General features: G+C 33.4%; 2 protein-coding genes across 3 annotated transcripts; both read left to right on the top strand.

Annotated features, from left to right (window-relative positions):
- Window positions 1-21,227: 21,227 nt before the first annotated feature.
- nap1l1 (nucleosome assembly protein 1-like 1) lies at window positions 21,228-48,081 on the top strand. Of its 2 annotated transcripts, none has more exons than XM_073838511.1 (15): window positions 21,228-21,347; window positions 24,913-24,950; window positions 30,667-30,752; window positions 35,748-35,850; window positions 36,113-36,254; window positions 37,766-37,846; window positions 37,973-38,101; window positions 39,705-39,776; window positions 39,853-39,992; window positions 40,069-40,214; window positions 40,333-40,352; window positions 41,997-42,119; window positions 42,207-42,239; window positions 42,325-42,375; window positions 46,870-48,081. In XM_073838511.1, exons 2-15 carry the CDS (start codon window positions 24,934-24,936, stop codon window positions 46,906-46,908), a joined length of 1,182 nt encoding a protein of 393 aa, XP_073694612.1. In that variant the 5' UTR covers window positions 21,228-21,347; window positions 24,913-24,933; the 3' UTR covers window positions 46,909-48,081. The 2 variants fall into 2 exon arrangements, with proteins under 2 accessions (XP_073694612.1, XP_073694611.1); XM_073838510.1 differs by having other exon boundaries at window positions 37,766-37,858.
- Window positions 48,082-50,659: 2,578 nt separating this feature from the next.
- On the top strand, window positions 50,660-53,653 carry phlda1 (pleckstrin homology-like domain, family A, member 1). Its single transcript, XM_073838309.1, has one exon. It carries the CDS (start codon window positions 50,798-50,800, stop codon window positions 51,233-51,235), a length of 438 nt encoding a protein of 145 aa, XP_073694410.1. The 5' UTR covers window positions 50,660-50,797; the 3' UTR covers window positions 51,236-53,653.
- The last annotated feature ends 18,436 nt before the right edge of the window (window positions 53,654-72,089 follow it).

Genomic DNA, 72,089 nt, shown 5'->3' with positions numbered 1-72,089 from the left:
TTACGGCGAAACACTGCAGGTGAATAGGGTAAAAAAATTAACTAATAGTTATGACCTTACTTACCCAGTTGATTAATTACATTAATAATCGCAAACATTTTTTGTATTACAAGTTTTCGAAAATGTTAGGTTTAAATATGCAAATGAGCCAATATTTAATCAAATATGCGCTAATTTGCATACATTTCTAATAAGAAAATCTAAACAGTAGATGAAGTCCAGATGAAGTCGTTTAATTTTTTTTTTGACATATTAGAGTCAAATGTCTCAAAAATCTAATTTTGTCACTCCATAATTTAGAAAAAGCTTAGGAAACACTATGTTTTATATATTATTATTTTTGACCATTTTGTATTAAATCAAGCAAATCATATCTGAACAAATCTCTACTGAAGTGGAGATTTATGGCTCAGTGTAGGAGAAAACACCCTTTAAAAATATGCATTGTAATAGAAATCTATTGACACGAATAGATAAAGTACTATAAAAGAAACACTTAATAGTGTTTTTGGGTGTTTTCTTTCCACTAGTCTGAAAAAAACACTTTATGAAACACCAAAAAGGTGATAGGTGCAGGTCATTATAATTAATTTGAGGTAATTAAAATAGACCTAAGCAAACAATAGCCTTTATAAATATTTTAAATGCAGGTATAATAGCATTGAGGCAATAATAGTTGGTTCAAATGAAGTATTAAAAGCAAGTAATTATATGGTTTTATTAAACAAAGCTGTTAAAATACATAATGTATTATAAACTAATGTACGTTGTGTTATATCAAATGCCTGCAGAGGGCGCCAGCAGCCTGACGATTGTTTTTACACTTTACTACTCCATCAAATATTTTGTTTAATAGACTAAACAATTAAACATTTAATAAAAATGTCCACTTAATCTTTAATATTTAGCTATTTCCTCATGAAAGAAATACTACAGCCACTGTAATTTCTTGACTATGTGGCCATCAAAACATTTGAGCTTTTATTTTGAAATCGCGGGGAACTGTTCATCGCGATTTCAAAATAAAAGCTCAAACCTTCATCGTGTACACGTTTTGACGTCCAAATATTCAAGAAATGACAGTGGCTGTTGAGAACGATTTTAAAGTATGGCATTATGATTTTTAAATGGGTTTAATATATCATGTAGCTTTTTGGAAAACGGTCTAATAATGTGTTTAATAGATTATCGTCCATGGATTGCGCAACTTCCGATATTTTGCCTGTTACTCGACAATCGAGTGTTTTTTTTTTTTAATGATTAAAACCAAGACATATTATTGGAGATATATCGTTCTATTTACATTATAAACATAAATTCATCATTTTTTTGCCATATAAATAAATACCAGCATCATATTTTTGCTCAGTTTAGGCCTCTGCATATTTATATAATTGAGTTGTTTTGATCCCTATATTCTAACTGTATCAGACTATATAAGTCATAAAAGCTTGTAAGTATAAAACACACACACATACACACACACACACACACACACACACACACACATATATGTAAGCTTTAAATTTCTAAAATATTTATTTACATTTTATTTTTTAAGATTTTTCTATTTTTAATTTATTATTATTATTATTTTACATATTTATTTATTTATTTAAATTATATATATATATATATATATATATATATATATATATAAACATATATATTTTTAATGCCAAAATATTATTATTATTATTATTATTATTATTGTTTTACATATTTATTTATTTATTTTTTAAATTTTATATATATATATATATATATCTGCCCTCCAAAGGCAAAGGGCAGTAACTACGCCAACACTGAAACTGAGAAAATGCCTTTAAAGTTTTTGCACCAGCTAGTCAAACATGTTGACACTCTCATTTCTCTAAATGGGACAAAATTAAACCAGGAGACTTTGCCACAAGACAAAACAGTTGTCACAAAGTACATTTTAAGCCTTAACTCAATTTTGACCAAATGTGTAGTTACTGTGCTTTGCCTTTGGAGGGCAGATATATATATAAACATATCATATATTTTTAATGCCAAAATAATAATAATAATTATTATTATTTTACATATTTTTTTATTATATAAATATAAAAACATATCATATATTTTAATGCCAAAATAATATTATTATTATTTTACATATTTATTTATTTATTTATTTTTTAATTAAATATATATTTTTTGTTTGTTTGTTTGTTTGTTTGTTTGTTTGTTTTCTAGTTTCTATCTGTGATCAGAACAGTCCTGCTGACATTTCTCTTAAAAATCTGCACCAGTAGAGGTTCAGGTCATCGGGTTTGACCTCTTCAGTTTTTTCTCTTTTATCTGACACTCACTACACTTTAGCAGGGATTCTCCTCTCTAAAACACACACACACACACAGAGGACCGGCCCCAGCCTTCATAAAGCGTGTGATAGCGAGAGCTGGCGGTGAGAGCGCTGCCTCAGCACAGTCTTTATCCTCGCTGGAATCGCAGCAGATAAAAGAAGTGCTGCAGCCGAGCTCTCTTTCAGCTCAGGGATTTAAACAGCATTAGTGCGGACGTCTGTCACAATAGCCACGTTCGACCGCCACGCAATGTGTGCACCGACGCATCTGCTTCAGCCTCTGATTATCAAACATATATTCAGACTGTTTGCTTTGACAGCGCTGGGCTCTTGTGATGTTATAAATAGAGATGAGTTGCTAAATGAGGTCATTATTAGATGCCAACTGAGCTTCCTACTCTCCGCAGGATGTGCTTCCATCATTCATTTGCTCCATTTAATATTATGTGTAGGTGACTGCAGCATTTTGGATTTAGTCGTCCTGAATCACGCCTGTCGGCCTCATGTCATTTACACGAGCTTTTTGCTCTAGTTCAGTTGGCTTAAGAAAGCTCACTGAAACTCATTGAAATGCTATTTAAACGTGTTATTATTCTTCTGAGACTAAACTGTTGACTGCAACTCCTCCTAGAGCTTTAACTGTACAAACTCCAGACTCAGCTCATATCTTTAGACTGATCTGAAGTTCATTGTTGTATCTTTTCTAACTGTTCGGACTTACGGTTTTCCTAAAAATGATGATTAAACCTGGAATATCCCATAGACTTACACTGACCGAATGTTCAAATGATGATATTAGCGTGTTTCTAACATGATTAGCAAGTTACTTTCATGTTTCTAGCATGTTACTAGCATTATGCTGGCATGTTTCTAGCCTGATGAACAAGTTACTAGAATGTTTCTAGAATAATTTGCATGTTGCTAGCATGACTAGCAAGTTACTATAGTGTTACTAGCATGTTGTTTGCATGATTAACGTTTTTTCTAACATAATTAACAAGTTATTAACATGATGTTAGCATGTTTCTAACATGATTAGCATGTTGTTAACATGATTAGCAAGTTACTTTCATGTTTCTAACGTGTTACTAGCATTATGCTAGCATGTTTCTAGCCTGATGCTAGCATGATTAAAAAGTTACTAGCATGATTCTAGCATGTTAACAATATTCTAGTAACTTGCTAGTTATGCTAGCAACTTGTGACTCATTCTAGAAAAATGATAGTCACTTGCTAATCATGCTAGCAACATGCTAATCATGTTAAAATCATGTTAGCAACATCCTAGTAACTTGTTAATCATGATACAAACATGCTAACATCATGCTAGTAACTTGTTCATTATGTTAGAAACATGCTAATAATGTTAAAACATGCTAGAAACATGTTGGTAACATGCTAATCATGCTAGTAACATGTTTATCATGCTTAAATATCATGTTAGCAATGTGTTATTTAATGCTAGAATCCTATTAGCAACATGTTAATAACTTGCTAATCATGTTAACAACATGCTAGTAACATGTTAATCATGTAAGAATGTTAGTATCATGCTAATCATGCCAACAACATTCTAGTAGCATGTTAATTATGCTAGAATCATGCTAGTAAAATGTTAATCATGCTAACAACATGCTAGTAACTTGTTAATCAGGCTAGAAACATGCTAGCAACATGTTAATTATGCTAGAATCATGCTAGTAACATGCTAATCATGTTAGAATCCTGTTAGCAATATGCTGGTAACATGTTATTCATGGTAACAACATGCTAGGAACATGTGCATCATGCTAGAAACATGCTAGTAATTTGTTAATCATGTTAACAAAATGCAAGTAACATGCTAATCGTGTAGAATCATGCTAGTAACATGTTAGTGACACGTTAATCATGCTAACATGCTGACAATATGCTAATAACATGCTAATCATACTAGAATCATGCAAGCGACATGCTAGTTACATGCTGATCATGCTAGAAACATACTTAAATGTTTAAATGTATCATTTTTTAAATGTAACTACTTGTTTCTGAACATTCAGAGAACATCCAAAAGTAACATTCCCATAACGTTTGCAAATGGATAAAATGGAATGTTCATGTAAAATGTAAACATTTAAAAAAAAACTGGACACTTTGAATGTTCAGTGAACATTCTGAAATAACATTTCTATGTTACATATTTATTGTTAGATGGGAGGTAAATTTAAAATTTGAAAGAAAATAGACTTCTTGAAGGAGATCTGAGCCATTTCTAAAGAACAGAACATCATGTAAACCACCCTTGAACTGCTCTAAAAACTTCTAAATCACATTTATATTTCAATGTGAGGCAGAATTACTTTTATCCAATAAAGACCAATAATTATGCTTTCCTGGACTTCAGTTGTAGTCATGTTCCTAATATCTCGCTCTCTTTGAGTCACATGCTGTTCTTTATTGTGAGTGAATTAGTGTGACCGAACAACCTGGTTTGTTCATTTCGCTGCTGGACAGTGACTCTCTGTACCTTCAGCTCTTCAAATGACACGGAGGCAGTGGAAGCAGAGCGACGCATTCTCCTGTGTCACTTCACATTTGTCTCTCCCCCGCCTTGTGCTTAGGAATAGAGAGAGAGTGGGTGAGCCAGAAACACTGAAAGAAATAAAGAGAAACCTTCACAAGAGCCAGATTCTGGCTGGCACAGACAAGATGGCACAAGAGAGCGAATCTCCACGGGCAGCTCAGATGAAATGCACAATATTGCACATTCTGCCCACCTAATACAAAAAGAAACTCTGAATGTGAATACAGCTATTCTTCAGCGTGTTCAGGCTCTCACAGCCTGTTCATTAAGTCAAGAGTATCTCTGGAAGACCTCATGAAATCAAAATAGAAGCTCTGTAGAACCCGTTCCAAAGATCCAATCTACATCGCAAATCGTGAATCATTTGAAGTAGTTTGGAGCTTCAGAACGGGTTCGCGAATCATTTGATGTAGTTTGGATCTTCAGAACGGTTTCGCGAATCATTTGAAGTAGTTTGGAGCTTCAGAACAGTTTCGCGAATTATTTGAAGTAGTTTGGAGCTTCAGAACGGTTTCGCGAATCATTTGAAGTAGTTCGGAGCTTCAGAACGGTTTCGCGAATCATTTGAAGTAGTTTGGAGCTTCAGAACGGTTTCGCGAATCATTTGAAATAGTTCGGAGTGTTGTGAACTTTTCTCAGAGACCAGGAGACGTTTTGGATATCTTGAAGCAGAAGTTTCTCTTTATTGAGATCCTAGCTGTTCGTTCGCTGCAGTCATCAAAATTCGTCTGACTAATGTCAGATACAATACAGTTTAAATACATTTCCAGGGGGAGGATTACATAGAGGTGGAGTCAATCTAAACAAAGCATGCAAATGCAGTACAGGAATCAGCCCGTTACCAGAGTTCCCCAGCCCTGATCTCATTATCATAACAGTGTCATTCATAGGCATAGGTGCTAATCCAATCAGTCTGACAGTATTGCCCATACCTTCACATTATCATAGAGACAAAGGCATCGCTGTAGCTTGAGAACAAAAGGTTAATGTCTCAGACACCTGGGCTGCCTGATTTGATCTTCTTAGAATGTCATCATCTGTACCTTTAGAAGCTAAATAGAATATACTTCACTTTAGATTTTCCTGTGAAGCTATGTCAGAACATATGATCAACATTTCTTAAATTTGTAATCCTACAATCCCCTCTTTGAGAGTTCTAATAACTCTCACATAAAACAAATTTAAACCTCCATAAGTCCATTCTGTAGCCTATGTTGGTTAACATAAGCTCCATCTTGCAGTCATGTAACTTGTAAAAGTTACAGGCACATATAACATTATCCTGTGTCTTGTCCTAGATTTACTTAGGTGTAATAGTTCTTTTCAGAACCATAATTGTTGACACGTGCGACAATGGGATGGTAAAATGTCGTACAAACTACATGATGTCACAGAAAATCATGTAGCATAAGAGTGGAAGTCTTGAAGTCTATGGCGCCTGAATAGCTGTGAAGTCTGTTTTCTGTAGTCTGTTTCCCACGTAGATTCACTCAGATGACTCTTTGTCCTCATGAAGCTTGTTCATGGATGTCTGAAGTGATGCTTCACACCAGGGTTTCGCGTATGAAGATGACTTGGTATATACACACCTGAAACACAAGAAAACAAAGAAACAGCAGACCAGCAGTATTCATGCATAGACGTTTTTAGACTTTTGTTGATCGTACAGTGGTTTTAATTATTACATTAAAATTCTAGTGATCGTATAGTGTTTTTTTTCTTAACCTAATCTTAATTTGACACCTATAGACCAGTGAGGTGGGGATTAAAAGTACTAAAGGGGAAAAAACCTATCAGGAAATGTTCACCGCAGGATTGGCCCCCGAGGCTTATTGCACTTCGGTTCTTTCCTGGGCTCCTCACTGGTTTGTGTGTCCTAATCTGTCCCTTTAAGTGTTGTGCACACTGTATAGTGTGAGACATAAGTTCCTAAAGCAGAACAAAAATACATGTATTTCCAAAACAATGCAATCACTACATTTCAGTCCTCTAATTAAACATCAGTCCTGGTAGACATCATAACAGAGGATGGGTTACTGAATAAAATATTCTGGTATGGCTGAGTGTTCTTAACCAAGTGTCCCCAAGTTTGGGGGGAGTGATATTCAACTTCCCTTTGTTGTGTTAACAAAGAGTCTTTCATCTTTGTTGTAGATTACTGGGGTAATTAAGAATTCACAGCCTTAGCAGTTAGCACCTCAGCAAGCTGCCCAGTGAGTTTGGTGTAGTGGGGAGGTGCTGTTTTAGCATTGCTAGCAGACTGTGTAAAAGCTGATTTACATTGTTCATTTCTTTTACGTATTTTTTGTTTTTCCTGCATTCTTTCATCAAGTGTCCAGGTTTACCGCAGTAATGACAACTACCCTCTCTCTTAGGACATTTACTTTCCTGTCGGTTCTCTGTTTTCAACTTAAAGGAAGCTGCTGCAATCTTTACTCTGGCTTTAACATCAGAGTTTCTTTCCCAAATAGCTAACCTGTCCAAGTTGCTTTGCAGGGTTCTATTGGACCATGTGAGATCTAAGAAAGGCAGTGCATTTCTATATTCTGTTAAAAGACCATCAAACCATGTACGAGCTAGTGGTCCTTTATCATCTAGCACCTTCTCTGGAGTGTCAGCTATTCCACTGTATGCTGCAGCTGACTGACAAAACCTTTCAGTGTACTCACTTACACTTTCATCCTTCTTTTGCACACAGTTAGTGATTCTGGACCAGTCTGTTTTGGGTCCTATGATATTCTTTAGAATTTTTAAAACCCCTTCTCTCAAATCGCCTTTACTGGCATGTTGTAGTTCAGAAGTAACAGCAGACTCAAAACTGTTGAATTCAGATTCAGTTAGAATTTGTGACATCAGGTGTGTGACTTCTGCTAACGACATGTCATAAAGACGCATTTTGCTGTTCAATGTTCTTCTAAATTCTGAAAAATGTGTGCGTGCTGAAGGTAAGCTCTGGGACAATCTCTCTATGTCTTTAGGTCTTAGCTCTTTGGCAACCATTTGTACTGAGACAACAGAAGAGTTTGGAGAAATACCTTCAATTTTCTCAATTCCCTGATATCTTCTCCTAGCACCACATACCTTCACTGAATTCACTGCATCTTTCTCCATTGTTACAGTATTGCCACTGTCTTCTGGTCTACATGAAGACTGTAAGTCAGGATAGCTTTCATCTGACTGTTGGTCTTTTGAATCACTTTTGGTTGAGGCCTGGTTATAGCCCACCTTTTTAGTGAAACGGGACAATCTAGTGTGCAGCTGTTGGTTTTGTTCTTTCAACTTAGTGATACACTGAGCCTGTTCTTGTGCTAACGATAGTGTAAATTCTCTGTGGCAGCAGATAATGCCTTTTAGGTTTTTCTTTCGGATACATGTTCCGAGTACCTTTTTGCATTCTTCAATTGACCAAACTTTATCTGGATCAATACCAAATTTCTTTGTCAAATCAAATTTTACTGACTCAGTCACTATTGAGTCCATATGCTCTCCTAACAATGATTTAAACTCATCGTCTGTCCATAATGGCGTAGCTAGTCCACCTTTCTCTGTGGTTGGAATTAGCCTAGCATTTTTTCTAACCATTTTGCGAGTTTCCTTGCTACCACGCAATCACAACACTAAAACTTCTCTGATCAACAGAGGGTACGCTTGTTAACACAGATCAACTATTGTTAACCTTCCCTGAATTAACAGAGGACAACACAAACTACTAGCACTTAATGCTAAACTTCTCTGCCAAAACAGAGGATAACAAATTTTAGCATTTTAAGGCTAAACTTCCCTGCTTAAAACAGAGGATAACAGATATTAGCACGTAATGCTAAACTTCCCTGGGTGAACAGAGGATAAACAACTCTTCTCTAAAAGAACAACTTTAGAGGGTAACTTAGTTAACTAAACTGTAATAGCTGTAGTTAACCTTCCCTGAATAAACAGAGGATAAACTAGTTTGCTAACCAAACCCTGCAGCTTGTTTGTTAACACTTCTCTGGCGGCGCAGAGGATTACTATATGTACTGGTCTTTAGCGGTTCTTTTCGATAGAGTTATACTCACAAAATCGTTGTTGAGCTGAAAAAAGGTTCTGCATTTCAGTCAGGAACGATGTCTGGTAAGAAGCTCTATCCGGGTCACGGCACCAAAACTGTTGTGAACTTTTCTCTCAGAGACCAGGAGACGTTTTGGATATCTTGAAGCAGAAGTTTCTCTTTATTGAGATCCTAGCTGTTCGTTCGCTGCAGTCATCAAAATTCGTCTGACTAATGTCAGATACAATACAGTTTAAATACATTTCCAGGGGGAGGATTACATAGAGGTGGAGTCAATCTAAACAAAGCATGCAAATGCAGTACAGGAATCAGCCCGTTACCAGAGTTCCCCAGCCCTGATCTCATTATCATAACAGTGTCATTCATAGGCATAGGTGCTAATCCAATCAGTCTGACAGTATTGCCCATACCTTCACATTATCATAGAGACAAAGGCATCGCTGTAGCTTGAGAACAAAAGGTTAATGTCTCAGACACCTGGGCTGCCTGATTTGATCTTCTTAGAATGTCATCATCTGTACCTTTAGAAGCTAAATAGAATATACTTCACTTTAGATTTTCCTGTGAAGCTATGTCAGAACATATGATCAACATTTCTTAAATTTGTAATCCTACAGGAGCTTCAGAACAGTTTCGCAAATTATTTGAAGTAGTTTGGAGCTTCAGAACAGTTTCGCGAATCATTTGATGTAGTTTGGATTTTCGGAACGGGTTCGCGAATCATTTCATGTAGTTTGGATTTTCGGAACGGGTTCGCGAATCATTTGATGTAGTTCAGAGCTTCAGAACGGGTTCGCGAATCATTTGATGTAGTTCAGAGCTTCAGAATGGGTTCGCGAATCATTTGAAGTAGTTCAGAGCTTCAGAACGGGTTCGCGAATCATTTGAAGTAGTTCGGAGCTTCAGAACGGGTTCGCGAATCATTTGAAGTAGTTCGGAGCTTCAGAACGGGTTCGCGAATCATTTGAAGTAGTTCGGAGCTTCAGAACGGGTTCGCGAATCATTTGATGTAGTTCGGAGCTTCAGAACGGGTTCGCGAATCATTTGATGTAGTTCGGAGCTTCAGAACAGGTTCGCGAATCATTTGAAGTAGTTCGGAGCTTCAGAACGGGTTCGCGAATCATTTGATGTAGTTCGGAGCTTCAGAACGGGTTCGCGAATCATTTGATGTAGTTCGGAGCTTCAGAACAGGTTCGCGAATCATTTGAAGTAGTTCGGAGCTTCAGAACGGGTTCGCGAATCATTTGATGTAGTTCGGAGCTTCAGAACAGGTTCGCGAATCATTTGAAGTAGTTCGGAGCTTCAGAACGGGTTCGCGAATCATTTGAAGTAGTTCGGAGCTTCAGAACGGGTTCGCGAATCATTTGATGTAGTTCGGAGCTTCAGAACGGGTTCGCGAATCATTTGAAGTAGTTCGGAGCTTCAGAACAGGTTCGCGAATCATTTGAAGTAGTTCGGAGCTTCAGAACGGGTTCGCGAATCATTTGATGTAGTTCGGAGCTTCAGAACGGGTTCGCGAATCATTTGAAGTAGTTCGGAGCTTCAGAACGGGTTCGCGAATCATTTGAAGTAGTTCGGAGCTTCAGAACGGTTTCGCGAATCATTTGAAGTAGTTTGGAGCTTCAGAACGGTTTCGCGAATCATTTGAAATAGTTCGGAGCTTCAGAACAGTTTCGCAAATTATTTGAAGTAGTTTGGAGCTTCAGAACAGTTTCGCGAATCATTTGATGTAGTTTGGATTTTCGGAACGGGTTCGCGAATCATTTCATGTAGTTTGGATTTTCGGAACGGGTTCGCGAATCATTTGATGTAGTTCAGAGCTTCAGAACGGGTTCGCGAATCATTTGATGTAGTTCAGAGCTTCAGAATGGGTTCGCGAATCATTTGAAGTAGTTCAGAGCTTCAGAACGGGTTCGCGAATCATTTGAAGTAGTTCGGAGCTTCAGAACGGGTTCGCGAATCATTTGAAGTAGTTCGGAGCTTCAGAACGGGTTCGCGAATCATTTGAAGTAGTTCGGAGCTTCAGAACGGGTTCGCGAATCATTTGATGTAGTTTGGATCTTCAGAACGGGTTCGCGAATCATTTGATGTAGTTCAGAGCTTCAGAACGGGTTCGCGAATCATTTGATGTAGTTTGGATCTTCAGAACGGTTTCGCGAATCATTTGAAGTAGTTTGGAGCTTCAGAACAGTTTCGCGAATCATTTGATGTAGTTCAGAGCTTCAGTACGGGTTAGCGAATCATTTGATGTAGTTTGGATCTTCAGAACGGGTTCGCGAATCATTTGATGTAGTTTGGATCTTCAGAACGGGTTCGCGAATCATTTGAAGTAGTTCGGAGCTTTAGAAAGGGTTTGCGAATCATTTGAAGTAGTTCAGAGCTTCAGAACGGGTTCGCGAATCATTTGAAGTAGTTCAGAGCTTCAGAACGGTTTCGCAAATCATTTGATGTAGTTCGGATCTTCAGAACGGGTTCGCGAATCATTTGAAGTAGTTCGGAGCTTCAGAACGGGTTCGCGAATCATTTGAAGTAGTTCAGAGCTTCAGAACGGGTTCGCGAATCATTTGAAGTAGTTCGGAGCTTCAGAACGGGTTCGCGAATCATTTGATGTAGTTCGGAGCTTCAGAACGGGTTCGCGAATCATTTGAAGTAGTTCGGAGCTTCAGAACGGGTTCGCGAATCATTTGAAGTAGTTCGGAGCTTCAGAACGGGTTCGCGAATCATTTGAAGTAGTTCGGAGCTTCAGAACGGGTTCGCGAATCATTTGATGTAGTTCAGAGCTTCAGAACGGGTTCGCGAATCATTTGAAGTAGTTCGGAGCTTCAGAACGGGTTCGCGAATCATTTGATGTAGTTCAGAGCTTCAGAACGGGTTTGCGAATCATTTGATGTAGTTCGGATCTTCAGAACGGGTTCGCGAATCATTTGATGTAGTTCAGAGCTTCAGAACGGGTTCGCGAATCATTTGAAGTAGTTCAGAGCTTCAGAACGGGTTCGCGAATCATTTGAAGTAGTTCAGAGCTTCAGAACGGGTTCGCGAATCATTTGATGTAGTTCAGAGCTTCAGAACGGGTTCGCGAATCATTTGAAGTAGTTCGGAGCTTCAGAACGGGTTCGCTAATCATTTGAAGTAGTTCGGAGCTTCAGAACGGTTTCGCGAATGAATCGCTCACTGTGTTGTGTGAACTGATTCAACAAGTTCGCCTTAAAGAATCGTCTCTTAAGAATGATTCATTCACGAGTCACTGAGTCGCCATTTCTTCAGTCGAAAATACGAGGTAACTATTTTGTTTTCTAAGTGAAAACGGCGTTTTAATCAAATGTCAAATGTAAGTTATTATGCTTTGAAAAGTAAAAGCTTCCCAAAATGAAAAATAGGCCGCCTACTCAAAGTCACATCATCTTCAAAAACCAAAGCAATAAAGCAGGCTATTAATAAACTGCTTGTTTTGAAGATGTCTTTAGTTTAGTTGTTTGTGTTGGCACTTGATGTCTAACCTAGAAACTGCTTTCTAAAACAAAAATCAGCTGAGATGGGCTATCGATTGATTCATACGATGTTCTTCACCAGCCGTGCAAGTGCATTGTGACATTAACATGCTGTGCAGAAAGCGACTATTTGTCCATTATTTATTCCATAATTAACAGCAAAGAAATGTGTTGATTCATGTGGCACATGGACTCTGGGCTAAATGAATTATTTATGGCAAACAGAAAACACTCCGGTGTGAAGGACTCTTTGAATGGTGATGCAGTGTTCAAACTGCTCTTTCATGCTGATGCTGGCAGCTATTTTGAGCACAGTGTTCATGAGCGAACGCTGCATACGGCTGCTGAGGCGCTTCATCAAACAGATCTGTGATTGTCAGGCGTATTTAGGCCTATACAGAGGAAGGAAGCAGATGAGTGTGCACAGGAGGTCAGTTTCTGTGGCGCAGTCTAGTCTCAACTCCTACCTGCAGGCGGAGTGAGAAGCGTGTAAGAGTGCAAAACCAAAATCTGCATGAATAAGTCATGAGGTGCTGGCCGCTGAGCCGAGGTTTGACATCTCATGGCATCTACAGGGGAAACACCATCTGATACGGCAGAAATAACAACACCCACCCCAAACCCTCATCCGTGCTGCTCACCCACACCATTAACACGCTTCTGCTCCGGCCCACACTTAACTACAGCAGCCAAAACTAGCGGCCAAAGTCTGTTTACCAAACACTGAACTTCATTTGTATACTTGAGAAAACCCCTGAACCAATCAGCCCGTTATCTGATGTTATAGCTATGCCATCTGATAATAAAATCTAAGCTTATTCTAAGCAACATATTGAAATATTTCATTCTATGTTTTATTATATTTTATTTTTATTTGTTGTTTTATTTTATTTGTTGTTTTAATTTATTTTGAGCATGTATATATTAGTTTATTTAATTTTTCTTTTTAATTTATAATGTTATTTTATTTGGCTATTGTTTGTATTTTTATTTTTATTTAATTTGTTTAATTTTAGCTCATTACATATTTATTTAGTATTTTATTTTAATGTATTATAGCATTTTATTTTTGTATTTTTTATTTAATTTGTTGGTTTATTATATTTTAGCAGTTGAAAGCTCATTATATATTTATTTTATTTTATTTTATTTTATTTTGGTCTAGCTAATTTCCATGTGTGTTTTCTGAATTCTGATTATTTATATTTTAATTTATTGTATTATTTTATTTGTAATTTCAATTTATTACTTTATTTTATTATAGCACATAAAACCTCATTATATTTATTTGTTATTTAATTTAATTTTTATTTATTATAGCACTTAAATGCTCACATATATTTGTTATTTTATTTTATTTTAGCTAATTCTCTTGTGTCTTATAGGGGTAAATTATGCTTGAATGTTTATTATTTTATTTTATTTCTTTATTTTATTTTATTTTATTATAGCACTTAAATGCTCATATTTATTTTTATTTTTATTTATTATAGCACTTAAATGATTATATATATTTGTTGTTTTATTTAATTAAATTAAATTTTATTTTATTATAGCACTTAATGCTCATATATATATATATATATATATATATATATATATATATAATATAATATTTGTTGTTTTTTAAATTTAATAAAATTTTATTATAGCACTTAAATGCTCATATATATTTGTTTTTTATTTAATTAAATTTTATTTTATTTTAGCACTTAATTGCTTATTATATATATTTGTTATTTTATTTTATTTTAATTTATTATAGCACTTAAATGCTCATATATTTGTAATTGAATTGAATTTATTTTATTGTAGCACTTAAATGCTCATTATATATATTTGTTTTATTTATGTTTAATTTATTTTATTATAGCACTCAAATGCTCAATATATATTTGTTGTTTAATCTAATTTTATTTTATTTTATTATAGCATTTAAGTGCTCATTATATATATTTGTTATTTTATTTTAATATATTATAGCACTTAATTGCTCATATATATTATTTTATTTTATTTTTAAATTAATTAAATTTTATTATAGCACTTAAATGCTCATTATATATATTTATTATTTTATAGTATTTTAATTTAATTTATTATACCACTTAAATGCTCATATATTTTTTTAATTTAATTTAATTTTCTTTAATTTTCTTTTTATTTTATTTTATTTTATTTTATTTTATTTTATTTTATTTTATTTTATTTTATTTTATTTTATTTTATTTTATTTTATTTTATTTTATTTTATTTTATTTTATTTTATTTTATTTTATTTTATTTTATTTTATTTTATTTTATTTTATTTTTGGCACAGCTAATGTAACACATCCGCAGCAGAAAAAATGCAACTCTATGCGTGTTATATTTTAGTTGTACATCAAAATAGAAAATACTTTGAAAATACTTAAATAAAAAACTGCCATCTCCTCGTATTGAGTCAGTAGTGAGTTGCAGTGGTGAGCAGCCGGTGCTATTCTCACACTGATGATGCAAACATCACGCAGTTAGTACACAAATAATACAAAGAGAAAAGAAACCACCATTGTAACTAAAATGCATTTGAAAGGTTTAATCTCTGAAAATTCCAATATTTGCTCCTCACTGATTGGCTGTGATCAGCTCCTGTAGGAGTGATGTCATATTTGCTGATGCGGGCCGGGCGTGTTGCCATGGGGACGGTGCAGCACCACTCCGCCAGTCCTCCAAATGTTCTAAGATTATCCCATCATCCCGTCTGGCGGGGGAATCCTGTTTACGCTCTAGCTCCTCTTCGAAGGGCTGCTGATATCTGAACGCATGCCATCTTTCTCATTCTGCTTCTTTGCAGGCGTGCAGATCAGCAAAGGTGTGATGTTTCCATGCCTCCCACCTGCGCTGCATTGAAATCCCCTGGAAGTGTTTGAGAAGGGGGCAGATGGAGACCTTCCTGTTGTGTTTCTGCAGTGGGCGCTCTGTGAATGTCCTGTGCCGCCGGATTAGGTTGCACCGAGGGCCGTGTAACATTGACAAATCAAACACAAGGCCTCTGCTGAGTCTGTTATTGTTGGAGCTCATCTTCTTCATCCTGACAAACACTTTGTGGTCAGATCTTTGACCCACAAGCAGATCATGTGCACATGCAGCATCATATCCAGGAAGGAACATGTAGGGGTCGTGTTGGGTCAGAGAAACTCTAACAGGCATCAGTCATATCTAGCGAATATTTATGCTGATTGTTTATGTGATGTATAATAGATCTTGTTTGTACAATATATTATGCATGCAATGCTTTCTTTTTAAACTATTAAACCATTAATCCAAAAAACGTATTATTTGTTGTTGTTTTTTATTTTTATTCTCAGGTAATTTAGGTTTATATGCTCATTTATTATATTGGTTATTTTATTTTATTTTTAAGGCCATTTGTATAACATATTATGCATGCATTACTTTCAAATTTATAAAAAAAAAATATAATTTATGCAGTTTGTATTAGTCAAATTAATTACATTTAAAGTCATTAATTAAATTTTATATTAAATATGTTGTTTTATTTTATTTAAGGCTGTTTGTATAATATATTATGAATGCATGCATTTGAATTTTATTTTAATTTATGCATTTTTTATGGTTTTATTTTTATTCTCCGGTAACTCATGCTTGAATGCTCATTATTTAAATTGTATATTTTATTTTATTTTATTTTATTTAAGGCTATTTGTATAATATATTATGAATGCATGCATTTGAATTTTATTTTAATTTATGCATTTTTTATGGTTTTATTTTTATTCTCCGGTAACTCATGCTTGAATGCTCATTATTTAAATTTTATATTACATTTATTGTTTTATTTTATTTTATTTAAGGCTGTTTGTATAATTTATTATGTATGGATTAATTTAAAATGATTTATTAGTTTTTTATTTATTTATGCATTTTTTATTTGTTATTTTATTCTATTTTTATTCTCAGGTAACTTGTGCTTGAATGCTCTTTAATTAAATTTTAAACTACATTTGCTATTTTATTTTATGGTTTTATTTTTTTGTTATTTTTTATTCTCAGATAACTATTTTATTTTTTATTTTATTTTATTTAAGGCTGTTTGTATATTATATTATATTATATTATGTATGCATTAATTTCAAATTTATTAAACCTAATGATTTATTTACATTTGTCAAAATTTTAAATTATGCATTGATCAGAAGTTTTTTTTATTTTTTATTTTCTTTATTTATTTGACTTTTTTGGTAATGTTTTAGTAATTTTGTTGTATTCTGTCATTAATTGTTATGTTATTGCAGTTTTTATTCATTTTTACTGAAGTTTCAATTTTAGTTTTATTTATTTTAGTTTTATTTATTTTTTCAGCTTTCTGTATATCTAAAGTATATCTAAAATTTATATTAAAAATGTTTGTATATTATTTTACTATTTTAATATTTTATTAATATTTATATTAATATTTTATAAATATTTTATTACCTCTGGCTAACTAGCAGCATTTTTATGTAACCCGAAATATGAGCCTTACCAAACAGCACCATTTACATGTAAATCATGAAGGCTTGTTTTGCTCACAATGATCACACCTATATATTTCTGTAAGTGTATGAAGTGTGTGTTTGGTTAAACACCTGTACTTGTCTCTTATGTAACCCAGTGTCTCTAAGTTACAGTGTGAGTGTGCGCCGCTGATGGGTTAACTGTGTCTCTGTCACGCCATTAATTTTTTAAAAACTGTGGGCATCTATATGTCAGCTCCTCTTACTGTCAGCAGGATATCGAGCGGCAGGGTTGAAGTCTCAGCGCTAGATGATAGTTACAGAGGAACAATAAAGGGTGAGAGGGCGACACGCGTTTTCATTCGCAGAGTCTCAGATGCATTTAGCTGAAATATTCAGTTCATGCATTTCTGTCATCAATACAGCACTAAAGTCATATGAACTACTTCAAGAATGCTTGAATGGCCCATTTCTGGAGGTTGACAGTGAAATCCCAATTAATTTTATTTGAGAAATTTTATTTGAGAAATTCTTTTAAAGGGACAGTTTACCTGCCAACTGTATTTATACATAATTCATGGGACGTTTTGGATTGTTGGATGTTCATGTAACTTTTTTTAAATGTTGCAAATGTTTCGGAATGTTCAGAGAACATTCAAATGTAACATTCCCATAATGTCTGACAAATAGAATGTTCATATAACCAAGAATGTTTTTTTTTTTAAACATTCCAAAAACTGAACATTTTTGAACATTTGGAGAACATTCCAAAATAACGTTCTGGGAACTTTAGCGAAAGGTTCTTAGAACATACACTCAAAACAATAAGATTATTAATGCTTTTTTAAATAAGTCTCTTCTGCTCACCAAGCCTGCATTTATTTGATCCAAATTACAGCAGAAATTGTCAAATATTTTTTCTATTTGAATGTATTTTAAACTGTAATTAATTCCTGTGATTTCAAAGCTGAATTTTTAGCATCATTACTCCAGTCTTCAGTGTCACACGATCCTTCAGAAATCATTCTAATATGCTGATTTGCTGCTCAAAAAATATTTATTATTATTATTATGTTGAAAACAGCTGAGTAGATTTTTTTCAGGTTTCTTTGATTAATAGAAAGTTCAGAAGAACTTTCTATCTGAAATAGAAATCTTCTGTAACATTATAAATGTCTTTATCATCACTTTTGATCCATTTAAAGTATCCTTTCTAAATAAAATAATTATTTTTTTATAATAGTAAATTATTATTTAATTATTAATTAATTATTTTAAATAGTAAAAATATTTCAGATTTTTACTGTTTTTGCTGTACTTTAGATCAAATAAATGCCAGCTTGGTGAACAGAAGAGGCTTCTTTAAAAAACATTAAAAATCTTACTGTCCAAGCTGGGAGTCAGTCTCCACTGCCAGTGTCTGCAGTAAAGTGTGGATGCTGATTAAAAGGTCATGTGTAGGTTATTAAATATCAGCTGTCTCACCATGAACACATTCACCGTGAACGTCCTCCCCTGAATTAATGAAACGGCTTGTTTTTCTCCAGATTATGTGATCCTAGCTAACAAAAATATGTTTGAAGAACATTTAGCTAACTTTCAAGTTAATGTTATTTTTGAAAACAGTTTAAATGTTACAACTCTGTTTTAGAATGTTTAGGAAACGTTCAAATGTTGCAAAATTATAAAATGGAATGTTCCTTTAATGTTTACATACATTACCATTGCCATTCAACAGTAAGATTTTTAATGTTTTTTTAAAGAAGTCTCTTCTGCTCACCAAGCCTGCAATTATTTGATCCAAAATACAGAAAAACTGTAAAATTTTAAAATATTTTTACTATTTAAAATAACTGCTTTCTATTTGAATATATTTTAAAATGTAATTTATTCCTGTGATCAAAGCGGAATTTTCAGCATCATTACTCCAGTCTTCAGTGTCACACGATCCTTCAGAAATCATTCTAATATGCTGATTTGCTGTTCAAGAAAATTATTTTATTATTATCAATATTTCAAACAGTTATGCATGTTTTTTCAGGATTCTTTGATGAATAGAAAGATCCAAAGATCAGCATTTATCTGAAATATAATGTTACAAAATATTTTTATTTCAGCTAAATGCTGTTCTTCTGAACTTTCTATTCATCAGAAATCTGGAAAGAAATTCTACTCAGCTGTTTTCAACATAATAATAATAAATGTTTTTTGAGCAGCAAATCAATACTAGAATGATTTCTGAAGGTTCATGTGACACTAAAGACTGGAGTAATGATGCTGAAAATTCAGCATTGCATCACATGAATAAATTAAATTTTGAAATATATTCAAATAGAATGCAGTTATTTTAAATAGTAAAAATATTTCTGAATTTTACTGTTTTTGCTGTACTTTGAATCAAATTGGTGAGCAGATGAGACTTCTTTAAAAAAACATTAAAAATCTTACTGTTCAAAAACTTTTGACTGGTAGTGTATTAAAGAAAACATTAAAGGAACATTCCATTTTATAATTTTGCAACATTTAAATGTTCCCTGAACATTCTAAAACAGAGTTGTAACATTTAAACTAAGATCATTGTAACAGATCAGATAACTTTGATTGAACGTTCTATTAATGTTACTTTATGACATCTCTGCATTTGTATATATTAAGCATACTTAGTTATGCAATTGCATGTATTGTTAAAGGAAATCATGCATATATCTTCAGGTTTAAATAATAATTTCTAAGCTGCAATATTCAGGCAACCATGTTAGTCTTTAATCTAAGATTTAGGCTCATTTGCATATCATAAGATGATTAAAAGGCTAACCAGAATGTGTTAAATAAAACATTATTAAGTAAATAAATAAATAGGTGTGCACTTGTTTCATCTGTCTTCTTCTTTTTCTATCATTTTCTTGTTTTAATGTTTTTGCAGTCTGTTTGGTGTAAGACTCTTTTTCACAAGGCCGTTATAATATTTAAAGATGCCTATAAACTTAAAATTTCTTTCATTTGCCTGTTATGTAGTACTTTTGTTTGTTAATCCTCATTTTTTGTTCCAGTTCTGTGCCTCTCATGAGTGCCAGAGATCACTGTGGCTCAATGAGGTCAAGTCAAAGGTCTTTAGGAAAGGGGGTGAAGTGAGGCCAAGTATGGTGACCCATACAAGGAATTTGTGCTCTGCATTTAACCCATCCAAGTGCACACACACAGTAGTGAACACACACACACCGTGGACACACACCCGGAGCAGTGGGCAGCCATTGCTGCGGCGCCCGGGGAGCAGTTGGGGGATCGGTGCCTTGCTCAAGGGACTCACCTCAGCCGTGGTATTGAGGGTGGAGAGAGTGCTGTACATTCACTCCCCCCACCTACAATCCCTGCCGGACCTGAGACTCGAACCTGCAACCTTTGGGTTACAAGTCCGACTCTCTAACCATTAGGCCACGGCTGCCCCTAAAACTTTAGGTTTTACAGAAACAATTATCAAATGTAAAATGGCCTAAATTTCTAAGATAGGTCATTTTTGCTTCAGGTTTCTGTCATTCCAGTCTTGTTTCTTCTAAGCGCACAGAACAATGACTCTATTTATATTCTTACAAATTTGATAGGGCCCAGGAATGCTTTAACCCTCAGGCATCCTTCGGGAGAAATTTGGCAACTTTTTAAAAATAGTTTACTTAATCTGATCAGTAAAAGACTTGGCTACTTTTCCTAAATTTGCCACCTGAGCAAACACAAAAAAAAAGTCTTTAAAGACTATTACAAGTCTTACTGACCCCAAACTTTTGAAGGTAGTGTATATTGGGATCACACCTGAGACCTTCATGCCTAAATTTGTCCATAAAGGGCTGCTATAGGAAGGATGCTTGAGGGTTTACACATCACATATTGAGAAATTATAGCAAATATTTACAAAATTAGTTTAAAAAAACTTTGTTTTGTCATAGATAGATAAATAAATAGATAGACTTTAGTAGATTTTAGTTTCAAAATATTTCGTGTCAAACGCTTTGGCGGGAACCTCCACCCCAGCCCGCTCTGGAACAATGGCATTCCCCCCAAAACGATTTCCGGCAGCCCCTCCCTTCACGTTCGCCGTTATCGCGGTGGCATATTTTCAAATCCTACTACGGCCAAGGCCGAGCTCATGAATATTAATTAGCCAGCGTGCGAGAGGCTAGCGTGCCGACGTCAGCCTTTCAACCAATGAGAACAGCGCTACGGCCCGAACGTCATTAATATTCATGAGGCCATCCTTCACCGTAGTAGGATTAGTAGAAGCGCGAGCCGTGTTACGTGCTGACGCCAGATGTATATGAGCGCACGCGGCGGGATCTCTTTCCCTTTTAGCGCCATCAGAGCGGGAGTCTCGCGCTGTTCACTGCGCAGCACCGCCGCCTCAGACAGACCTCTACACGTCGGGTTCTCGGTAAGAGCAGGTACCCCTGAGGTACTCTTTATAAACGTCTTTTGGTTCGTATCAGAAGATAAACACGAGATTTAACACGAATCGAGATGTCAGAAGGCGATGTTTAGCTTGCGCGCTAACCGCTCAGTCAGTCAGTCAGCAGCCATTGAGACAGACTCCTCCATGATGGAGATGAAAATGGCTGTTCGTCTTTTAAATATCGAGTAAATTCAGCTTGAGCCGGTGGGTAGGCAAACCAAACGGGTGTTTGAGTGTTTAAACGTTAGTTTGAGTGTTTACAATAGTTGGAAATGTGATCTAGGGCGTATTTTCTCATGTTGGGAGGATGATGATGATAGTTGGGCTGATCTGGCGGGTAAGTTTTTTTGGAGGGGAGGGGGGTTGTCTGATCACGTTGTCGGAAAAAATGCAAATATAACTAATTTATTTAACTAATCAACTCATCAGTCGTTTTAATGACAATCTCGATTTAGAACACGATGTCAGTATGATTTGATGTCTACACATGCTAGTTTAAAGTCTGTCGTTTTTCTAATGATGTTTGTTAGCTTGATCCTGAAGTACTTTGATGTTATCAGACTTCTCTAGTTCATCTAACGTTAGTTCGGATGGGTTGGTTATAGTGATGCTGTGTTGCTAAGTTAACTGGTTTAGCCGGTCGGTCTGTGGAGGAAACACGTGGTGATGTGGCCTGGTGGGAATTGACCAGTGCAGTGACCCGTGGATCAGATCCAGGATCATTAACCCAGTTTAAGAGTTAAACAGCTGTTTTAGATAGTAGCTACAGGAAAGCCTGGACAGGGGTGGTTAGTTTGATGTTTAATTCGTAACATCTGTATGTAATGTGGCTGGTGGGTTGCCAGAGGCTCTTGCTCAATTGAATAGTGCACTGTAATTGTAATTTCATTTTTTGTTTGTTTTGTTGTATATTTCTGACTGGAGTTTTGATGTTTTTTTTGTTTAAGTTGGGTTCATTTTTGTATTCGAATTTAATCAATATTAATGCTTATTTCAATTTTCTTTATGAACCCAACGATTTAACTTATTTTTTAAATTTGGGTTAATTTTTGCATTAGAATTGAATCAATAATAATGCATATTTATTTTAAATTTGTTGAACCCAACGATTTTTTATTTGGGTTGATTTTTGCATTAGAATTTAATCAATATTAATGCATATATTTATTTTAAATTTATTAAACCCAACGATTTTTTTTTATTTGGGTTAATTTTTGCATTAGAATTTAATCAATGTTATTGCATTCATTTCAAATTTATTAAACCTAACGATTTAGTTAATTTATTTTTTGTTTGAGTTGATTTTTGCATTAGAATTTAATCAATATTAATGCATGTATTAATTTCAAATGTATTAAAGCCAACGATGTATTTTTTTTTTTATTTGGGTTTATTTTTGCGTTAGAATTTAATCAATGTTAATGCGTATTTCAAATTTATTAAATCCAACGATTAATTTATTATTATTATTATTATTATTATTAAATTTGGGTTCATTTTTGCATTAGACTTTAATCGATAATAATGCATGTATTCATTTCAAATTTATTAAACCCAATGATTTATTAATTTTTTGTTAATTTGGGTTGATTTTTGCATTAGATGTTCATTATTCAGTTGTTTATTAAACCCAACTTTTTATTTAAATTTCAGTCCAAATTGTAATTTTTGCATTGATCAATTTTATTTGCGTTGAGCATTTTATTTTTGGTTAATGCTTTAACAATTTTGTTGTTGTTGTCATTTTTATTTTTTTGTTGCTGATTTTTACAGGTTTTTATTATTTTTTTTTTATTTCAGTTTTAGTTTTATTTAATTTAATACATCAAGTTAACGTATGAAAATGGGATTTCTGTTTTGGCAACTAGCAGAAATGCATGCATTAATTTCAAATTTATTAATCCCAATGATTTATTTAAATTTAAGTCAAAAGTCATCATTGGTAAATTTTATTGCATTGAGGGTTTTATTTTTTGTTAATGTTTTAACTTTATTTTTTATTTTTTTTTCATTTTTATTAATTGTTTATTAATGTCTTTATTCCTTTTTTCTCTCAGTTTTAGTTTTAAGTACATCAATTTAATGTATGAAAATGGAAATTCTTTTTTTTTTGGCAACTAGCTGAAATAAAATGAATTTATAAAATGTATTTAATTTATAAACAGCACTAAGTAGATGTTAATCATGAAGGCTTGTTTTACTCCTGTATTTCAGATTTTCTGCATTGGCATTTAATCAATAATAATAGAAACAATATCTATGTAAAGAATAAAATATACATTTAAAAGCAAGTGCATATTGCATCTAAAATGATTTGATTAATAATTTATTAATGCTATTATTATTTATTAGTAGTAGTGGATCTGTTATTAGTAAACTCAGGAGACTTTTGCTTTCCTTCCAGTCATTTCTATGTTGGAAGGGCATTGTGTTTTATCACAGAGATATTGTGCTGTTTTCTCCAGGGTTAAAACTGAGGATGACTCGAGTAGAAAAGAATAAAAGCCTCAATGCTGATTTCTAGTTTGCACTAATGTATTTCATTTGCTTCTGCTTCTTTTTAAGTTTGTGCATGAGTTAGTGACAAGATGTGTTTCTTACGGTTTTGAAAAACCAGTGCATTTTTTTTTTTTTTTTTAAGTGGAAAAGTGTCTAGTCTACACTGTAGACCTGAAATTGCTATTGAGTGCAATGTTTACGTGGAAAAGTCACGACTGACTGGAGTGAATCATGTCGGAGTCTCAGAAATGTGATGGTCATAAGCTTTGTGAGCCCTAAAGAGCTTTTAACAAGTGCGTCGAACCTTTGCTCCCAGGTCGGCTAGATTTTGTAAGGTTTAAAGGCTTGCCGTCAGCTTTCAGCGCTGAAGAATGGTTATCAGAGCCTGGAGGAAATGTGCCAGGAACTTTGTCCCGGTGTCGTGACGTCTTGTGAAATAAGATGATCCGTCGCCGCCACGGTTTGGGAAACTCTCTCTCGTGTGTCTGTATTGACAGGTCTCAGCTGTCTGATCTTGACGCAGACAGAAAAAAGGAAGAGATTAACCTTCAAATCTGTCAAGAATGGATGCTGCCAGGGCGGTGTCGGGTCTTCATGTTATTGATCTTCTACAGGCGAAGAGCAGAGTAGGCTGAGAACGTTCTGTCTGTAGCAATCAGTTCTCGAATGAATGAAGAGGTCTGCATGTGGGCGTTTGATCCGAATGCGCGTTGGAGTCGGGTCGGGCCCTGACAAATGGATCCGGTCAGATTCAGAGCTGAAGATAGTGGTTCACACCTTTGATGTTGTTTATAGCTAATCTATCCCATAAATCCCAGGGGGTTGAATTTCTACCACTGAAGTTTTCTATCACGAGGATGGCAGCGTGTTTAATGTATTTCAGTACACCTAATGCCTCTGTTATGCATCTAAATAGTTAAACTTGTGCATATAGGCTGCCTGAATCATTTTAATACGGTCACCAAGGCCATCAGCGACCAAATTTAGCTTGAGGCTGTTGAACATAATGGACGACATTAACATTTTCCTTTCTGTTTTTTCCCTCCAGGAAACAAAACAGTGAAACAACATGGCAGATCTTGACAAGTAAGTGGTTGTTTCCCTATTAAAGTGCTTTTATTTCTGACTCTCTCAGTTTGACAACTTATTAGATTGGCAGTCCTTCACATTCCCAGCTAAAACCCCGGGAAAATGCGCATAAACGCCCCTCTTGGCTCATATTTGACCGGTGAACTCCTAAAACACCCATCCAGTCCTAACCTCTTTCTTCCCGGTTAGAGACAGTCTAGGGCCAGTAGCACATCCCAGGGTTCCCGCGGGCTCTTAAAAAGTCTTAAGTCTAAAATGTAAAAATCAAAATTTTAGGCCTTAAGTCTTAAATAATTTTACACATGTCTTATTTTTCCGATGTCCATGTAACGCTTCCTCTAATGCGCATTTAAATTCTCTTTTTGTTGGTTCCGTGGTGTTGTAGTTCTTTATTTCACTATTCCAAATATAATTTGCTGTATTTAAACTACAAATGAGACCTACATGCAATAGCCAATCAGCTTTCTGTTATCTGCGTGAGTCTCTCTCGGATTGTACCGCAGAAGTAAAATGGGTTTAACTTTTTAGCTATGGGGAAGTGCAAGTTTAGCGATACTTGGCTTGAAAAAACTGAATATAGGGCTTGGCTAAGGCCAATTGCTAACAACTGTAGATTTTTTTTCTCCCTCTGTGGAAGTTACTGCGTCTTCAGACAGAATCGCAGTAGCAGAATACAGGTCAAACTACCTTTTTCTTTATATAATGTTCTCAATAATAATAATAATAAATATAGGTCGAGCTAGCTGACCACCAGCATTCGAGATACTTTTAAAATGTTTTTTTTTTTACTTGCCCGACCGAACAAACCGCCTGATTAAACTGAAGTGACAAAAACAACTAGCTAAGCATTGAAAGGCAAGAAAGATTCATATTTTAATACATTCAACGTAAACAGAAATTGATAATGGATAGTGTATTTCTGGTCTATTTGTGACTTACTTTAAAACAAATGAATGTAACGGCACTCTAAAGAAACACACTGAGGTAAAAATTTTAAATGTGTAGTTATTTATAACATGATATAGTTAAGTAATATACCAAGTGAGCTTTTTGCTGAAAATTCTCACAATTACAAATGTTACATTAATTTTAGCTCAATAAACAAGTAGTTAGTCAAGTAGTTACGTATTAGACAATATATTTTCACTGTTTTGTTCTGTTTCACCAACGAAAATAGTTGGATCGCAGCAGAAGCAGTCTCCTAACAACGTTTTGCTATGATTCGGCGTTTTGCTCGAATCAGTTGAAATAACTCGCTCGTGAAGTGACTTACCGCCACCTGCTGGTAGTTTAGTGTGTTTAAAAGTATGCCTCCACACCCAACATTTCTAATTTATATATTTATAAATCAGTAAATGTATTTAAAACATTAATCTCACTTTTAATTTTGCAGTGTAAATTATGTAATCTCACTGCTAACAGCCATTTAGAATTTATTGATAAATTCATAAAATAAATTTCAAAGGTAATGCATACATTTCAAAAGGGAAAAAAAACACGTTTGCAACTCTTCAACCCGGGGTTCACTCACTCGAAACTTCTGTGACGCGAGCAATACACCTGTTGCTCACCACAGGAACTTCCATATGTGATGCTGTTTCGCACCTGAATTTTTCAGCCATAAAGAGGTGTTTTTACACCGTTAAGTTGAGGCTGATCTATGCTTGCTCTCAATTTAGCATTAAGATGCAATGCAATATATAAGCAAGACTAAATTATGCCGCCTTTGAGCCTCTAGTATCAAAGTATTGCGGTGTAAATGCATTTAAGCCACCTTTGAGCAGAGTAAAGACTTCAGAAGAGCTTCTGTGCCACCTTTGCAGTAGTGTTGCATGATGTACGAATACTAAAAAGGTATCATGATAACATGCTTTTAAAAAAAGGTACTTTTCTGCATTTTACCAGTTGGAAAAGTTCACTTCCAGAACAAATTTACAGATAATTTACTTACCCCTTGTCATCCAAGATGTTCATGTCTTTCTTTCTTCAGTCTTAAGGAAATTAAGGAAAACACTTCAGGATTTCTCTCCATATAATGGATATGTATGGTGCCCCTAAGTTTGAACGTCCAAAATGCAGTTTAAACCCAGCTTCCAAACAATCCAAGCTGAGAAAGAAGGGTCTTATCTAGCGATTGATAAATTATGTACTTTTTAACCTCAAATGCTTGTCTCGTCTCTGGGATTCGCATGCGTAGTCTGTGTGATCCAGGTCAATACAGTTAGGGTATGTTGAAAAACTCCCATCTCGTTTTCGATTTCAAAATCGTCCTACAATGCTGTTTTGCCTTTTTGGTAAAGAGCATTTGATCTTTCTTGTATGTTCACTTTGTAAACACTGGGTCGGTGCTTCTGCAGCGATGTAGGATGACTTTGAAGTTGGGGAAGAAAACAAGAGAGGTGTTTTTTTGACATACCCTAACTGTATTGACCCGGATCACACAGACTACGCATGCGAATCGCAGAGACGAGACGGGACGAGCATTTAAGGTTAAAAAGTACATAAACTGTCAATTTGTTTCAAAAATAACTGATAAGACCCTTCTTCCTTGGCTGGGATTGTTTAGAGCCCTTTGAAGCTGCATTTAAACTGCATTTTGGAAGTTCAAACTCGGGGGCACCATAGAAGTCCGTTACATGGAGAGAAATCCTGAAATGTTTTCCTCTGAAAGTGAACTAATCCTTTAAGGCTGATCTATGCTTGCTCGCAATTTAGCATTAAGATGCAACGCAATCTATAAGCAAGACTAAATTATGCCGCCTTTGAGCCTCTAGTATCAAAGTATTGCTGTGTAAATGCATTTTAAGCCACCTCTGAGCAAAGTGAAGACAACTTAATGCCACTTCAGAAGTGCTTCTGTGCCACCTTTGCAGTAGTGTTGCATGATATACTAATACTAAAAAGGTATCGTGATAACCTGTTCTTAAAAAAAGGTACTTTTCCGCGTTTTACCAGTAGCAAGCGTTCACTTCCAGAACAAAAATTTACAGATAATTTACTCACCCCCTTGTCATCCAAGATGTTCATGTTCTTTCTTCAGTCAAAAAAAAAAAAAAAAAAAAAAAAATATATATATATATATATATATATATATATATATATATATATATATGATTTCTCTCCATATAATGAATATGTATGGTGCCCCCAAGTTTGAACGTCCAAAATGCAGTTTAAACGCAGTTTCTAAACAATCCGAGCCGAGAAAGAAGGGCCTTATCTAGCGAAACAATCAATTATTTTTTGAAATAAATTATATAGTTTTTAACCCTTAAATGCTTGTCCTCAAAACTCTGTTTTACCTTTTTTTTTTTTTGTGTGTAAAGGCCGTGTGATTTTCCTTGTATGTTCACTTTGTAAACACTGGGTCGGTACTTCTACAGTGATGTAGGATGACTTTGAAGTTGGGGAAGAAAACGAGTAACTGTATTGACCCGGATCACACAGACTACGCGTGTGCTTCGCAGAGACGAGCATTTGAGGTTAAAAAGTACATAAATTGTCTATTTGTTTTGAAAATAACCGATCGTTTCGCTGGATGAGGCCTTTCTTCCTTGGCTGGGATCATTTTGAAGCTGCTTTAAAACTGCATTTTGGAAGTTCAAACTTGGGAGCACCATACATATCCATTATATGGAGAGAAATCCTGAAAGTGAACTCATCCTTTAAGGCTGATCTAGTTTTGAGCCTCTAGTATCAAAGTATTGCTGTGTAAATGCATCTCTGAGCAAAGTAAAGACACCTTAATGCCACTTCAGAAGTGCTTCTGTGCCACCTTTGCAGTAGTGTTGCATGATATACGAATACTAAAAAGGTTTTGTGATACCCTGCTTTTTAAAGCGGTACTTTTTCTGTGTTTTATCAGTACTGGTACTTTTAAAGGAAACATTCACTTTCAGAACTAAAATTTACAGAATTTACTCACCCCCCCCTCTGTCTGTCTTCAGTCGTAAAGTTGTTTTTTGAGCCAAATATTTTAGGATTTCTCTCCATATAGTGGACTTCTATGGTGCCTGTGAGTTTGAACTTCTAAAATGCAGCTTTAAAGGGCAAGGAAGGCTTTACAAAAAAAGGTAAAACATTGAAGGTCTTCACAGCAAGCCATCAAAATAAAAGTAAGGTTTAACCTGACAAATGTTACTTAATGTAGTGACAGCGCTGCTACTGCTAATGAAATTATTAGAACAATATTTAAGGAACTGGGAAAATTATTTACCAGAATTTATTTACCAGAAAATTGTAAATACACAACATGGTATTTCTAAAAAAAAAAAAAAAAAAAAAAAAAAAAAAAATATATATATATATATATATATATATATATATATATATTAATTAGACATGCTTTTCGTTATTAAAATTTAATGAAACTATTAAAATTGAATCTAAACAATAAATGGACTAATTCACAGAGTTTTAGAAAAATAATAAAATGATTTCAATTAATTAGACATGCTTTTTTTCAGTATTTCTGAAAAAAAAGAAATTAATTGTTGATTGAATTAATATTTATAAATTAATTGGACATGCTTTTTGATTAATATTCTACACTAGAAAATTGTAAATGTACAACACTGTATTTCTGGAAAAAAAAGAAACAAATATAAATTAATTCTTTAAAATCGAATTAATATTTATAAATTAATTAGACATGCTTTTTGTTATTAAAATGAGAAATGAAGACGATTAATGAAATGATTCGCAGAATTTGATAAAAATAAAACTGAATTTGAGAAAAATAAGACGCATTATTAAACCTTTAATAAATTGAAGTCAAATTGTTTTAGTTTCATGATTTCAATTAATTAGACATGCTTTTTGATATTCCTCACCAGAAAATTGTAAATGTACAGCAGTATTTCTGGAAAAAAAGAAATATAAATTAATTCTTTATAAAATCGAATGAATATTTATAAATTAATTAGACATGCTTTTCATTATTAAAATGAAAAAATCGAGACAATTAAAGGAATGATTCGCAGAATTTGATGTAAATAAAATTGAATTTGAGAAAAATAATCAAATGTGGTGTTAAACCTTTAATAAATTGGTTATTGTTTTAGTTTCATGATTTCAATTAATTAGACATGCTTTTTGATATTCCTCACCAGAAAATTGTAAATGTACAACAGTATTTCTGAAAAAAGAGAAATATAAATTAATTCTTTATAAAATTGAATTCTAATTTGAATTAATTAGACTTGCTTTTCGTTAAGACGATTAATCAAGAGAAATTGATCAAAATAAAACTGAATTTGAGAAATTGTGGTGTTAAACCTTTAATAAATTGCTGTTAAATTGTTTCAGTTTCATGATTTTACTAAATTCAACATGCTTTTTGGTTTTGTGTCTTTATCTTTCCCTTGTTGTTTTTGTTGTAGTATCGAGATATTTTAGTCGAGAATCGTATCAAAGGCAAAATGTTGGTATCGTGGCAAGACTACTTTGCAGTGTACATTTGGCACTGGGTACCTCACTTTAATGCTGTAGATAAACGCTTAAATGCATGGTGATAAACACTCTGAGAAAGTTTTCTACGCTAAGCTCTTATCTTCAAAGAAGGAAATGCTGATTTCTCATGATATGGCCTCTTTTAAAAGACCTCTTAAAAGGAAAGTCACGTTAATGTTGTGAGAAGCGAATGAAAACCCAATTAAGAGCCTCAAAGCTCGTTGGGTAAATGTTTAATCTCTGATTTTGTGTGTATTCGCAGTAAAGACCAGGCTGAAATGGACCCAGCAGATATGGAGGATGTTGAAGAGGTGGAGGAAGAGGAAACTGGGGAAGACAACAGTAAAGGTGTGATCTTTGATTCTTTCATGAGGTTTTTTTTTTTTTTATAAAGTTTAAGTCACCCTCCCCCCCTTCTCATTTCCTGTGTTTGCTAAAGGGTGATCAGTCTTCAGATTTGTCAATACTGATAACTAAAATCTGAAAAATATAATATGAATGACAAATAGTGTTGAACTTTATTAGAAAATTGGAAAATAATCACCAGGCTTTGAGTCGTAAGTTGCAGTTATTTCTGATTCTTGAAAAATAGCTTAACTAAAAACATTCATAAAACTGCAGTGTGTTTATAATTATGTAATTCATTTAATTATATTAATATTTATAATATTAATGTAACTTATAGATCCTTTTTTTTAAGATTTTATAATTTCTTGAGATTTTTTTTTTTTTTTTCTTTTTTAATTTAATTTTGTTTTTCTTATTTGTAGTTATTTCTGATTCTTGTAAAGAAAGCTTAACCAAAAACATTGATATAAACATTGCAGTGTTTATATAATTTTTTATATTTAATATAAATTTAATTTATAGATTATGATATAATTTATAGAATATATTTTTTCAATTTTTATAATTTCTTTGGATACTTTATTTTTTTATTTTAGATATGTCAATACCGTTAACTAAAATCAGAAAATATGTACTAATTGCTTGTAATATGAATGAAAAATAGTGTTAAACTTCATTAGAAAATACTAAATTTCCACCAGGCTTTGTGAGACATAAGCTGCAGTGAATAAACCACAGTGTTTAATCACAAGAAAATGCTAAATGTTTCGTCATTACACATGAACCAGTTTTAAAACGAACCAATTGGCTAAAATGAATCAGATTTCCCAGCAGTCCCTCTGTCAGTGAGTTTACAGTGTGTTTTGATCATCTAGACTCTCTTTGCTCTGTTTTCCTTCGAGGAAAAACTAAATGCCGTCATGGATTTTTGTTGCTGACCCACTCTGACAGTCATTAGGAGAAGGCCATGCATACGTTTGCGCTGGCACTTTTTTGTGTTTGGTAACACGATCTTAATCTGTAACCTCAGTGACCTTAGCTGTGTTTAGCAGCTGGGCTGAACCGTCAGAAAGGACCATGAGTATTAGATGGTTTAATATTAAATAATGCAGGCATTAGACGCAAAACTCGCTCTTTAAAGATCATTTCAGTCACGCTGACCTCATCTGTGTTTGCTGCTGTTTATTTTTGGGATGAGAAGAGCATCTTTTTTTGACCCTTGGTGAAGAAGGTGCCCTAGATCTGAGAGACGTATTACAGGGTTGAGGTTTCTTTTATTTATTTATTTTAAAGATTTATTGCCTTTTTAATAGATGCAATATTTTTGTTTTGTTTGTTTTAAAGGTGCCATAGAATGCATTATATAATATTTTAAATTGTCCTCTGACATCTACATAGAAGGTATATGGCATAAGAAAGGGCAAAAAATCTCCAGAAACTGTTTTACAGGTCCATTTACAACCTTAGGATTTGTCCCTAGAATGAAATGGTCTGTTATTGCCTTATTTGGAAGGTTCATGAATAAAATAGATTTTATAATTTCTTTGGATTTTTTTTTTTTTTTTTTTTTTTTTTAATATATTTTAAATCCTTTTTTAGATTTATTACATTAAGATACTCATTTATTTTTTATTTTATGTCTTTGGATTTATTTTCTTTTTTGTATTATACATTTATGATTTAGTTACAATCTTTTTTTAGATGTATTGCTGTTTTTAATGTAATTTTCTTTTACATTTTTATTTTTTTGATTTCTTTTTATATTTATTACTTTTAAATTCTTATTTAAAATGTATTACTTGATGTATCTTTATTTATTGTCTTTTTAGATTTAATGCTTGTTTAAATTTTTGTATTGTAAGATTGTTACCGTCTTTTTTTTATAGATATATACTGCCTTTTCAATAGATGTTTTATATTATATATTTTTTCTTTTCTCTTTTTTCTTTTTTTTTTAGATTTATTACTCTTAACAGATTAAGTTTTATTAGGACTTTGTTACTGTCTTTAGACTTATTTTCTTTTTTATGTTTATTACTTTTCTTTTTAATTCTTTTTTTTATTACTCAGTGTATCTAGATGTTTAGATAATTTTTCTAAATTAGTATTAAATATAAAAAATATCTGTGTAAATGTAATTCATTTTCTATTGGATTTATTTTCTTTTATATTTATTAATTTTATACATTTAGATTTCTTTAAATTTATTACTTTAATTTATTATAAATTTAAGATTTTAGCTCCTTTTTTAGCTCTTTTTAATAGATGTAAATTATGTATTATCATTTCTTTAGATTTATTTTCTCATCTTTATATGTATTTTAATTTTTAGATTTATTACTATAATAAATGTAATGTTTTGCTTTATTTAAAAAAAAAAGTTTAGAATTGTCACTTTTTTTTTTTAGTTTTTTTTTAACACCTTTTATACAAGTTGACTGTCCACATGATTCAATTTCAATTTAAACTACTTGACCGCCATGATTAAGTTATCGATTGTATAATATAAATATCAGTCTCCGTACTTCGTCATTCTTTGGTTCTTCTGTGATTGTAAGTGTGATTTCTAATAGGGCTGGGTAAAAAATATCGATTCTCAGATTTTAATCGATCTTCAGTTTAACGCAACGATATCGATTCGGGAAGTCCCCGAAACGATTCTTAATGCGCGTGCTTCACGTAAGAGGATATGAATATTCACCTCTCGTCCTGAAGGTGTCACCATCTTTCGAATTGCTCCACTGTAGTTAAGAACTGTTAGTTTTATGGACAGTTAGAATGTTTTGTATACAGGTATGCAGACAAGGGCTTTATGATGGGCCTGTTTTGAATTTAGAAAAATGTTTCATTTCTTAAACAGTCTTTTTATTTTATTTTTTTACAGTAATGTGCATTTTGCAGTGTGTTTACATGGTGTACAGTGGATGCACATTTATGACTTGTTACAGTGTTCATTTAAAATAAAAGTTGTTTAAAATAAACAGCTGTGTGCACCCTATTAGGGTTGGGCGATGTCGACCAATTTGGCATCGTACAATGTCTAACGTGATACATCGTGATGGACGATGGCATCGTCCGCGGGGAGAGGGAGGGAGTGCGGGATGGTTGTTGTTAAATTAATTCATAACGAATTAATTAATTGTAGCCTACCGTTTCAACCAGTGCTTAATTTGAGCTGGATTTTTAAAGATGCAGCATTAACAAGTGCATTAGATCGTGACAGTGCGTGCGTGCATACGAGACAGACCAAGCGCCGGTTTATGTAGATGTATTTGGAGGATGTTTGTTGGTCCTTAACATATTTTCGACCAGTCAGCTTTAAGTTCAAAATCGCTCTCATTGATTGCTTACTGCTTAACCCACTCTCTCCAAACGCATTTAATGAGCAGCGGAATGTTTAGAGAGAAAGTGTAATATCAGAAATAATACCAAATCAAGCAAAATATTATGTATTAACATTATAAACCCTATAAACATAGCTATAAGTGAGTTACCCTGACTCCGAAACGAATCATCTAAATGTAACGGTATTCTGAACAGAACAGGAATGAAACATAATATATAAAGTTAAGAAACCAAAACAAAGCGAAACTAAAAATGGCAGGTGTTGGGCTCACGCACCTCTGTAATTCGGCACAAATCCAAGTGTTTCCATATTCCCAATGCATTTGAGTGATAAACTGTTATTTATAATATATAGGCTTTGTATTGTACGTTTGTATTTTGATGGGGGGAAAAAAAATATATTCTCGTTTTTTGTTCCAAGCTCGGTTCGTTATGGTAAAACCATGAAAAAGGCATATTTGGTGTAGTTCATTTAATCTAATTTAATTAAATTATTTAGAATGTTTTTGTGTGCCTCATTTTTTAATGTAAACAAACTAGTTCATGTAATTCGTTTGGAGTTCACTAATTTATATTGTGATCGCTAACAACTTGTTGTTATTTCCTCAATAATAATAATAATAATAAAATAAGTAAAGATGCGGAAATTGAAAGCATGCATTTCATCTGGCTATATAGTGTGATTTTAGTGTGTTTTTCGTGATGCTGGCTCAACATGGTGATGTCTATCGGTAGGGCTGGGCGATTAATCGAAAAGTAATCGAAATCGACATTCAGAACCTATAATCGATCAAATTTTTCCAGGTCAATTATTTCAATTACTTTCCCTTTAAAAACACTACTGCGTGTGGAGTCAGGTGACCCCGCTCCGTTACGTTATTCCGCCGACATGTCGATGGAGAGCTTAAGCAGTATTTATACAGTAAAAAGTATTTACAGGATATACAAGAGTAATTTTATTTAGAAGAGATACTGCTTATTTTTTACTTTTAACATTTATTATTTTATAAATTTATTTTGTTTCCAAAAGTGCAAGTTATTTATTTTCACTAATTTAAGAAAAATGTGACTTTTTCGTTTTAAGCAATGTGTGCTTTAATTTCTGTTGTTCAACACTGATGTTCAATAAATAATCATAGATAGTAGATAGTGTGTGCACCCTTCATTCAAAAATCTCTCACTTGTAATATGTGAGCATATTTACTGTACAAAACTTGTCAGTGAACTATGAGGGCAAAAAAAATTTTTTTTTTAAATATAATTAAATATAATTTTATTAATGAATAAAATAATCGTTCATTAATCGTAATCGGGTTAAAATGTTCAATTAATCGAGATTTAGATTTTAGGCCAAATCGCCCAGCCCTATCTATCGGCCATCGTCTATCGACCCAACCCTACACCCTATTATTAATGTAGATGTGTATTTCAGTAATAAACTTAAGTAGGAAAGTTTCAGTTACCAGCATTTATATCAAAATATGGATCCCATGTCGGCAAAACTAACATTTTAAATGATAGCTAATCGATATCGAATCGAAATCATAAAAATAAGAATCGAATCGCCGAATTGGTCACAATACCCAGCCCTAATTTCTAATGTCGTCCTCCTGTGAGCATCAGTTCATGGTTGTGTTTCTGTGATTTCAGCACGTCAGCTGACGATGCAGATGATGCAGAACCCTCAGATTCTGGCAGCGCTGCAGGAGAGGTTGGACGGGCTCGTGGGATCTCCCTCAGGGTACATGGAGAGGTACGTGCGAACGCGCCCACGCAGAACGCAACTTCAAATAGCTCCCCTGTTTCCCATTGGCTGCATCTAATTTCCCTACTTTGCCGACACCGACTGAATTAAAGGTTTCTAATTTTGGTCCGATCCAGTTCCGTAATTCCTTTCTGCGAGTTGTCAAGCATCTCTTTTTACTCGCTCCGTGCAAAACTATGATCCTGAGTCATGCGTGAATCATCAGCCGTGTGTCATTTGCACCGTGTGACGTTGTCTGGTGTTTACGCAGCTTACCGAAGGTGGTGAAGAGACGCGTTAACGCCCTGAAGAACCTCCAGGTCAAATGCGCTCACATCGAAGCGAAGTTCTACGAAGAAGTGCACGAACTGGAGCGAAAATACGCCGCTTTGTATCAGCCTCTCTTTGACAAGGTGAGATTTAGATCTGCCCAGAATGGAAGAACAATGGCTTTGTTTTTAAGAAAGATGTGGAAATGACTGTTATGTGCTTGGAGGGTTGTACAGTACGTTAAAGCGGTTATATTGACCTGCTGCTTCAGCGTTTCCAACTGCAGCAAACACCAAGTGGTCAATCAAGGACACGGGAGACAAACAGCAGCCAGAGAGATGTCTTACAGAAAATAAAACCTGAGCTGGAGCTGTTTATCTTCGCTCATAACTCTCGCCTGCTCTCCCGGTGGGATAGAGATGTCTGAGAGGTTCAATTAAAAGTTGTGGTCCTTCAAGATAAAACTTAAAACAAGTTTACTGGCTTCAAGTCTTGCTGTACAAATGTATTTTTGTGTCAGCAAAAACTCTAGTCTATGTTGCAGTGTTTTTTGGAAATGAACCAAGCACTTGGGCAATTGTTTTAATATCACTGAGAGACTATTATAGTTTTTGTTAATGCTTTCTGCTGTTATTGTAGTTTAACAATTGGTGCTTTTGCACTTTTTTTTTTATTTATTTGTTTTAATCTGCATTTTATTTATTTTCTTAATTGGAAAAAGTAAATGTTTATTTAAAGTAATTATATTAGTGTTAATTTTAAACTATTTTTTTAAACTTTATATAATTAAATTTTATAATATTAAATTATTTTTTGTATTTAATATTTAAATAATTATACATTTAAATATGCTTTTTTATTTTAATATTAATTAGAAATGAACACATGTTAGTGGCATGTTTTATTTTTACTTAATGTTTTTTTTTTATTAAATTTATATTTAATTATTTAATAGTAAATTTTAATTATGCTTAATTTTATTTATTTATTTTACATTTCAGTGCAAAAATATTAATAGGAAAGAATATTTTGCTGCAGTGGCATGTTGTTTTTTATATATATATATCAAAGGCCAAAAGTAAATGTCACATAAATGATATCACATCATATTACAAATATATTTTCTTTTTAATTTTCTTTTCTTTTTTTTCTTTTTAATAATTATTGCATTTGTTTTGGATTTTTCAATACCGATAACTTAACCAATTTTTTTTTTTTAATAATTTATATAATTAAATGTGTAGGTTTTTTTTTCTAGATTTTTATAATTTGTTCAAATGTTTCTTTTTAATTCTTTTTTTATTTTTTCTAGATTTATTGCATCTTTTTTGTTTTTAGTTTTTTTGTTTTCTATATATTAAATTTTATTTTTAATCTGTGTTTAAAGATTTGTTAGTCTATTTATTTTTGTATTTGCATTCTATTTTATTTATTGATTTATTTTAGTAAGCTAGAGGTCGATTAGTATTAGGATTTGTCAATACCGATAACTTAAATGAGTAATATGAATGAAAAACAGTCTTGATTTAGCTGTTTTTTTTTCAGTGACCTCAGTTTATTTACTATTTAATTAGTTGATTTAAATGGTTTAAATCACCATTTATGTAGTTTTAACTTCTAAAAACACCTCATTAACCTTAAAATCTCTCTCTAGCGTAGTGACATTGTGAGAGCAGCATACGAGCCCACAGATGAGGAGTGTGAGTGGAAACAAGATGAAGAGGAAGAGCTGACAGTAAGTAAGCAGGTACAGGTGATCCATACCTGCATGCTCTTCAAATACCACTGCACTGATATAATATAATATACTGTGGTGTACAGTCATGGCTTGACTCTCCATCTTGGACTTTGTGTTCATCAGGAGGAAATGAAGGAAAAGGCCAAAGTGGAGGAAGAGAAGAAAGACGAGGAGAAGGAAGACCCTAAAGGAATCCCAGAATTCTGGCTCACAGTTTTTAAGAACGTTGACCTTCTCAGCGAAATGTTGCAGGTAGGGAGAGAACAGGCCCAATGCGGGCACAAGGAGGGAGCGATTGTGAGAATAGTAGTGTTTAAAAGCAGGTCATGCATCATGGGTATTTACAGTGGGAGATTTCTCTATGGAAAATGTCCTTGCTGCCATCTTGTGGCTGTAAAGTGTACCTTGCATCCTTTTTAGCTGGAGGTACAGGCATTGTGAAACTTTACACATTCAATTCTGATTGAAACCACTCATTTAATTAGCACAATTTGATTAGGAAACATAACTTGGGATGGTTAATGTCACTTACGTTTTTAGTGAATATAATTTTTCTTTAATTTAATTTTTTTTTTTTTAAATACAAATATTCAAATCTAACTTGATTAAAAACTGTAGGTCAATTAAATGTTACGTTATACCAACTATATTATAATATATTAAACTGTATTTCATTTATATTTATATAATCGTAAATGTATATATTTTTTTTACTTTTATTTACGTTTAGTGCAAAAATTTGAATTAGAAATGAATATGCTTTAATGGCATCTTTTTTTTTTTTTTTTTTATCAAAGGGCAAAAGTAAATGTTGCATTATATCATCTATTTTATTTTATTAAACATTTTTTAATTTTTATAAAATTATATTGTATTTTATTTATATTTAAAATATAAATAGATTTTATATCAAAGGCCAAAAGTAAATGTCATGTTATATCATGTATTCCATATTTTTATTTGTTTTATTATAATTAAACAATTTTTAAAACTTATATATTTTTATAATGTATTAAATTGTATTTTTATATTTATTTAATATTTATGTAATTATAAATTTAATTATACTTATTATATTTTATTACATTTCAATGCAAAAATATTAATTAGATATAAATTAGATATAATTAACTTTTTATATGGGAAAAAACTATGTATTACAAATGTTTAGTTTTAATTATATAATTTAATTTTATAATATATTAATATATATTTATATTATTATACATTTAATTGTACCCATTTAATTTAAAATATATTTTTACATTTCAATGCCAAAAGTAAATCTTGCGTTGTATCAATTATATCATAATGAATTACATATTTAACTATTTTTTTTATTTATATAATTAAAATTTTATAATTAGCTCTTTGTAAATATTTATAGACTTATACATTTAATTATACTTTTTTTTTTTTTTTTTTTTTTACATTTCAGTGCAAAAATATTTAGAAATGGTTATGTTTCAATGGCTTTTTTTTTTTTCATATTAATGGCCAAAAGTAAATGTTGCATTATATCAACACCAAATGTTATATATATATATATATATATAATATAATATAATATAATTTTTTTTTTTAATCTTTTTTTTTTATTACTTATATAATTTAAATGTTATAGTTGAATTATATACAATATTGTTAATTAATTTATTTTTTGTTACATGTAAAAGCAACAAATTGTAATTGAAAATTATTATTATTTTTCTCCTTTTTCCATCCTTTTGTATCATTATGGGCCAAGTTTGGCCCTCAGGTCTTGGTTTGGACGTCTCTGCTTTAGAATATTGTGCATTTTTATTAAATATTTAGTATTCAGAAGCATTTCATTCATTTTGTTTTTCTTGTACAGGAGCATGATGAACCAATCCTTAAGCACTTACAAGATATTAAAGTCAAATTCTCTGATGCAGGACAGCCAATGGTAAGTCTGACAGTCTTTTTGTCTCCTATCTGATGCCTTAATCCCACAGTTTACTCACAGTTTGGTCTCTTTTCAGAGTTTCACATTAGAGTTCCACTTTGAGGCCAATGATTTCTTCACAAACACAGTCCTGACAAAGACCTACAAAATGAGGTCTGAGCCGGACGAGTCGGATCCCTTCTCTTTCGACGGACCAGAGATCATGGGCTGCACAGGGTACGGCTCAACGTCTGACTTTAACTTTGTTTGAGGGCATTTATAGTCCAGTGTCTGACTCGCTCTGTGTTTTCAGGTGCACGATCGACTGGAGTAAGGGCAAGAACGTCACATTGAAAACCATTAAGAAGAAACAGAAACATAAGGGACGTGGCACAGTGAGGACGGTCACTAAGACGGTCCCCAATGATTCATTCTTCAATTTCTTTTCTCCACCTGAAGGTAAAAAAACATTAATCTGTTGCATCACTGATTATCATCCATACAGATGTTTGTTGACATGTTCACATCATTATAGCACAGCAACATTTGCAAATAATAAACTTTCCTTTCTTTTCAGTTCCAGAAAGCGGTGAACTGGTGAGTAACTGATTTTATTCGTCCTTCATAAATGTTTTGTCACTTTATTTTTCATTTTGGATATGCATGACCAGGGCCTAAAACTAACATTTTGCCACGGCTGCAAATGTGTAGTGACTTGTAGTGCCAGAAAACCATTTATTTCATTAAACGGGCAGAACATAATTACATTTGATATTTCTTTTTTTTAATTTAATAAAACACTTTTTAAATTAAAAGCTTTATTTTATTATTGAGCGTTAATAAATTAAAAAAAAAATAAAACAACACTACATTTTATTTTAATACATTTTAAAAATATTTAAATGCTAAGAATTCAAAGGAATTTAACTTACTATTGAAGTATTTAATCACTTCTTATTAAGCAGTAATGTATTTACATTTAATATTGCTATTTAATACTTTTAAAATAATAAAAGCATTATTATTATTGAGCAGCACTAAATAAAATCAAATGTAATGTTAAAATGTTGAAATATTAAAAGCATCTAATTAAATGCTAAAATTTCTAAGAAATTACACATACTATTGAAGTGTAAAGTATTTAATAATCACTTTTTTTATTAAGCAGTAATAAAATAAATGAAATTACATTTAATAATGCTATTTAATGAAAAACTTAAAATTAAAAGCATTTTTATTATTGTTGTTATTATTATTTATTATTTATTATTATTATTATTATTATTATTGATCATCAATAAATAAATTAACATTAAATTTAAATTAAATGTCTTACATTTTTAATACATTTAAAAAAGTTTTAAATGCCAAAAATTCCCAAAAAAATAACTAATGCTTTTTAAAGGATTAATAATCACTTTTTTCCTTAATATTAAGCAGTAATGTAATTACATTTAATAATGCTATTTAATAAAATACTTTAGTAAAATAAAATCATTATTATTAATTATTATTATTATTGAGCATCAATAAATAAAATGCACTAAATTTGAATTTAATTAAAATTTAATACATTTTAAAAAAAAGTGCTAAAAATTCAAAGAAATGTAACTAATACTTTCGAAGTATAAAGGATTTAATCATTTATAACATAATTGAGCACTAATAAAATGTAATGGTTATTGCCATTTAAAATGAAAGCATCTGCTATTAAGCGTCAATAAAAAATAATAATGTTAACATTTTAATTAATAATACATTTTCATTTAAGTGCTAAAAATTAAAAGTGTAAAGTATTTAATTGTAATATATTGTGATGTTTTTATTTTTATTATAAGATTACAGTACTAAAATTTAACATTTTTACTTCCTTGGCTTTCAAGCCTTAAACCATAGAACTTTTATTTTTTCAGGAAATTTATTTAGAAATGTTCTCTTTGTTGACAACAGATTTATAAATGCTTCATTACAAGTTTTGGAACAAATTTTGCATTTTCAAATGCATATAAGCAACTCAAACTCACATATGGATACATAACGACAGTCTTTGTCATATGGTTTAGCACAGTTATCAAATAGCATTCTCAGACTTTACTAGAATTAATAAGCTACCAACCAGGTTTTAGGCCTTGTGCATGATTTCTGTTTAAGCTTGGTGAATCTAATATTTTTTGGCTTGTAATCATGAAGTCCCACTGTTGTAAACAAGTGTCTGATGGTTTCTTTTTGCTGTTTGTTCAGGACGAGGACTCCGAGGCCGTGTTAGCAGCAGATTTTGAGATCGGTCACTTCATCCGCGAGCGTATCGTTCCCAGGGCGGTTCTGTACTTCACCGGCGAGGCCATCGAAGATGACGACGATGACGTGAGTGAACCGCACACATCCTCTGTCAAACGCAATCAAAGGATGGTTTATTTCTAAACATCTGATTGTTTTATTATACTGTTTTAGTATGACGAGGAGGGAGAGGAAGCCGATGACGAGGTAAGTCGTCTTCTATCTTTAGTCTGTTTTTATTCTCATTATACATCAGTTTGTAATTGCAAACTGACATGTTTATAACTTGCAGGAGGGTGAAGAGGAGGCCGACGAGGAGAACGATCCAGACTATGAGCCCAAGGTAAGAGTCCAGACGTCCGCTGACGCTCCTCACGGCTGATACTGAGATCTCAACATACAGAATACATGCGGTCACCTCCACTCATGCATCTCTGCCTCTCTCGCCCTCAAACCAAACACAAACATTTTTTACCATTTATTAATTTCTGCTTTATTTGCTGCCATCAAGAGAGAAATCCAAATGAGAACGGATCGTTTGCCGAGTCGATGAACGACGCAGTGTTTGCAGCGTCTCTGTGAACGTCAGACCTTTAACCCTGGTTTATAAATACTACAGTCCACTTCTGTGGTTATTTTTGTTTCTATGCTCTAAAATTCCTAGAAGCACATTTAAAGCAACAGCACTGAATATACGCTGTTCTACAAAGGTCAGTTTTGATGGTCAATGTTCACTCTTGTTTTTCTATTTTTCTCTGAATCTCTAGTTCAGTAATGCTTTCTTCAGTACTTTCTCTTAGGGGTCAAGGTTCGGGATAGAAATGCTATTGGATGTTTTCCTCCAGCAGATAATATTCTTATTTATAAATAAAAATATAGAAATTAAATAAACAGTGAAGTGTTCCAAGTAATATCTTGTCTATTAAATTTAAAAGCTTCAAAAATATTTAATTTATTGAAATATAAAATTTGACTGAAATATTGCAATAGTAATATCTTGTTTTTGTATATTTTTAATATAATAGTTATAATATTAGTAATAGAATGATTTCTTAAATACTTTAATTTTGGAGTGAGATTTATTTTATTTTTGTATAAAAATTAAATACAAAATTTAAATGCAAATTATTACTATTGTAATATTTAAATATAAAATAGTATTTCAGAAATTATTCATTGTTTTATTAAATTCAACTTGATAAATTTTAAAGTGAAATTAGGGTAGTTTTTTTGTAAAATTATTAAATATATTGCTATTGTAATAATTCAATGTAAAATAAGAGTTTCAAATTATCATTTAAATGTTAAATTTAATTTTAAAGTGAGATTATGATAGTATATAAAATATATATACAAAGTATTGCTATTGTAATTTCAATGTAAAATAAAAATATTTTAAATCAATTTTATTAAATGCTAAATTTGTTTAATTTTGAAGTGACATTACTACAATATTTTGTTTTGTGAATTTTTATTAATAAAATATTAGGAGTACTTTTCAGTTAATGTATTCAATGAAATTAAATTAATACAGTATCTATTTTTTTTTTTTTTTTTTAGTAAAATCAAAAGTTGAACTACCATTAAACAAGTATTCAAAAGTTAATTTATTTTATATAACAGTAAAGTTGGCAAAGATGTTATAAGCGACTATTAAATACTCCTATTGTAATTCACCAATTAAAATAGAGTAATGTTCATTTAATTTGCATGTATTCAATAATAAATTCAATACAAAATTAATTGAACACTGTAATTTTGCTGTAAATTTAATCAGTTTATTCATTTTTGGTATTCATAATAAAAAAAACATTTACTATTGTAATTTAACTATAAAATTAAATCACAAATGTGACATTTTAAACTGTAATTTTACATTTAATTTTTAATTTTCAAACTCTGAAATACGCAGCACATTTAATTTAATTGCATACGCAAATTCAGATTTTGCATTTCTACCTTTTTGGGTCGATTTGAAAATGTTATAGAGATTGAAGCATCACTGCTCGTTTATCTTCTCGGCTCCTGAGGTGTTTTTCATGAACATCTGTCTCCAGCATGCCAGTCTCATCGGTTCTCAAAGCATGCACTTGACTAATCGAACAGATTTAGAGTAGCAAAACATTGACATAATTAACATGTTAACTTTCCAAGCACTTGGGCACCTCTCTCTAAATTTGAGTTCCTCTCTAAATGTCTCCTCACTAGGTATAGGTGAAGTCTGTAGTAACCCTGTCCTGGTAGGTAACGCTCATGAATGAATGTGACCCTCCTGTTGCGTTTGAACCCCTTCCCATCATTCCCCACACTGACCACTAACACGCTCCGCTCTTGTGCTTGTGTTCCTCTCTTTAACCATTGTGAGTTGCCATTAGCATCTGTATTGTTTCTGTATGTTGAAGCATCCGGTTTGCTCTCCAAATTAAACCCCGGTTTGACTTGTTCCCCGCCGGAGTCTTTTCACTCTGAGGGTGGAAAAGACCGTCCGCGCTCGTTCTGTCATGCCATTGGTGAAACCCAGTGTCAGTCATTGCTGTGCCATCCTTAGGGCCCTATGAAATCAGTTTCATTTTTTTTCCCAAATTCATATTTTTATTTCAGTAATAATTTTTAATTTTACTTAGTCTAACAAATTCCATTTTTAGCATTGGAGAAAAAAATGGAATAAATATTTATCTTATTTATTTTTTCCAGTTTTCATTTCTGGGTTCTGTTTTAATAGTTTAGTTATATTTTAGTAATCCCAAATCATGTCTAGTTAATTAAGAGGTGTTCTTCAGTTTCTTATGTTTAACAAATTACATTTTAGGGTCTTATAAAATCCATTTTTGTTTGTCAAATTAATTTTAATTTATTTTGCAATAAGGCATGATTATAGACATGCCTTTTAATTACTACTAATTTTTCTATTATTATTATTATTTTATGTATTTATCATTTTAATGGTTAAAACATTCATATAAACCTATGAAATCTTTTTTTTTTTTAATTTTTCAAATTCATTTATTCATTTTTCTGGGTTCTATTTTAATAGTTAAATAATTTTATCAGTCAAAGTATGTGTAGTTAATTATGGAACTTGCACAAGGTTTTTTTTAGCCTATGAAATCTTTTTATTTTTGCCATTTTTATTTTATTTTTATTCAGTTTTAGTCTCCTGTTTTAAAAGGTAAATTATATTTTAGTTACTTAATGAAAATGGTTTCTTAAGTTTAACAACTTTGAGTCCATTTGTGTTTTTCAAATTGTATAATTTTAGTCATTTTATGGCCTTGTGAATTTTTATTATCCCAGATTATTTGTTTATGCATGCCTTATTCCAATTACATTTTTCAGGATTTTTCATTTCACTTTAAATTTTTCTGGCTTTTGTTTTGATGGTTAAATGTTTAGCAATCAAAAAATGTGTATTTAATTATAAAACCTGTACAACTTCGCAATATAACATTCCATTTTTAGCCTACGAAATCTATTTTTTTTTTAATAGTTTTTTTGCCTCCCCCCCCCCCCCAATCTGCCTGGATTCGTTTAACAAATTGCGTTTTAAAGCCTTATAAAATTCATTTTTGTTTCTTAAATTCAGTTTAATTTATGTAGTAATTAAAAAACATGCCTAATTATTAGAAATAATAAATAATAATAATAAATTGTATTTCTTTATGAAATCCATTTTTATTATCCCAGTTTTATGCATTCCTTTTAATAAAAATTCTGAGTTTAAATGGAATAATTTAATGTATTCATTTTTATTTGCTTACATTTTTCTTGGTTGTGTTTTAAAGGTTACAATTTTAGAAAAAAAAAAGTGTAGTTAATTATGAAACTTATACAGCTTGGCAATTTAACAAATTCCATTTTAGCCTCTAAAATGTATTTTTCTCATTCAATTTAATAATTTTTATTGCCAGTTTATATATATTTATATATATATTTTTTTTTTGCTTCAATATTAATCTCTTTGGATTCCTTTAACAAATTACATTTTAGAGCCTAAAATAGAATTTTATTTCCCAAAACTAAGTTTTAATTTATTTGGTAACTAAACGGCATGTCTAATTTGAAAACATGAAACTAGGGCAGTTTAATAATTTAAGTGTAACAAATATTTTATGGTCTTATGAAATGCATTTTTATCATTTATGCATGCAGGCCTTATTCACTTTTTTTAATACCTTGCAAAATTTTTCTAGGTTCTGTTTTAATGGTTAAACTAAATGGAAATGAATTTAATTTTTTTGTTAGTTAAATGTCTGATTTAATTTGTAGTTTATACAGTTGTTCAACAAATTAAATTTTGGGCTTTATGAAATCCTTTTTTTTTTTTTTTTTTTTTTTCTCCTTCTGCATTTAAAATTTTCAGCATTCCTGTGTTTATTTTACAATAATGCAATGTTTTATCTCTTCTGGTTTTATGTAATACTAATTGATCGAAAGTGGTGTTAATCAAACAAAGGTGTAAAACATTAACCATTTATTTTTAAATTGCAATCAAATGAGAATTTGAGTTAACTTTTATGATGCATATCAGGTTTACTTTTGAAATTTAAACATGGAAATAAAATTGGTTATTTCTCAAAGTTTTAGTAACTTGTTAAGCAGACCTTTGAGTTTCTATGTGTATGTGATGGTAGTATAAAATAAAAAATAAATAAAATAAAATTTTTGTGAAGTTATACTGTTATAAATTCTGCATAGCTACAACCCTTAATTTGTGGCTGCGTGATTTTGATTGGCTGAAACACGTACGGATTCATAACCTGAGCTGTTTGTACAATAAAAATGCTTTTGTCTTCAAAATCCATAACTCTTCCTCTTTTTGTTTGGTTTTGTTTTCCAGAAGGATGCCAACCCTCCAGAGGAGTGCAAACAGCAGTGATGGCGGCGCCACGTCCTTCAGGATCCCCTACACTGTAACGGCTTCAAACAAACATAGTTACTTACCGCCTTACAATGTTTTGTATTTTTCTTGGTAGAAATAATTGAGAAATAAATAAAAGGGTTTCGAGATTTTTGTTACGGAAAAAAAATGTTAAAAAAAAAAAAAACACGACCACACACCTCCTCTCATCGGGAGCCGCGGCTCATGACGCATAGTATTTTACTAGACCGGTTTCTTGCGTTTTTCCTTTTTCTCTCTGTATAAATAGTTAGAATGCAGAACAAAAAAAAAAAAATCCCTCGAAGCATGACACGTTTTCTTCACCGCTAAACTAGTCGGGTTCTCGTGAAGTCTTTTGTATTGCTCTTAGACAACAGCTGTGGAAAGACGGTCCGCTTTACAGGAGGATGATTCATTCGGTTCACATTCCACTAAAAAACGTTCACCATTTTCGGTTCGGTTGCTGACTGAAGTACATTCCACATCCGTTCGACTGCATGACTCCTTTCTTTTCAATGAGCACTTTGTATTTTGGTCATGTATCGTAGCGTCATTTTCTTTTTTTTTTCAACCAGTGCTTAACGTTCAACCGGCTTGCCGTTATTCAGGTGGGTTCTCTGCTCCACGCGTCCCGGAATGCACTTAGAACGATTCGAGCGACCTCATTGGAGGATTGGAATTCGAACGAGAGAACCTGATTGGAGCAGGCAGATTAGCTCGTCTCCGATTGGCTGCTTTCTGAGCTCGGCCCTGAGTGATGTTTGTGGCAGGCCTATCACTGTGAAGGGGTGCGTCTGACCGTTTGTGTTTGTTTGTGAGTGATCGTGTGAGTGTGTGTGTGTGTTTAGAGGAAGGTGGTCTTCGTCCCTTCTCTCACTCGTAGCGCAGCCCAGCAGGTCTGAAGCAGATAGAGCAATATTTTCACCCGAACAGCCCAAACGCCGCAGTGTCCCGTGTCTCGTAGCCCGGTTCTGCGCTCGCTTGTGTGGCGTGGGGCGTCCGTCATTCGGTCGGTTAGTTGTGTGTGACGAGCGGTTGAAGCAGCAGGGGTCTTTCTGGTTCCCCGCAGCAGCTGTTGTCAAAGCAAAATGCCATGCTACAAAATACTAATGTACTCAATAACTGTACGTGGATGTATATTCATGAAAAATAAATTGGTAAAATGTGCAAGGCTTGGTTTGGCTCATTCTTTGCATGTGTAGAGCTTTGGGTTTTAGTTTTGTGATGATTACTTTGTGTCAGTATTTGTAATCATTCAGTGAGTCCACTAGGTGGCAACGTTGGTTCAATTTGACCACTCAAAGCATCAAATGATCAATTCAGACTTTTATTTTAAAAGATGGAGTTTAAAGATTAAATGTATAATTGGTTTATATATCAATGGTAATGATCATCTTGGTGTAAATTTATGAAAGGGGAAAACTTCACCGCAAAAAGCACTTGTTTTTGGACATGCAAATAATAGATGCAATATTTAATTTGAATAAACATTGCAAAAGTGGTACTTTTTTTAATAATTTTTAATTTTTTTTATCTTCAGTTATTTACTAGTGTTTTAGCTTCAATGAACTTCTATTGTTTAGAATCTTTAATTTTTTTAATCACATTGCACTCGTCCATTTATGTATGTTTGTTTATTTTTTGATATTTTTGGAGTTATTTTTAAAATTAAATTAATTTTAATTGCTGTTGCTTGGGCAACTATCTGGAATATTAAGTATTTTGTTTCAGTTAATTAGATTTTATCCAACTCATTTACACTTGTCCATTGTTACATTATTTTAATTTTATTTAATTGTATTTATTTTTGGACTCATAGGAGATGCAATATTAATTTGCATTGCAAAAGTGTTACATTTTATTATTATTTTTTTTAATCTTTTAATCTTAAGTTTTTATTTACTAGTATTTTAGCTTTAACTACTATTGTAGTTTCTATTGTTTAGAATTTTTCATAATTTTTATTATCCACATTGCACTTGTCCATTTATGTTTATTTTTTTTGACATTTAGAGTTATTTTTAAAATTAAATTAATATTCCAGATAGTTGCCCTAGCAACATCAATTATTAAGTATTTTATTTCAGTTAATTAGATTTTATCCAACTCATTTGCACTTGTCCTTTGTTTATTTTAATTTTATTTAATTGTATTTATTTTTGGACTCATAATAGGAGATGCAATATTAGTTTGCATAGCAAAAGTGTTACATTTTATTGAAAAAAAAAAAATCTTTTTAAGTGTTTATTTACTAGTGTTTTAGCTTCAATGAACTACTATTGTAGTTTCTATTGTTTAGATTCTTTTGTTTCATTTTAATTTTAGATAAAATGACAGCAATTCTATTATTTTTGTCCATAATGGTTTTTAGTTATTTACTTTAAGTTTTACTTATTTTTGAACTCATGATAGAACATGCCATGTTAATATGAATTAACATTTAAGTGATGCATTAAGAGTTTTGCAACAAGTCTTGTTAATATGGGATTACATTAATTTTAATAGAGATGTTGCCTGGGCAGCTAGCTGGAATATTATTTAAATATTTTATTTCAGTTAATTGGATTTTATCCACCTTTTGCACTTGTCCATTATTTATTTATTTTTGAACCATGATAGGTGCAATATTAATTTAATATTAAAAGCATGCATTATTTAATCATTTAAACAAGCATTGCAAAAGTGTTGCGGTAGAAGATGCAATATTAATTTAATATTAAAAGGATGCATTATTTATTTAAACAAACATTGCAAAAGTGTTGCGGTAAAAGATGCAATATTAATTTAATATTAAAAGGGTGCATTATTTAATTTAAGCAAGCATTGCAAAAGTGTTGTGGTAGAAGATGCAATATTTAATATTAAAAGGATGTGTTATTTAATCATTTAAACAAGCATTGCAAAAGTGTTGTGGTAGAAGATGCAATATTAATTTAATATTAAAAGGATGTGTTATTTAATCATTTAAACAAGCATTGCAAAAGTGTTGCGGTAGAAGATGCAATATTAATTTTAATAAACATTAATAAACAAGTGATGCATTAAGAGTTTTGCAACAAGTCTTGTTAATATGGGATGTTTTTATTATTACTAGTGATTTCAATGAGCTCAGAGCTAATGTTTTAAGTATCTTATATTTGCAGTTTTAATTGTAGATAATTACAGCCTTTTTGTATTTTGGTATTTGTATTAGTTTTAAAGTTATTTTAGTACATTAATTTCAATAATTGAGATGTTGCTTAGGCAACTAGCTGGAATATTGTTATTTAAATATTTTATTTCAGTAAATTCGAATATTTTGTAAGAGTGGGCGTGGCTATTTGTAAATTTGTAGGTGTGGCTTCCGATCTCATCCGCGTCCAACTAAATCTGAAAAAGGAACCTTTTCAATTTAGTTTGGTTCAAACAGTTTTTTTTTTGTTTTTTTTATTGTATATATTTTTATATTACATTTTGGTATTTTTTAAAAAATATTTTGTTTTATATATAATTCAGATTTTACTTTAAAATCGTAATATTTAATGAATTTATATAGTGTTACTCTTTCCGATTTTCAATGTCATCTTGGAATAAGACTGGTTCCTAAAGTGCTGTCTAGGTAGGTGCCTTATTTGGCACCGTAGACGGTCCGTGATGAACTCGAGCGCGTGTGTGCGCGTACACGTATGTGTGTGCGCTGATGTTGCCGAGTTGAGCGCGCGTGCTTCACTCATGCAGTGGGCGGTCCGCGCGTGAGAGAAAACCCCTGTGCGCGCTCCGTCCCGATCATCACAGTCTTCGCAGACCCGGGACCTCCATCCATTCATCCATCCATCCGTCCGCTTGCCCGCATACCCACCCACCCCTCAATCCCAAACCCGGAGCGTTTGATGCGCGATCGGAGGCGATGCTGGAGTCCGGTGGCGGCGGCGGCGGCGCGCGTGTGCTGAAGGAGGGCGCGCTGGAGAAGCGCAGCGACGGTTTGCTGCAGCTGTGGAAGAAGAAGCGCTGCGTGCTGACCGAGGATGGACTGATGCTTCACCCGCCCAAACACCACCAGCACCACCACGACACCGGCTGCAAGGTGAAGGAGCTGCACTTCGCCAACATGAAGACGGTGGACTGCGTGGAGCGCAAGGGGAAGTACGTGTACTTCACGGTGGTCATGTCGGAGGGCCGCGAGATCGACTTCAGGTGCCCGCAGGACGAGGGCTGGAACGCGGAGATCACGCTCCAGATGGTCCAGTACAAGAACCGCCAGGCGATCCTGGCTGTCAAGTCCAGCCGACAGAAGCAGCAGCTGCTCGTGGTCTCCGCGCAGAAGATGATCCGAAACGCGCAGTAGGACGGTCGCCGGAGAGCCGCGGTGGAGCCCCGTCCGGTGCTGGGCTGTGGGCTCGACATCAACGGACGTTCCCCCGCGCGTAACAAGCGGGCTGGATGCGCATTACGGCGCTTTATTTTAGTGTCACCTTGTGCACTTGGACGCGCGCACGGACGCTTTTCACGCATTGAAAGACATCACGGATGAATTACCACCGGGAATATCTCTTTAGAGACTGTACGGGGCTCCGGGGCAAGTTGTCACAGTGACGTTCAGAGGCAAACGTCCGTTTGTATTGGTTACGCGTGCTGCTTTCAAGCATATACTATAAAGCAGACTTAAATCGGGATCGGTTTTGTGAATGATGCCCTTTAAATGACAATTATAATGTTTTTTGGGGGGCAATGGGTGTTTGGTAAACTGTAAAACCTCAATGGCATATTAAAGGAGGAATTAAATATATAGGGGGTGGATTTAGGTCAATTGGGACACATTTGCTATTAAGATGACTGGGGAAAAATGTCCCAGTTATCCAGAATTAACTCAATTGTCAGGATTTTTCAGGACAAGAATATTTTCCAAAAATGTCAAATTGTTAATTTGTCATTTTAAAACTTTTGCGTTTTTTTTGTTTTTTTTTTTGGCTCGCTCTTGAATTGTTTTGCTTTATTATTTTATTTTATAAAAATAACTTTTTTTTTTTTGTTGTACTTTAAGTACAAGAGTATTTTACAAAAATGTCAGATTGGGGCAAGTTGTCTTTGTCACATCATAATTTCTTTTTAAAGTTTTGCTTTTTTTTTCTCTCTATTTAAAAAAAAAAAAAAAAAATTCTTTTTTTATTGTGACGCTTTTGCCATTTAGATATGCTGATTTAACTACTAATGAAGGTAGAATTGAAATAGTCTTTTCAGGACAAGGGTATTGTCCAAAAAGGTCAGATTGGGGCAAGTTGTCACATCATAATGTTGTCATTTTAAAACTTTTGCAGTTTTTTCTGGCTCTTTCTTAAATTGTTTTCCTTTAATTTTTTTTTTAACTGAAACATTTGCCATTGAGATGACTGCGAAAAATGTCCCAGTTATTGCAGAACTGTCTAAAAATGTCAGGTTGGGGCAAGTTGTCACATTTGTTTTTTTTTTTTTTTGGCTGTTATTAATTGTTTTATATAATTTAATTTAATTATTTTGTACATTTGTTTTCTATTTAACAAACAAACAAAAAAAAATATAATTAATATATATATAAACAAATGTCAGATTGGGGCAACTTGTCACAAAATGTCAATTTTTAAACCTATTTTTTTGGCTCTTTTTTAAAAATTGTTTTGCTTTAATTATTATTAGATTATAAGAGATTTTTTGTAATTTTTATTTCTGTTTTTACAAAAAAATAAAAATAATTACAAATAATTAAATTTTATTTTTTATTTTTCCTTAAATCAGTGTCAAAAAATACAACGTTCCCATTGTGACAACATGCCCCGGAATATGCATTCAATGAACTATTTTCTAGACAAGAACATGTTCATATGATTTTTGTCACAAAGACTTCATAAACATTGACTGAGATGAAAAATGTCTGAAGTACAAGGTGTGACAACTAGCCCCGGTCTCCCTTACACGTTGATGGGTTATAAATGTGAAATGCCTTCAGTGCGTCATCGTTCGTCTGGCTCGGAACAGAAACGCCACCATCACTTTCCATTTAAGCACAGTTGCATTTGTCAATTTTGTGCAGGTCCGGACATGTAATCGATATCTTCCAGGAGACTTGAAAGGCCAATTTGTTACGGTCCAGATCGCAGTCTGCATGCACGTGTGCAGGGATTTTAAAGAGACTGGAAACCTGCAGAGTCTCTCACTGGAGATGCACAGCGTTTCATGTATTTATTTGTACATATTTTTTGTAACCGGTCATTTGCATATCTGAATATTGGGTTATGTTTGTTGAAGTAGACGTATGCATTTCAGAATAAGCTTTGATTTGCATTTTCTTGTTTGTGTAACTGGTTTGGATGGACTATTCTTATTTGACCAACTGCTTTTTGTTATTCAAACCAAAGAGTGTCAATGTTTTATTGGATGCATCGACATCATGTTGACATGACGTAACTAGTATTTTGTTAAGGTCTGATCATTGCAATCCACCTCAGTCAGTGTGGACGTAGTATTTGATGCAATGGAAGTGATAAATCTCCCACCAAATGAATCCTGGTTTCTATCCTGACTGAGCGTGCTGCATAAATCTCTTCTCAGTCAAATGCAGGGTGACAGAGCTCAACCCGATTTTGTTGATTCATCAGAAACGTCCCGATGCTCTGCTGTCGAGTCCTTGCGTGTGATTGAGCTGATGTTTGCTTGTGTGAAAATGGTGTTTCTTGAGCTGATGTGAATGCCACTTTCATACTTTTGAAATATACATTCCATTTCAAATGAACCTTGCATCTTTGTCTTTGCTTAGTGTGGTGTTTTTAGGGATTTTGTTAGTATTTTAAAAGAATAGTTTGGCCAAAAATGACCATGCAAGATGTAGATGAGTTTGTTTCTTCATCAGGTTTGGAGAAATGCAGCATTGCATCTCTTGCTTACCAATGGATGTGAATGGGTGCCGTCAGAATGAGAGTCCAAAAAGCTGATAAAAACATCCACAAGTAATCCACACCACTCCAGTCCATCAATTAACATCTTGAGAAGACAAACGCTGTGTGTTTGTAACAAACAAATGCATTATTAAGCTGTTTTTAACTTCAAACCGTCACTTCTGGCTGAAATATGAGTCCGTAAAGTTGTCTTTTCTGAATCAGGAAAGAAATCTGCACAGATCAAACAACATTTACAAGCAAAAACAGTCTCTAAACAAATATGTGGCTGGATTTTGATGTGACAGGACAACAGGATATGGACTTTTTTCACTGGAGGAAGCGTTGTTACGGATTATGGACTCATATTTTAGCCAGAAGCAACTGTTTGAACTTCAAAACATCTTAATGGATTTGTTTCTTACAAACACACAGCTTTTGTCTTCTCAAGATGTTAATTGATGGACTGGAGTGGTGTGGATTACTTGTGGAATATTGTAATGTTTTTATCAGCTGTTTGGACTCTCATTCTGACGGCACCCATTCACATCTATTGGTGAGCAAGTGATCGAATGCTGCATTTGTCCTATGTTGACTGCAGAGGACCCATTGACCCAAACAGCTGATAAAAACATCACAATAATCCATAAGTAATCATTTTTGATGTGAGAAGGCAACAGATGATGGACTTCTTTCACTTATGGATTCGTATTTTGTCGAGAAGTGAAGTTTGGAGTTAAATTGTTTTAATGGTAGATTTTTTTTTTTTTTTTTTTTTTACAAACAGCTTTTGGCTTCTCAAGACATTAACTGATGGACTGGAGTGTTGTGGATTACTTGTGGATTATTGTAATGTTTTTATCATCAGTTCAGACTCTCATTCTGACGGCACCCATTCGCTGCAGAGGACCCATTGATCCAAACAGCTGATAAAAACATCACACCAATCCATTAATTAACATCTTGTGAAGCCAAAAGCTGTGTGTTTGTAACAAACTGTGTGGATTATTGTGATGTTTTTATCAGCTGTTTGGACTCTCGTTCTGACGGCACCCATTCACTTCCATTGGTCAGCAAGTGATCCAATGCTGCGTTTGTCCTATGCTGACTTGAAAGTGAGTCGTAGAAGGCAACCGTTTGTGCTTCCAGCGTTGCTGAAAATGCAAATCACATTTGCATTGTGTCGCACTACGTTTTCTCAGGCCTCATCGTTCACGTTTCCAGCGTGTCTCGTGTCTCCTCTGCGAATCACTCGCCCGTCTCCCTGAGCTATAAGTGTAAGCCGTTTCCTAGAATAATATTTCACTGTCAGATCTGTCAGTAAGATGAAGTGTCGTCCGCGCATCTCTGGCTCCGACGCACACGGCTAACTTAATTAAAACCCGGACGCTAAATCAGAAGAGGGCCACTGTGAAGGATGCGTGTTATTGGATACACACGACCTTTATAGACGAGGACGCTTCATTACATCACACCGGAGCTCTACTTTAGTGTCATGTAATGGTTCCTGTGTCGATTTGGGACGTGATCAGCAGAAGGTGCATATGAAGTCATGCTGACAGATGCATGTGTGTTTCAGTCGCATGGCTGGGATTCTTTCAAAGGCCTCGCAGGGCATTATGGGAGCCTGTGTGTAAAAACGGCAGACTGACTCACTCTTTGTCCAGCGGGTACACACCCTGAGTGTCTATTTTTATGATTGTACACCTCTGTAATCTGAGTTGTGTGCCAGGATTGTCACTCTTATAGACGCTGAGCTCATGTGTTTACTAACCACATCCGTTCGTCACTCTATAAAACGCAGTATGGGGAACTTAGGGAAATTCTTGCAGCATTATGGATTTGAAATTCTAAAATGTTACTAAAAATGTGATTTTAACTGGATGTCAGGCCATGTATTTGACTTTTGTTTTGCTGTATTTCTTGCATTTCTCAACTGCAAACCAGGATTATATTTAACTAAAATGAAAACCATAATGTTACTAAAAGTATATATATGTATAATATAAATTTTTTTTAATATAGAAAATATTAATATAAGAAAAATGTAAAAAATAATTAAAAAATTTTTTTATTCGGATTGGCCAAAAACATTTCTCATTTCTTATTAAAAAAAAAAATTATATATATATGATTTTAAAATATTTTTACAATTTTTCCATTTTCTTGTTAAAGTATTATGTATTTACGTATTTTTATATTATAAAAATATGTATTGATTTATTTTTTTTTTCTTGCATTTCTTAACTGCAAACCAGGATTATTATATTTAACTAAAATGAAAACCATAATGTTACTAGAAGTATATATGTATAATATAAAAAAATTATAAGATTATATTATATTAATATAAGAAAATTTTTAAAAATAATTATTTCAATTTTCTTGTTAAAAAATAATTTATTTTTATGTTTTTTTGTATTTTTACAATTTTTCAAAAAAAAAAAATATAAATATAAATATATCGTTTTATTGTTTTTATATTATTTATATATATAAACATATATTTTTTGATTTATTGACCAAAAACATTTATTTTAATAAAATAAAAATTATAAATAAACAAATATATATATGTGTGTGTTTGTGTGTGTGTGTGTGTGTATGAAAATTTATGATTTTATTATTTCTTTATTATAAAAAATATTATTATTATTTTTTTTTTGATTGCCCAAAAACAACATCTTTCCAGTAAGGTTGACATTAGTTAACATGAACTAACAAACCAAAAATGTGATTTTTTTTTTTTATTTATATATATATATATATATATATATGTATATATGTGTGTGTGTGTGTGTGTGTGTGTTTTTTTATTATTGTTTTAAGATTTTTTTATTTATAAGAAAATATTATGTATATTACATTAATTAATAATAAACATATTATTGTATTATATGTATATATTAAAATCAGTAAAGTTAATATTATTTAACAAAATTAATAAAAACTATATAATAAAGTCCAATACATTTGTTAATGTACTAAAATAACTAAACAATAAAACCAATAAAAATTAGTAAAAACTACAAAATTACCAAAACTTTTAGGAAAATTTAAAATGAAATAATGTTATTAAAATGTATACAGACAGAAAAACACTAAATATTTTAATAAAAATGTAAACATTTCTCAATGATGCTGACATAACACTGTTACAAACCACTTTATTGATTTAATTGAGTACATTTTCATCCGTAGTCAGTTCCTAAAATAATCAAATGTTAAATAATGACACTATCGCAGCAGAAATCACCGGCTCGTTACTTCAGATTGTAGTTTTGGCCGGCGCTTCGGCAGTGTTTCTGCTGCAAAATCATTGTAATTTTCTAATTGCCGGTTAATCTGTGTAATCATTTACTCCTTCCAGCAGTGCTGTGGAATTAAACCAGAGCTAATTATCAGAGCGCTATAGGTGCAGGATGAAGAGACAAGCTGAAAACCAGCCAAGCCGGAGGGGCCAGAGAACCTGCTTTACATGCATATTCCTGCTTTAATGTACTTAAAAAACACTTGCTTTTAAATGAAGGACTTTAGCTTTGTTCCAAAACAGAGTAAAAATCCTTGCTATACTTTCTAAGGCAGCATCCAAACTAAAACTGAATGTTTTGCTTCACAAATATAGTGCATTTCTAATTGGGGTTGAACTGTTTTTACTAAAAGGCCTGATTTTCAGTTTTGGAGACGCAAAAAAACATCATAAAGTAACTAACCGAAAGAGTTGGTGTAGTTATAATTTGGTTTTAGTCTCTATTCTTGGTTCAAACGGTCACAAACCCTGTTATCTGAATGTCAACGGATGACAATGATTGTCAGAATAACCATCTGAAATCTCCTGCTGGGTCGCTGGTTAGATATTTGCTTTGAAAGCATATTTGTTATTAACTTCATGGCTGATGAAAAAGCTGACAAAGACACATTAGGTATGTTTTCTTCCTGTTCTGAAGCACAAAGTTAATAAATAGTGTCTGTTTGCACAAAAAAAAAACATGTATGAACCAAAAATCATCAGTAATAACCGTAATATTTGCTAATATACAACTTGATTGAGTTTGAGGAGACACTGCGCCAGAAATTATAAACGAGTAATTACGTAATTACGTCACCATGTAAAAATCTTATTTTTTTTCCCGTTTTTAGTTTTAATTTATTTTGTAAATTTTTTGGAGATGTATACATTTGTACTAATTTTGTACAAAAGTAAAATATAAATCGTTTTTATGAACCGGTTCATTGAGTCGAATCGCTTGAAGGAATCGGTTCCCGGAAATGAATCAGACTTCGAATCTACCGAGTGAATCAGGTTCGCGTAAAAGAGTCGGTTCGGTTGTAAACTACAGTTTGACTGAAGTATACCTAAAATATCTAACTTTTATATTACTGGAAAGTCTTATCATAGTTACCGCGACACGAGTTCAGGGAATCGAGTTCGTTGAGCATTTGATTCGCGCACAGAATACGAAACAAGATGGCGGTTCCTGTCAGTGGACGAGGTACATCATTCATTCCATACAAGATTCGTCTTTGTAAGTTATGAAATCTACCAACAAACACACATTTGTGTGCTGTTTAGAGTAATTACAGTGAGCCCTAAAAAATAATGACGTAAGTTAACCCTATTAAACGCCTGATTACTGCTGATTTTGCCTTTCAGTTTGTGAAAACAAACAAAACATTGTGAAATGCAGAAAACAGGTTCGTATTTTTGTGGATGTAGTGAAAATAGTTTATGTAAATAATAATATTTATGTTCATTATTCAGGTATCACATTAACAGATGTAAGTTTTCTTATAAAACCCAGTATTCATAGAAATTGAGAATTATTGTTGTACTATTCAAGCTAGTATTAATAGAAAAGCTATAAAAACTCTTCACGTATGGTCTATATTTAAAAATCTGTGAATAATTCAATGGTAATGTGTCTATTTTTGTTAAAAGGGTTGAAGTCAAAAGTTTACATACACCTTGCGGAATCTGCAAAATGTTAATTATTTTAACAAAATAAGAGGGATCATACAAAATGAATGTTTTTTTTTTTAGTCCTGACCTGTATGAGCAATTTCAAACACAAGATGTTTACATATAGTCCACAAAAGAAAATAAAACTTGTATTGAAATGACCCTGTTCAAAAGTTTGCATACACTTGATTCTTAATACATTGTTGGTAGCTGAATGATCCACTGCTGTGTTTTTTGTTATGTTTTGTTTGGTGATAGTTGTTCATGAGTCCCTAGTTTGACCTGAACAGTTAAACTGCCCGCTGTTCTTCAGCAAAAATCATTCAGGTTCCACAAAGTCTTTGGTTTTTCAGCATTTTTTTTGTATTTGAACCCTTTTTTAACAGTGAGTCTGATTTTGAGATCCATCTTTTCACACTGAGGATGACTGAAGGACTCATTTGCAACTAATACAGAAGGTTCAAATGCTCACTGATGCTCCAGAAGGAAACTCGATGCATAAAAACTTTTTAAAAAAACTATTTTGTCTTCTGGGGAACATGTAAGTATCTTCTGAAGAGCAGTACTGAATAAAAACTGATGCACTTTTTAACAACTTACTGATTGGTCAGTGCATGAAAAAGTGTATGAAACACTTTCAGTAGACAAAAAGCTGTTTTAAAATGTTGTGAGTTGTGTAAATTACATGATCTAGGACTTTTACCACAGTATGTGCCAACATAAAGACTGTAAGCCTCATTTTAGTCCTAAGTACAATTGCACTTTAAGAACATTACTCTAATGTAATACTTCAGATGTATTATGAAGCATTCTAACTGAAAGATTAAACGAAAAGGTCTCCTCTTATAAAGCAAGCCTTACATTTCCTGTCCTAACACTTGACTTTGCCACAGGACCTGCTCTTGTGTCTGTTATGGGTGAGTGATCTCTTGAACAGAGAGCTCTTTTTCTCTCTCTTTCTCTTTTTTCTCCAGCCTGCACCTGTTCCTGCTCACCCTGCAGCCAGTCACACCAGTCTTCATTAGCACAGCTGCTGCCGCCCCTCAGCCCTCAAGACAGGAAGTCCGATTAGATACGGAATGTCACCTTGCCCATATCAAGCGCCGGCGACCAGAATAAGACACAAGACACTGCTGCCGATTTACATCAGCGAGTGAGTAAACACAGCAGAAACTGCAGTCTAGAGGTGTTTACACAGTCAAATTAAAGCTTGAGATTCAGCGTAAAGATACAGTGCCTCATAAATGTTGCCTGTTTTTGAATAATAGCTGTGTACATGCATTCATGCCACCTCTGAGCTGCATTAGACAAGTGTAAAGACACCTAAATGCACTTTAGAAGTGCTTTCTATACCACCTTTGTGGTTTACATTTGTCATAGTAGTAGATATAGAAATATTCCTCTGCTAAAAAATGTTGGTAACACTTTTGATTTAGGTCTCTTTGCATAATGCATTATAAAATGCTCATTCTAAAATAAATAAGTGTAATCAAAGGTATCCAATGCATTATATTTGCAGATTTTACAATTGAAAGTGTTATTTCGTCATATTTCTTTAATGCATTTTTAAGATTTTTTATTGTTTTTAAAGCATTCACCAGGCCTGCATTTATTTGATCCAAAGTACTGCAAAAAGCGGTAAAATTTTGAAATATTTTTACTATTTAAAATAGCTGTTTTCTAATTGAATATATTGTAAAATGTTATTTATTCCTGAGATTTCAAAGCTGAATTTTTAGCATCATTACTCCAGTCTTCAGTGTCACATGATCCTTCAGAAATCATTCTAATATGCTGATTTGCTTCTCAAAAACATTTATTATTATTATTATTATGTTGAAAACGGCTGAGTAGAATTTTTTCAGGTTTCTTTGATGAATAGAAAGTTCAGAGGAACAGCATTTATCTAAATAGAAGTCTTTTTGTAACATTATAAACTACTTTATCATCACTTTCGATAAATTTAAAGTATCCTTGCTAAATAAAAGTATTAATTTCTATAATTTCCTTCCGCCCCTAAAAATGAAAAATTATAAAAATTATACTGACTCCAAATTATTGAATGAATGGTATAGTGTATAATGTTACAAAAGCTTATGGTTTCAGATAAATGCTGATCTTAGGATCTTTATATTCATCAAAGAATCCTGAAAAAAATTACTTTTTAAATATTGATAATAATGATAATAATAAAAAATGTATCTTGAACAGCAAATCAGCATATTAGAATGATTTCCAAAGGATCATGTGACACTGAAGACTGGAGTAATGATGCTGAAAATTCAGCTTTGCATCACAGAAACAAATTACATTTTAAATATATATTCAAATAGAAAACAGTTATTTTAAATACTAAAAATGTATTTAAAATTGTACAGTTTTTATTGTACTTTGGATCAAATAAATGCAGGGTTGGTGAGCAGAAGCGACTTTTAAAAACATTAAAAATCTTACTGTTCAAAAACTTTTGACTGGTAGACTATAATGCCTTATAAAGTGCATTACAGGGCATAATTTATGCATTAATATATTTTTAGTATGCATTTTATATAAAGGCTACGAGTATTATTACAAAAGATCATGAATTCTTGTTTTTTGAGAAAAGCTTTTAGCTTTCATCAGTGGTTAAGAAATGAAAGAAAATGCTTTTACAGTTTTCTGAGCCAGTTCGCAGATATTTTTTCTTGTTTTAAGCATAAACTCACTTAATTTTGATGCATTTCTCACCTAATATTTTGTCATTTTGCATGCACTGCAAAAAAAATGCTTTTTTTACTTAGATTTTTGTCTTGTTTCCAGCCAAAATATCTAAAAATTCTTACATCAGGAAGTATTTTCTAGACGAGTAAAAATTATTATCTTGTTTTCAGAAAAACGAATCAAAATTAAGTGCGTTTTTGCTTGAAACAAGCAATAATCTGCCAATGAGGCAAGAAAAATAAACTTGTTTTCTGTTTGAAATAAGATTTTTTTGCTTACCCCATTGCCAGATTATTTACGCACTTAATTTTGACTTGTTTTTTCTGAAAACCTTCTTGATTTAAGAATGTTTAGATATTTCTACTGCGAAACATGACAAAAAGACTGAGAAAGAAAATATTTTTTCTTATCTTTTTAGTTTTTTTGCAGTGTGGATTTCAAACTCAGAGTTTTGTGAATTTGTGTCCTTAGAAAAAAAACTCTCAAGTGTTTGTTTTTGACTTTGTTTCTGCGTTTGTCAGCAGGAGTGAGTTGAAGCGCTTCCGTGTGTGTGTTTAATATCAGTGTTTTCACACACCCACACAGTCCAGGTGTTGCTTGCTTCACGAGTCCGTCGTATTTCACAGCAAACCGCTGAAGGTCACTGATAAGACGGCGCCTGAGAGGAACACGCTGGTAGCCGTCTTTGTGGCCGAAGAAAATCATTTGTGTCTTTTCCCAAATTAAACATCCACAATGATCAGAAATGATTTTCTCAACCGTCTATTTTTAAACTGAAATAACTAACTAAACACAATACTGGACGATTCACATCTGACGGTGTTTCAGCTCTGAAATGAAGCGCGAGCGCTTGACATTTTAGAATATTACTCATGTTCGGTTTCTCTCTGTCTGTAAGGTTTCTGGGTAATTAAATAACTCCCAAACAGACCCATTCAAATTATCTTTTGACATTTAAATCAGTCGAGGTTTCCCTCCAAAACCGCCCCGCTGATTTGAATAACAGACCAAAGAAACCTGCCAGATGAGCGTCCTGTACGTTAGTGTGCGTTACAGTGGAATATCAATATCCAGAGGAATATTTTGCATGAACAGCAGGGTTCCCACACTCATAGTGAATATCATTATAGAGATTTGAATTGAGATCTGAATTATCTGGAAGCTACATTAATAGGCTTTCCATTGATGTATGGTTTGTTAGGATAGGACAATATTTGGCCAAGATACAACTATTTGAAAATCTGCAATCTGAGGGTGCAAATAAATCTAAATATTGAGAAAATCGCCTTTAAAGTTGTCTGAATGAAGTTCTTAGCAATGCATATTACTAATCAAAATCTGTTGTGTGGAAACAAATGGTGACAAAATGAGACACTAGTGATCAATAAATAATTACATTTGTTTAAAATAATCACAACTGTTGTTTGTGTAATGCACAATGAGTTTGTTTCTTCATGGAAAGAGATTTAAAGAAATGTAGTTTCCATCACTTTCTCACCAATGGATTCTCAAAAAACGTTGTGCAATTCAATGCAAATTTGGTTGGGATTTTCAGCAACGCATCAAGCATAAACGGTTGCATACTATGACTCATTTTCAAGTTTGAAGAAGTGATCAATTTTAAAGGAATAGTTCACCGAAAAAATTAAATTTGCACTCTCAGGTCATCCAAGATGTAGATGAGTTTGTTTCTTCATCAGATTTGGAGAAATGTAGCATTGGATCACTTGCTCACCAATTGATATGAATGGGTGCCGTCAGAATGAGAGTCCCAACAGCTGATAAAAACATCACAATAATCCACAAATACACATCTCCAGTTCATCAGTTAATGTCTTAAGAAGACAAAAGCTGTGTGTTTGCAAGAAACAAATCCATCTTTAAGATGGTTTTAACTCTTTTGGATAATTTCAAACTTTTGTTTCTGGCCAAAATATGGGTCCATAATCGATAATAACGCTTCCTGCAATGAAAACGTCCATCTCCTGTTGTCTCTCACATCGAAATCCAGCCACACTTTTGTTTAGAGTTGTAATGGAATGCATATTTCATACCCATTTCTAATGAACGTTGTATCTTTGTCTTTGCTTAGTGTGGTGTTTTGAGGGATTTTGTGGTTACTTTAAAGAAACAGTTTGCCCAAAAATGAAATTTTATTCACCCTCATGCCATCCAAGATGTAGATGAGTTTGTTTCTGCATTAGGTTAGGAGAAATGTAGCATTGCATCACTTGCTCACCAATGGATGTGAATGGGTGCCGTCAGAATGAGAGTCCAAACTACTGATAAAAACATCACAATAATTCACACCACTCCACTCCTGTTAATGTCTTGAAAAGACAAAAGTTGTGTGTTTGTAAGAAACAAAACCATCACATACCTTCTACTATTCATAATATTGCTTTCTCCAGTGAAAATATGGGTCTGGTCCAAATCAGGAGAGGAATCTGTACAGATCAAGCACTGTTTACAAGCCAAAAATCGTTAAACAAATATGTGTTTCTTTCTTTTTTTTGATGTGAGAAATAACAGAAGATACACTTTTTCATTGGAGGAAGTGCTAATATGGATTATAGACTTTTATTTAGTCGGAAGCAACAGTTTGAAGTTAAAACGCCTTAAAGATGTATTTGTTTGTTACAAACACACAGATCTTGGCTTTTCAAGATGTTAATTGATGGACTCGAGTGGTGTGAATTCAACCCAAATTTTTGTTTATCGCTGTTTTGGCTTGTAAGCTGTGCAGAACAAAGCATTATTACAGATAGATTTTAGAAGTTAAAAATGCCTTAATGATAGATTTGTTTTCTTACAAACACAGATTTTGCCTTCTCAAGACGTTAACTGATGGACTGGAGCGGTGTGGATTTGACTTGTGATGTTTTTATCAGCTGTTTGAACTCTCATTCTGACGGCACCCATTCACATCCATTGGTGAGCAAGTGATGCAATGCTGCATTTCTCCAAATCTGATGTAGAAACAAACTCATGTACACGTTGGATGGCTTGAGGGCAAGTAAAATTTCAATTTTTTTAAATAACCACAAAATCCCTAAAAACACCACACCAAGCAAAGATCAAGATGCATAGTTAATTTGAAATATATATGAAGATATGAAATATACATTCAATTCCAACTCTAAACAAACATGTGGCTGGATTTTGGTGTGAGAGACAACAGCAGATGCACTTTTTTTACTGTAGGAGGCGTTATGATGGATTATGGACTCATATTTTGCCCAGAAATGAGCGTTTGAAAAAAATCTTAATTAAAAACGTCTTAAAGATGGATTGTTTTTTTACAAACACAGATTTTGGCTTCTTAAGATTAATTGATGGACTAGAGTGGTGTGGATTACTTGTGGATTATTGTGATGTTTTTATCAGCTGTTTGGACTCTTATTCTGACGGCACCCATTCGCATCCATTGGTGAGCAAGTGATGCAATGCTGCATTTCTCCAAATCTGATGTCGCTGTTTCGCTGTTTCCCTGCTTCCTGTTTGCCTTGCTGCAGTGTGGTCTGTTTGTTTGTAACGTTAGCTCTCTGCAGCTTCGTTTTTCTACTGGATTTTCTACTGGATTCTCTATCTTATTGTTAATTCTGCCGTTTTAAATTGAAAGATATAGCTTAATTTAATTTCTGGTCTTATCCATCAAACTAATCTGACTAATTAGATTGTTCGCCTTACTCTATAATCACGAGTGCAGCACGTTAGCATTCCATAGCCGGTTAATTTGCCGCTCGCACTCCATTCACGCTTTTAACTCTTGTTTACTATTTTTAGCATTGCGCTGGCCGGTTAACTTGCCATCTGCGTTCCATTCACGTTTTTATTTATTTTTTCTCGTGTTTAATATCGTTAGTACTCTTAGCCGGTTCCGTTCCGTTTTTTCTCCCCCTGATCTGTTCTTCAGGAACTCTAACAACATTGGTAAGTTGAAATCATTCTACAATCACGGTGGGTAATGGCTTCTTCTCCTACAATTGTAGTCTGCACTGCTTGCCACATGTATAGCTTATCTATCTCTGTCAGCAGTGAGCCTTATACATGTGATAAATGCAGGAATATAGTCAGGCTGACAGAGAAGATTTCAGAACTAGAGTCACGCATCCAAACTTTAATGGAGGATAGTAAGAATGTGAGGGCCTTAGATACGGTTTTGGATGTGACTAGCTCAGAAAGCCCTGTACATTGTTCGGTTCCGGTTACAACGCCCATGCAGCAGGGCAATTGGGTGACTGTGAGGCGGCATAGTCGCGGGTCAAAACACCGCTCTTCCGTTCCGATCAGAACATCAAACAGGTTCTCCCCACTCAGTGAAGCACCCACTGAGAAACCTGATGAAAGTGCTCTAGTAATTGGCGATTCTATTGTACGGAACGTGAAAATAGAGACACCAGCCAACATAGTCCAATGTTTACCGGGAGCCAGAGCGCCTGACATCTTGGCAAATTTAAAAGTGCTGGCTAATGCTAAACGTAAATTCAGTAAGATTGTTATTCACGTCGGCGCTAATGATGTTCGACTTCGCCAGTCGGAGATCACTAAAAATAATGTTAAAGAGGTGTGTGAACTTGCAAGTACGATGTCAGACACTGTAATATGCTCTGGTCCCCTCCCGGCTTACCGTGGTGACGAGATTCACAGTAGACTGTGGTCACTCCATGGCTGGATGTCAAAGTGGTGCCCGCAAAATAACATAGGTTTCATAGACAATTGGACAAGCTTTTGGGGCAGACCTGACCTGTTGAAAAGAGATGGTCTTCATCCCTCCGGATGTGGAGCATCTCTTCTATCTAGAAATATGGCACATAGTCTTAGAGTTTGCACTTGACTCACTGGGGCCCAGGTCAGGAAGCAGACAGACTGGCTAAACCGACCATCTGCTAGCCGCCTCACGTCACAGAAATCAGTTAATTCTCAGCACATAGAGACCCTTTCACCTAGATATCACTCTATAGAGACTGTGTCTGTTCCCCGAGCTAGAAAACACAAAAAACGCCTGAATCAAATCAAGACTAACAATTTAATTGATGTTCAACAAATAAAAAATATATATAATACAGAGAAACAATTGATAAAGCTTGGCTTATTGAATATCAGGTCCCTTTCTACGAAAGCACTTTTTGTAAATGATATGATCACTGATCATAACCTAGATGTGCTCTGTTTGACAGAAACCTGGCTAAAACCAGACGATTACATTATTTTAAACGAGTCCACTCCCCAAGATTACTGTTATAAACATGAACCGCGTCTAAAAGGTAAAGGAGGAGGTGTTTCTACTATTTATAGCAGTATTCTCAATGTCTCTCAGAGAACGGGCTTCAAATATAACTCGTTTGAAGTTATGGTGCTTCATATAGCATTATCCAGAGAAACAAGTACTAATGATAAATCCCCTGTGACGTTTGTGTTAGCTACTGTATACAGGCCACCAGGGCACCATACAGACTTTATTAAAGAATTTGCTGATTTTCTATCCGAATTAGTGCTGGCCGCAGATAAAGTCTTAATAGTGGGTGATTTTAACATCCATGTTGATAATGAAAAAGATGCATTAGGAACAGCATTTATAGATATTTTGAACTCGATTGGGGTTAGACAACACGTGTCAGGTCCTACTCATTGCCGAAATCATACTCTAGATTTAATACTGTCACATGGAATTGATGTTAATGGCGTTGAAATTCTGCAGCAAAGCGACGATATCTCAGATCATTATCTAGTCTCTTGTATAATCCAGATAGCTAAAACTGTTAATTCAATTCCTTGCTACAAATACGGTAGAACCATCACTTCTACTACAAAAGACTGCTTTGTAAGTAATCTTCCTGACTTATCTGAATTCCTCAGCATATCCAATAGCTCAGAAAAATTTGATGATGTAATAGAAACTATGGACTCTCTCTTTTCTAGCACTTTAGATACAGTTGCTCCAGTGCGCCTAAAAAAGATTAAGAAAAACAGTGTAACACCGTGGTATAACGATCATACCCGCGCCCTAAAGAGAAAAGCACGAAAAATGGAACGCAGCTGGAGGAAAACAAAACTAGAGGTTTTTCGTACTGCTTGGCGTGAATGTAATTTATCTTATAGGAAAGCATTAAAAACTGCCAGATCGGATTACTTTTCATCTCTCTTAGAAGAAAACAAACATAACCCTAGGTATTTGTTCAATACTGTGGTTAAATTAACTAAAAATATTGCAGCAACAGGTTTAGACATTTCCCAAAAGCACAGCAGTAATGACTTTATGACGTACTTTACCTCCAAGATAGACACTATTAGAGATAAAATTGTAACCATACAGCCGCCCGCTACAGTATCGCATCAGATAGTGCTTTGTAGATCTCCTGAGGAACAATTCCATTCATTCTCTATTATAGGAGAGGAGGAATTGTATAAACTTGTTAAATCATCTAAACCCACAACATGTATGTTAGACCCTATTCCATCTAAGCTACTAAAGGAGGTACTTCCAGAAGTCATAGATCCTCTTCTGAATATTATTAATTCGTCACTATCATTAGGATATGTCCCCAAAACCTTCAAAATAGCTGTTATTAAGCCACTCATTAAAAAACCACAACTTGACCCCTATGAATTAATTAACTACAGACCAATTTCGAATCTCCCTTTTCTGTCAAAGATACTAGAAAAGGTAGTATCCTCACAATTATGCTCCTTCTTAGAGAAAAATGGTATCTGCGAGGATTTCCAGTCAGGTTTTAGACCATATCATAGTACTGAGACTGCTCTAATTAGAGTAACAAATGACCTGCTATTGTCAAGCGATCGTGGTTGCATCTCTCTATTAGTGCTACTAGATCTTAGTGCCGCATTTGATACTATTGACCACAACATTCTTTTAAATAGACTTGAAAATTATGTAGGCATTAGTGGTAGTGCACTGGCATGGTTCAAATCATACTTGTCTGACCGTCATCAGTTTGTGGCAATAAATGAAGAGGTATCATTTAGATCGCAAGTGCAGTATGGAGTACCTCAAGGCTCAGTGCTAGGGCCATTACTTTTTACGCTTTACATGTTACCCTTGGGAGATATCATCAGGAAACATGGTGTTAGCTTTCATTGTTACGCTGATGATACTCAGCTCTATATTTCTTCGCAGCCCGGCAAAACATATCCATTCGAAAAACTAACAGAATGCATAGCTGATATTAAAAACTGGATGGCGAATAACTTCTTACTGTTAAATTCTGAAAAAACAGAGGTATTAATTATTGGACCTAAAACCTCCACAAGTAATGACCTAAAACACAGTCTAATACTAGATGGCTGCTCTGTAAATTCGTCATCATCAGTTAGGAACCTAGGCGTCCTATTCGATAGCAATCTCTCCTTTGAGAGCCACATTTCTAGCATCTGCAAAACCGCATTTTTCCATCTTAAAAATATATCGAAATTACGACCTATGCTATCAATGTCAAATGCTGAAACATTAATTCATGCGTTCATGACCTCAAGGATAGATTATTGTAATGCTTTATTGGGTGGTTGTTCTGCACGCTTAATAAACAAACTCCAGCTGGTCCAAAATGCAGCAGCTAGAGTTCTTACTAGAACCAGAAAATATGACCATATTAGCCCGGTTCTGTCAGCACTGCATTGGCTCCCTATTAAACATCGTATAGATTTTAAAATCTTGCTAATTACTTATAAAGCCCTCAATGGTTTAGCTCCTCAGTACTTGAACGAGCTCCTATCGTATTATAGTCCTTCACGTCCGCTGCGTTCTCAAAATTCTGGCAATTTGATAATACCTAGAATATCAAAATCAACTGCCGGCGGCAGATCATTTTCTTATCTAGCGCCTAAACTCTGGAACAATCTACCTAACACTGTTCGGGAGGCAGACACACTCTGTCAGTTTAAATCTAGATTAAAGACACATCTCTTTAACCTGGCTTACACATAAAATCATTAACACATTTCTATAATTCAAATCCGTTAAAGGATTGTTAGGCTGCATTAATTAGGTCAACCGGAACCGAAAACACCTCCCATAACACCTGATGCACTCGTTGCATCGTAAAAAGAATGGCATCTACGCTAATATTAGTCTGTTTCATTCTTATTCCGAGGTCACCGTAGCCACCAGATCCAGCCTGTATCTGGATCAGATGGTCACTCCAGTCCCCCGGATCCAGTCCGTACCCAGCTTAGATCGTGGATCACCACCTGGAGATGACTTCAATAGCCGTGGATGTCAACCAGATGAGCTCCAAGGCGGATCATCAATAAAGACCTCGCCAACCTTGACGGCCATCGGTGCTACACCACAGGATCCTGATGAGTTCTCTACAATCAGACATTGGTACAAACTGTTGTTTGGTCTGGCCAGAGGAGAACTGGTCCCCCGACTGAGCCTGGTTTCTCCCAAGGTTTTTTTCTCCATTTCTGTCACCTGTGGAGTTTTGGTTCCTTGCCGCTGTCGCCTCTGGCTTGCTTAGTTGGGGACATTTTCCAGCGATATCGTATACTATTTGAACTGAACTGACGATGATATCACTGAATTCATTGATGAACTGCCTTTAACTGAAAATTGATTGTTACAATAATGCGTTACTTACACACTATTGTGCTGTTTAAATACTGTGCAGTTGCTTTGACACAATCTGTATTGTAAAAGGCGCTATATAAATAAAGGTGACTTGACTTGACTTGATGAAGAAACAAACTCCTCTACATCTTGGATGGCCTGAGGGTGAGTAAAATTTAGTTTTTGGGTGAACTGTTTCTTTAAAGCCACAAAATCCCTGAAAACACCACACTAAGCAAAGACAAAGATGCAACGGTTTTTTTTTTTTCAAATTTTTGATGTGTGAGACAACAGTAGATGGACTTTTTCACTGCAGGAAATGTTATTATGGATTGTGGATCATGTTTGGACTCTCATACTGACGGCACCCATTCACATCTATTGTTGAGCAAGTGATGCAAAACTGCATTTCTCCAAATCTGATAAAGAAACAAACTCATCTACATCTGGGTTGACCTGAGGGTGAGTACATTCTCAACAAATGTAAATTTTTGAGTCAATTATTCCTATTAAATTAATGATTTTAAAGTCATTTTATTCTGAAATGATCAAGCTGTTTCTTAGACGTATCTTTGATGTGTGGAGGTCACTGGTTTTGTGAGTCGGTTGGGAGATGAGTGGTTGTTTATACAGGAGTCTGGTAGTGTTTTGAATGAGGGGTGTGTTACCTCAACGGGACGGTCGCACCCTTTCCTCTGCGATTGTCTCCCACTCATAACCGCCGCTCAAAAACACCATCTTTGTACCTTTTAGCCCTAGCTTAGAGGATAGATACTGTATATTCATCTGTGTTCATAAAGACCAACAGTGTCCTTTACAATGCCTTGCTAGAGTTGTTTTCCAGTAAAAATGTGTGGAATGTCCTACTTTAATCTGCCCTAAGTGGAGACATCACCAGGAGTCATGTGCGTTTTGTTGAGGATCTAATGAGCTCAGATCATCTGAGGATAAGGCTGCTTGGTCACAAGCGGTTGCATTCATTGTTTGCCTAAGCGCAGTGAGATTTGTGTTTGAATAAGCAGTCAGAGATGAGCCCATAGAGTAGTAATGGTCATAAAGCTGATGCACTGCGTGTTCTGCAGATGAAGTGTGTTTGTTTTAAAGGTGTGAGCGTCTGACTGTGAGGAAGTGACTCTAACGGAATTTTTCGAGACTGTGGTTTCATTTCGGACCGCAGTGAGTGGCCTACCTAGACAGCATCACTCCCAACCTGAATACTGTTCCAGAAAACCTCTTTTTCCCTACAGGAGCACTGCGTGTAAGCCTAGAATGAGAGTCAGGTTATGATTATTACTGTGTAGTTGACATGTCCTGAAGTGAGATGTGACTAAATCCATCTAAAACTCAATATATATATATATATATATATATATATATATATATATATATATATATGTATATGTATATGTATATGTGTGTGTGTGTGTGTGTGTGTGTGTATATTTTTATTTATTTATTAATAATAATACATTTATTACTACAAATTTATTAAAAATTTATTAAAATTAATTAATAATGCATTACAAATAATATAATTTATAATATTAATTGAAATGAATATATTTATATTAAACATTATAATTAACACAAAATAGTAATTAATAATACAATCATTAATACAAAATATTTTATGTATGTTTATATATACAAATATATACATTAAATATACAAATATATTTATTAATTATTAATTAATAATAAAAATAATAAAATAAAATATTTTTAAATGAAATATTTTAAAAATATTTTAAAAAACTTTAAAAAATGTCAAACATTTCAGTGAAAATTAAATATATAAAATTAAAATTGACATATATTAGTATAAACTAATTAATACAATTATAAATTAATTAACTGCATTACTACAAATAAATATATATAAAACTGTTAGTGTAATCTGTTAACAACGCGCATTATATGCCGTCTTTTTAGGCAAGAACCAGATAATGATTGTCAGGTCATGAAATAATACGTTTTTAATACGACGGAAGCTGTATTATGTGATCACAATTTAATAAAAACATTGTAAGTTAGGTCTATAAATAGTAGTGATTTATTTTCAAAC

This window comes from Garra rufa, chromosome 4 (assembly GCF_049309525.1).
Source record: "Garra rufa chromosome 4, GarRuf1.0, whole genome shotgun sequence".
NCBI classification, from domain to species: Eukaryota; Metazoa; Chordata; class Actinopteri; order Cypriniformes; family Cyprinidae; genus Garra; species Garra rufa.
Note: the sequence above shows the minus strand (reverse complement) of the source record. Positions and strands in the feature narration are given on the sequence as shown.

Coding starts and splice junctions, on each gene's coding strand:
- phlda1 (XM_073838309.1), top strand. CDS start 50,798: ATGCTGGAGTCCGGTGGCGGCGGCGGCGGCGCGCGTGTGCTGAAGGAG.
- nap1l1 (XM_073838510.1), top strand. Junction 35,851..36,112: donor CCCTCAGGGTACATGGAGAG/GTACGTGCGAAC, acceptor GTGTTTACGCAG/CTTACCGAAGGTGGTGAAGA. Junction 39,777..39,852: donor CTGATGCAGGACAGCCAATG/GTAAGTCTGACA, acceptor GTCTCTTTTCAG/AGTTTCACATTAGAGTTCCA.